The 60948-nt window shown below is 43.7% G+C and overlaps 1 protein-coding gene across 8 annotated transcripts; it reads left to right on the top strand.

Moving 5' to 3' along the window:
* The first annotated feature begins 311 nt into the window (after positions 1-311).
* On the top strand, positions 312-43019 carry RALB (RAS like proto-oncogene B). Of its 8 annotated transcripts, none has more exons than XM_087435042.1 (7): positions 322-449; positions 6574-6671; positions 14939-14991; positions 26103-26268; positions 34454-34662; positions 38294-38471; positions 41179-43019. In XM_087435042.1, the coding sequence occupies exons 4-7, from the start codon at positions 26155-26157 to the stop codon at positions 41296-41298; spliced, it is 621 nt and encodes a 206-aa protein (XP_087291168.1). In that variant the 5' UTR covers positions 322-449; positions 6574-6671; positions 14939-14991; positions 26103-26154; the 3' UTR covers positions 41299-43019. The 8 variants fall into 8 exon arrangements, with proteins under 8 accessions (XP_004423964.1, XP_087291168.1, XP_087291167.1 ...); XM_087435041.1 differs by having other exon boundaries at positions 6574-6697; XM_087435038.1 differs by lacking the exon at positions 14939-14991 and adding an exon at positions 2554-2646 and having other exon boundaries at positions 6574-6697.
* Positions 43020-60948: the final 17929 nt, after the last annotated feature.

The following is a 60948-nucleotide window of genomic DNA, read 5'->3' as shown; positions in this document are numbered from 1 at the left end:
GTCCCCAGACCCGCTCCAACTCCTTCACTGCAGCAGCGGTCACGTGCAGCCTGTCCGGCCGCGGAAAAGAAGAAGGAAGTGGAGGTGGGTGGGGCAGGCGCGCCGAGCCCGCCCCTCCCGCGTGAGACGGCTTCTCCTTGGCGAAGCCTTGTCCACAGCCTCCCGAGGCTTGGAAGCTCCGCTTCGGATTGGCCAATAGGCTCTCGATGGGCGTGGCCTCCAGGGAGAGGGCGGGAACGGAAGAGAGGGCGCGCTCTCGGGAGGCAGGGTTGCCTAGGCGACGCCGGGGGCGCGCTCGTGGGGTGGGAAGGGAGCCGGGGCTGCTCAATGACAAATCGGCAGGGGACGGCTGGGGTCCGGCCCCGCGAGGAGGAGAAGGAGAGGGCGGGGCGGGTTTAAGAGCCGCGGGCCTGGTGCGGACGGCCAAGGCGACGCGGGACAAGTCCCAGGTGAGCGTGTCCGCGCTCTGGCAGGGCCCCCTCCGGGCGGGGTGGGGCGCGGGCTGGGGAAGTAGGTGCGCCGCCCTGTGCTGTGGCCGGCGGCCGGACACGTCGCGCCCCGAGCCTGGGGGAAGGCGACGCCGGGGCAGTGGCCCCGCTCGGCTCCGGGCGGTCCTCTGGAGAAAGCCTCCAGGCCTCCCAGACTGGCTTGGGGCTGAGGAAGTGGGGGCGGCGCCCCAGCCTCCCCCTTTTTGCCGCTCCTTTCCTTTTCCCACAAATGGCCTCTGCTTCCACTTCCTGCCCTTTTGGGCCTCCAGCCCGAGAATGGTCCACTTCCTTAGTGCCTGAGTTGCGGCTGTGGGCAGGGTCAGGGCCATAAGTGTTGCAAAACTTATTAGTACCTTAAGAACTTGCACTTGGACTGAAGTGGGGCCGTGTTCCAAAAGTTGTTTGGTCTAATTGTTTGTTTTTGGTGCTCCCTTGCAAATGAGCGTCAAGTTGTTTTTTTGACTCCCCGGCCCCCCGGTTCCTTACTGATAGGGGCTGGCACCGAAGGTGGCGTCTGATAGAGAGCACCATGGACTTGAACTGTTTGCCTGGACCCGGCTGCAGCACCTCTCTTCTTGCCCTCTTGTAGGTGTACTATAAGGTTATCCGTGCTTGGTTCAGAACTGCTAGTGGCGGACGGAGCTGCGTCCAGACTGCTTGTTTGAGCAGTTTGCTTTCTGTGCTAATTTTCGGGTGAATACTGGAAACGTTGGAACTTGGATGTTGTTATCAGGTGACTCTTCTGGGGAGAAGTTGTGTCTGGTGGACTGATTGAGGACTGCCAATGGTGGAGACTTGGCTGTTTCTTCATTAGAGTTATCTGTGACTCGATTGCAACCCTCGCAGAACAGTGAACCTTCTGCTTTGTCCTAGTTTCCTAATCTTCCTTCTTTTTGTTAGGTTTTAGGGATGGATAGCGGGCACTGATTATCAGAGGGGCTAGTGTATCTTTTAGATGTGTAAATGACCCATGTTCTAGGCAGAGCAACAAGATTCTTGGATGTCAAAGCTCGAAACAGTTAAAGTCAATGTTCCTTAAACCTGAAGCAATACAATTAGAATATTGAAGTTCTCAGAAAAATGGGGTGGCAGTGAAAGGTAGTGTTGACTATTGGGAAGAGGAGGAGGGCAGACTGTGAAGACCTGGGTTTGATGCTGGTTCTGAAATTATTAGTGGTGTGATCTTGAGCACGGCCTTTCACCTCTCTGTGCGGCAGAGTCCACAGCTGTAAAAAGGTGATAGTGGGTATCCTGCTTGTTAGGATTAAGCGAAATAAGGAATGTTTAAGGTGTTCTTTGTGGTGGTGGGGGTGGGATGAAGGTAGGGGTGGGAATAAGGCTGGGGATACACATCCCTCGTGTGTGGTTTTAGTCGTGTCAGCTAGTTTGCTTTCTTCTGACCACATCTGGGTCTTTCCTTCCTTTTCTATTCATGGTATTTCCCATTGGAAACAGTAGATGCTCTTATCTGAGATCTCAGCAAGATTTCCCTGTGCCCGAGGAGTAGAACCTTTCCCAGGATTTTGTGTGGAAAAAAGTGGGGGTATAAGTTACTAGATATCTTTTGGGAATATGGGACCTAGACACATAAAGATAGGAAAACAAGAATTAGAGCCTTAAATGAGATCTAAATGGGTCTTGGTGGAAGAAGTGGAAAGGTTCTCAATTCTTGCGTTAATTCTTCAAGGTTCTTTCTTTGGCTGAAGATGGCTTGAGACTGGAAATTTTTAAACCAGAGAGTTGACATCATCCTTTGTGCCACATCACCCACTCCCACAATACCTCTTTGCATTCAGTTACTAAATTCTTATCCACTCATGGAATTTATGTAAGTTAGAAACATCATTGGAGACCTTTTCTTGAAAGCTAAATTTGGAGACAATACAACAACCCAAAACTACAGTGTTGAAAGAGATCTTGGTGAACTCTTCTGAAGTTTCCAGTGTAATTTTTCTCAGGATGATATGCAAGACTCCCATTTTTCTTTGGCTCCGATTACTTCTAAACAAATAGCCCTTGCTGTTAGATATGCAAGATACTTGGATTTTTTTTTTTTTTTTTACAGTGAATACATATTGCTGGGGTGTCTGAATCAAAGAGAGTGGAGTACCAGAGAAAATGGAACTCTTCCCTAATCGTGTGGAGGAGAGTGGAGTGGGTAAGGAGGTAGAGAGAAACTGACATTTATTGAGCATCGGCTGTCTGCTTGGCACAGACTCGCTGATCTAACCAATACCAGATAAATATCTGGCCTTGGAGATTTGACCATGAGCTGTTTCCTTTAGCTCTTCTGTTCTTTTGGTACCTAGGAAGACAAATAGGCATGTATATGTGTACATATCCGTAGATGTTCCAAAAAGTAGGCCAGTAGGCAAGAAGCTGTATGAATTTTTGGATGAGTGAGAGCAGAAAGAGAGCTGAAGAGAATATGGAAGCTCAGTGTCAAAGAGGAAAGGTATATGTGGTTATTACAGCAACTACAAAATGCCAGCCAGCTCTCAATTTCAAGTTTTTGTTGCTCTGAAAAAAGTAACTGCTTATAATTTTCCTGAGTGTTGTCTCTTATGGTTGTAGACTCTTTTGGGAGTTTTTGCTTTTTTTTAATTGAAATCTAAATGAAGAAAAAGGTGCTATTAATTGATAATTGCTAATACAGTCATGTGTCACTTAATGATGGGGATATGTTCTGAGAAATGCTTCATTAGGTGATTTTGTCGTGCGAACATCATAGAGTGTACTTACGCAAACCTAGATGGTGTAGACTGTACACACCTAGGCTGTATGGTACTAATCTTGTGGGACCACCATTGTATGTGGTTTGTTGTTGACTGAAGTGTCATTATGCGATCCATGACCGTATATTGTTGTTGCTTTTGTTAATGCTTTGTGGGAAATTTATATACAGTATATTTTAGGCCCACTAGATTGGAAATTTACATAGAAAATATTAAGTTAGATCTGATTCAAATTAAAATATTCCAAGCTATGTAATTTTACTTAGTGTATGGTATGAGTTGAAGAAAATTTAGTAGTTTGGTCCTGTGTGGCTGGCTACCTCTAAAATTTGTTTGTCTTTTGAATGAATTTTCCACTGCTGTGTAATAAATTATCCCAAACTTAGCATCTTAAAACAACAGACATTTATTATCTCACACGTTTCTGAAGTTCGAGAATCTGGGATCAGCTTGGCTGGGTGCTTCTGGCTCAGAGTCTCTCCTGAGGTTGTGGTCTTCAGAAGGCTTGACTGGGCCTGGAGAATCTGCTTCCAAAATGGCTCACTCACATGGTTGTTGGCTGGAGGCCTCAGTTCCTTACCATGTGGGCCTCTCCATACGACTCTTAACAACATGGCAGCTAACTTGCTCCCCAGAGCAAGTGGTCTGAGAGACAGACAGACAGAGACAGAGAGACAGAAAGAGGATGATCAAGGTGGAAACTGTGGTATCTTAGTATCTAGTCTTGGAAGTGACTAGATGCTGTCACTTCCACCATCACATAGACCAAACCTGGTACAGTATGGGAGGGGACTACGGAGGGGAGCTCCTTTTTAAGGTTTAGACAGGACATTATTGAGAAAATCTTTGTTTCATATGCTTACTAAAGTACATACTGTAGGAGATTAAAATGCAGCTGGAGTTTTTGCTATTCTAGAAACTTTTAATATTATACTTGAAACGTTATGTTCTTTCTTCTGGTTCTTCATTGTCAGATGCTAGAATTAATTAGCCAAATATGCAGTAGCTTTGGAAATTAGAAATTTAAATCTCACTGGTCTCTAAACCAAATGGAACAGCTCAGTTTTTTTTTTTAACCCTAAAACAAATTGGTAGAAAATTATTGCCAAAATGGTCTCCTTGATGAACAGCTTAAAATTATGCGTTAATCATCTGTGTATTTTTGAAAATAAAACTCACTGGCAAAGTAGCTGAAAAAATCTTGGAGAACCTAAACCCTAGCCCTCTCTCGCAATTATTTTAAGTCTTTGGACAATATTTATTTGCCTAGCAATTCTTAATTTCTCTTTTGAAACCCTAATACATTTTAATTATGCACCTGGATAGGAGGGCTTTATTCTTTTAGCTTCTAGATGAAATCTTTCCGAAGTGTCTATAGGTGGAGGGAAAAGTTTAGGAATTCTGAGCCTGAAGCCTGATTAAATGACCTCTGAGTTTCCTTCCATCTCTAAAAGTTCTGTGATTCTAATATTTTCATATAACAAATATCCTTTGAATCAAGCATATTTATAACAAGAGATTTCGTAAGTCGTGTTAAATTGTAACTTCAGAAAATGAAGTCTTCTGAGAATCGCTTGTGTTCGTCCGAATCCAGTCGAAGGTTGTTAGAGTCACCATTAGGCAGACAGGAAAAGTCAGCACAATTTGCATTTCCTTTCTTCCTGTTTTTGGCCCTTTTCCCATTCGCTGCCCTAATTTATGAGCTAGCATCTTTCTTTTCTTTCATCCTACCTCTCCCATCATCCCCCTCCTTCCTTCCACACCCCTCCACCAATAAAAACAGGAAGGGGTTGGTGGTCAGTCATTTGTTGTGGATTAGCTGATCTTATTATTAGGAATGAATTTTAGCCAGCGTAGTACCTCTACTCTACTGAATGCTTGCACATTAAGCCTTTTTTAAAATCTCAAATTATATCTGTTCATTCAGTAAGTTCTGCCATTTTTTAACTTCTAAAAAGATTCTACATCCAATTCCAATATGGGGTGTGTTGGGGGGGATTTCCCCCACACCACCAAGCAATTCTTTGACGCCAGCTGGGTGTCCTACAATGCAACTCAATTCTGACACTATCTACCTGGAGACAGCATCAGATTCCCCTAGTTAAGGGCTCAGTCCCACAAGACTACCCTCCACTTCACGTGCCAGTTGCAAGCCCAGGTTGTTACTTGTGCTTCTGACTGACCAGCTACAGATTGGAGGTTCCAGCTACCCCCTCCTCGGATTTCAGATACCAGTCACAAGTCCAGATTGTTACCTGTGCTTCTGACTGACTGGCTATAAATCAGAGGTTCTCACAACCCCCTGCTTAGGTTCCAATAATTTGCTGGAGCGGCTCACAGAGCTCAGGAAACCCGCCTACTCACTAGACTACCGATTTATTACAAAGGGTATTAAAGGATGTGAATCAGCAGCCAGATGAAGAGATGCACAGGTGAGGTCCTGAGCACAGGAGCTTCTGTCCCTGTCGAGTTTGTGGCCCAGCACGGTGGCACATGGAAGTGTCTGGTTCTCCAACCTGGAAGCTCTCTGAACCTCCTTCTTTTGGGTTTTTATGGAGGCCTCATTACATGAGCACGATTGATTAAATCAGTGGCCCTTGGTGATTGATTCACCCTCCAGCCCCTCTCCCTTCCCCAGAAATCAGGTGCAATCCTCTGTTCAAGGTTGGTTCCCCTGGTAACCAGCCCCCATCCTTAGGTGCTTTCCAAAAGTCATCTCATTAGCATAAACTCAGTTTTAGCAGAAAGGGGCTTCAACAAGACACCATTTTCACCTCTATGGCTCCTGAAAAAGGAACTGAGGAGGAGAGACCAAATATTATAACAAAAGATGCTCCCATGCTTTGTATCATTCAGGAAATTCCAAGGGTTTTGGGAGCTGTGAGCCAGAAACTGTAGACAAAGACCAAATATATATGAGACATGTATTTTGGTCATCTGAATGACCAAATATATATTTCTTATAAATTACAGTATCACAGCCTCCCAAATAGTTCTAAAACCTAGTCACTTCCCCATGTCTACTGCTGTCCCCTTAGGCCATCATTGTCTCTGGCCTGCTGCATCTTCCGTATCTGCTCTTGGTCTCTCTGTTTTTCCACTCGATAGCTAGAATGATCTTTTCAACATGCAAGTCTAATTATGTCCCCCATTTGCTTGAAACACTTCAGTGGCTTTCCAGTGCTCTCAGTACAAAGTCTAAAATCCCTAAGCTGCTGGGTCTTAAACCATCTGGCCCTTCTTTCCTCTGGTTTCATCTCATACCAGACTCCACCTCTTTCTTTCTGCTCCAGGCAGCCACAGGGTGTTTCTTCAGTTTCTTGACTATACCTTGCTTCCTCTTGCTTCAGGTCTTCCTAAAAGCAATACGAGAAGAGAAGCGAGCATGTGAAAGAGATCCTCACTTGGCATATTCACGGAACTGAGAGAAGACAGCTGGCTGGGAAAGGTCGGTGTAGGGTCTCGTAGGCCGTGGTGAGTAGAGGGTTTGGATTTTGTTCACGGTGAGCCGGTAAAGGGCTTTAAGCACACTTTACTTGCGTTTTTAGAAAATTCACAGTAGGGGCTGTGTGGAGAATAGATTGAAGAGCGGCAAAAGTGGCAATGAGAAGTCAGCAGGTCGTGGCTGTTCGGTGGTTGGTGGCTGGGACTAGGGTGAGGCAGAGGAGATGGAAGAGGCGGATGGATTTGAAATGTATTTTGGAGATGGAATCGGTAGAATTGGTCATGAATTGAGTCCAGAGAGAGGCAAGGGGAATCAAAGATGACTTCCAGGATTTGGCTTTAGTAATGACTGGGATACGACTAGTTACTTTATTTTTGTGAGGAAGATCGGCCCTGAGCTAACATCTGCCAATCCTCCTCTTTTTGCTGAGGAAGACTGGCCCAGGGCTAACATCCGTGCCCATCTTCCTCTACTTTTTATGGGACGCGCATGGTCTGACAAGCGGTGCATCAGTGCGCGCCCGGGATCTGAACCGGCGAACCCTGGGCCGCCGCAGTGGAGCACGTGCACTTAATCGCTTGGGCCACCGGGCCGGCCCCCACGACTAGTTACTTTAGTAACTACTAGATGGGCGATAGTGGAGAAGGAGCAGATTTTAAGTGGGGGCGAATCAGGAGTTCTGTTTTGGGAATGTTAAGTTTGAGAGTCTTGCAAGACACCCAGGTGGGGAGAAGTGGCAATTAGGTAGAGGGATCTGAGTCTGGAGGGCAGGAGAGTGACCTGGCTGCATCTAAAGCTGCTGGAATGGATGAGGGAGTGAGTGTAGAGGTGAGAAGGGTGTAAGACTGAGCTCTGAGGAGGACCAACATTGAGAAGCCAGGTGAAGGAGGAAGAGCTGGCAAATGCCACGGAGAAAGAGCTGCCAGAGAAACAACAAGCACCGTGGGAGCATGTGGTGCTGGGAGGCCAGGGGGGACCGTATCTGGAGGGAGATGCCAGGAGGGCCCTTTGCGTTGGCTGCTAGGGGCCTTCTTTCCAGGCAAAGTTTTATCGCAGTTGCTACATGCTCGTTTTTAAAAGGAGGAGGGCATGGGAGAGGAGAAAGAGAGAACTTTTTACTGGAATTTGCAACATGGAGTTTATTGGTGACCTTGACAAGACCAGTTTCCATGGAGTTATGCTGCGGGAGGAAGCCAGATGAGAATGATTTCATAAATGAAGTAGTGAGGGAAGGAACGCCAGGGCCTTGCTACTCAGAGTGGGGTCCCTGAGCCAGGAGCATTATGTGAGAGTAGGTTGGCTGTACAGAATCTTGGGCTCCACCCAGACCTACTGAATCAGAATGTGCATTTTAACAAGATTCCTAGGTAATTTGTATCTACATTAAAGTTTGAGAAGCACTGGTGTAGATAACCGGGGCTCTAGAGAAATTGTGTCACTAGCTAGAGAGACATAGGGATCAAAGGGGTGTGTGTGTTTAGGATGAAGATTAAATAGAACATGTCTGTATGCTGTTGGGGATGATTCTGTAGAGAGGTAAAGACTCATTAATGATGCAGGAAAAAGCAAATAACATTCTTGGAATGACGTTCTTGGGCAGGGGGTTGTGGGTGGCGTGGAGTCCAAAGCCTGTGTGGAGGGCTTGGCCTCTGCTAAGAACAGGAGCATGCTCTGCATGTAGCTGGATTCAAGGAGGAGATGGCCATGGATGCTGGTGGGTTGGTGGGTTTGGTGGAGGAGCAATGAGCGAGTCTGTGCTTGATGGCTTCTGTTTGGGAAATGAGGTAAGGTCATCTGTTGAGAGTGAGCATAAGGGAGGGCGTGGCGAGGATCACAGTGAGATTTCTAGGAAGTGTAGAGTGAACGCCCATTCCTGGTTTGTGGTCATTGAATGTGATGTTTCATAAAGCTGCTTGCATGATTTTCTTTCCCTCTCCAGCAACATTTGCTTGCCAGGTGCAGGTGCTGAAAAGAATGGTGAAAGGAGCAAGGGAGGTGACTGCACTTGCAAGAGGGCTTTTATAATGTGGGCCTGTGGGAACTAAGCAGGTGAAGGAGGGAGTGGAGCCCAGAGGGGGTTGGTGCACAGATAGAAAATGCTTAAGGCCTGTGCTTGCAAGTGTCAGAAGGCAGAGCATTGCAGTAGGAAGGTGTTTGAGCAAGTGAACTAGAAGGATGGAGGAAGAGGCTGGAAGGCTAGAGGAGATAACTGTTTCTGATGACGAGGAAGTTCAGGGTATGACTATAGCAGGGTTAGGTAGAATGAGGGAAAAAGTTTTTGGAGAAGAGAAGGTCAAGGACTTGAGAGAGGCCAAGCTCTTGGATAGATCATCCATATGAACATAGAAGTCACTGAGGAGCATGACAGAAGTTGGGATAGAAAGGAAGTCTGTGAACCAGAAGGAAATACCATCAATAAATGAAGGAAGTGATGAGGAGGTCCGTAGATGATAGCAGCAAGGTAGGGGAAAGGGTATTACCCAAGCCTTAAAGATACAGGGCTTTTGTAAGAGGAAGGAGGAGATTATTGGACTGAGGGAAGTACTAAATTGGAAGTGACAGTGGGAGGGGAGGAAGGACGCTTATCTCCTCCTGGCCTTGAGGTATGGCATGAGTAAAAATGTGGTGCCCCCAGGGTACCCCTGGGTCTTAGGGGAAGCCAGAAGGTAGAGGAACCTTCTTAGAAGAAGTGGAGTGTCTTGAAGAGTTTGCTGGTGTTCTCCAGGGCTTGGGGGTGGGGTGGGGATGGGATTAGTCATTTCAGGGGATGGAGGCGGTTCTGCTGGGGTGAGAGGCCTAGTACTGAGGGAAGAGTGGGGATGCCTGCACTTCTGGGGGTGACTCGGTGAGCAATGTCCGGCAGCATGCTGCCCTCTCCGGGAGGGGTGGATCCTGTTCAAGTGCTGTAGTGCCCAAATCTTGGCTGGGGAGGTGGCAGCTTCCTGATGCTGGTTCCCTAAGGCTTCATACCCTGACACAGCAGAGGAGAGAATGCAAGACCCTTTCTGTTAGAGGAAGCTCAGGAGCTGCGGGGGAGAGTTAGGGCGGGTCCTGAAGTGCCCGTTGGTAATAGCTCTGAAGGCGAGTGGCATGTCTTTTTGGGTGATGGAGAAGAAAGAAGGGTCTACAGGGCCTCTGTTGATGGTGATAACACTGCTACCCCTGTTTCTGTATTGCAAATGCTCTCTGACGCTCTCAGAGCCTTTGGTACATATGTTCCCATTTGTTCCTCCCCAGTTACCCTGTGAGAGAGGCTGGGCAAATACTGGCCCTGTTCTTCGGGTGGAGAATTGAGGCCCAGTGGGATGAAGTGACTTCTGAACCAGGTCCAGAGGCCAGTCCTCTTCCTTCCTGATGTGGTGCTCGGGACAGGTGTCACCTCAGCTGTGGGGGACTGAGTCTGAGCGAAGAAAGAGATCCCTTACCTTCTTTCTTCCATCTTGAAGGACTGGCAGCTCATCCTGCCTTAGCTTGGGTTTGCCTCCCAGCCCAATTTCTATCTCAAGACTTTCTAGAGTAGCAGAGTGATATTCAAAAAGCAGTTAAGTACTTACTCAGAGCCAGGTATTACAATGTTTTCTCATTTAATCTTCATAGTAGCCTTGAGGATATGGATGTCCTGTGTATTTTGTGGATCAGACCGAGGCCAAGATAAGTAACTTAACCAAGGTCATTCGCTTCCTGACGGCTGACCCCAAACTTCAAGTGGAATGTATTTTCTCCTCTCCCACACTGTAGTTGGTATATAACTACTTTTAAAAAAAGTTTTGGTAAAATATACATAACATAAAATTTACCACTTTAACCATTTTTAAGTGTAAAGTTCAGTGGTATTAAGTACATTCACATTGTTGTGCAATCATCACCACTATCCATCTCCAAAACTTTTTTTATTATCCCATTCTGAAACTCTGTGCCCGTTGAACACTAACTCCCTGTCCTCTACCTCCCCCAGCTCCTGGCAACAACCATTCTACTTTTCATTTCTATGAATTTGACTTATTTCAGGTACCTCATATGAGTGGGATCATATAGTATTTGTCCTTTTGTGTCTGGCTTATTTCACTTAGCCTAATGTCTTCAAAGTTCATTCCTGTTGTAGATTAAATCAGAATTTCATTCCTTTTTAAGGCTGAATAATATTCCCTTGTGTGGATGTACCACATTTCGTGTATCCATTCATCCATCAGTGGACACTTGGGTTGCTTCCACCTTTTGACTGTTGTGAATAATGCTGCTATGAACATGGGTGTGCAAATATCTATTCAAGTCCCTGCTTTCAATTCTTTTGGGTAGATAATAACTGCTTTTGTTGTACATTTCCTCCCAGGTCTTTGTTTTAGGACTCGTGCTGTAGTTGCCTATGCATTTCTCTCTCTTTAATGAGCTGTCTGACCCATAATTCTGTCACTGATATAGATTTCAGTATTTCACACCATATTTGAAGGTCTTCACCACTCAAATCCACAGATGGAGCAGCCAAGTGTAGCAGCTCAGAGTGTGGACTCTGAAGGCAGACTGCTGGACTCCCAGTCTCAGCCCTGCCGTGGGCTAGTTAAGTGACCTTGCAAGTTATACAAGATCTGTTTGAGTGTGTGCGATATACTAGTAGATGCTGTGGAAATAGAAATAGTAAGAGTACATCTCTAAACACAGTTTTATTTGGACAAGTAATTCAGAACAGGGACATGTATGTTAGTTCCAAAATTTGGCCTTCAGCCATTAAGAGATGAAGTAGCTCTGATGTCTCCAAGGCTACCTTTGCAGGTAGAAGGAACTGGAGTCTGTGTAAATTGGTAGATCTCTCTAAGGCCGGTGAAATCCCCAGATACCATTGGGGGTGGAGTTATGGTGGGAGAGGACTTTCTTTCAGAAATAACTATATACATAAAAAAAAAAATGAGAGCTTGCAAATTACTTCGTAGCATTTCTTGTTGCTTTGTAGTTCAGGAACGTCATCAGATATGTGAATTAACTTTTCAAAGTTCACCAGTTACCACTCGTTCTCTTGAGTCCTCCCAACCCAAATGGAGAACCTGGGTTGTATTCTTTTTTTTTTGGTGAGGAAGACTAGCCCTGAGCTAGCATCTGTTGCCAGTCCTCTTCTTTTTGTTGAGGAAGATTGGCCCTGGGCTAATATCCATGCCCATCTTCCTCCACTTTATATGTGGGACGCCTGCCACAGCGTGACTTGATAAGTGGTGCATATGTCCGCACCCGGGATCTGAACCTGTGAACCCCAGGCCACCGAAGCAGAGTGCGCAGACTTAACCACTACATCACTGGGCTGGCCCCGAGAACTCGGTTTTTGATCCACCAGATATTGAGCATCTCCTAAGTACCAGGCACGCTGGGCACACAAAGATGATTGGGCAAGTCTCAGTGTAGTGGGAGAGAGACCTCACCTAGGAGGAATTTACCGGTTTACCTCAGTGCAGCAGGGGGCAGTATTGACAGGCATGGGGGCCCACTTAGACTGGGAGGGTCAGGTGTGTGTTGGGGGCAATCTAGGAAGGTGGTAGAGGAAACATTGAAGGTGAGGGTTAAATTACAGGTGAGCCTTCATCAGGAGGAAGGGCAGTCCTGGCAGAAGGAATAATGTGCTAGAGGTGTAAACCAGAGGCAGGGTGCTTATGGTGAGCGACTTCAGAGCTTTCTGTGTTTTTTTTTAGATCATTTCGTTTGTTTTTGTTAATTTAATTTTTTTGTGTGGGGGGGAACAGATAAAGATGTTCATCAGGGAACAGAAATACCTAAAACAAATTTCCTTAGGCGCACAAGAGGGCTAATTTAAGTTGTTTTGCAGCTCTGACTTCAGAAAAAACCAGCAAAAAATTGGAAAGGAACTTAGATCATTTAATTCAACTTCCTTATTTTTGTAGACATGGAAACTGAGTCATACACGTATGAGAATGTAAAAATATCCTCTTCCCTGGTGCTAATGACAATAGCAGCTGCACAAGGGAAGGGAAAATTGAGTTTCCCCCTTTGAGTGAGGGTGTGTAGGAAAGGCCAACTGTATAGAAAGAGAAACTCGGAGAACTGTGACGACTTGAGCTTTTTCTTGCCAGGACTGTCGCTACTGGAATGCCCCATCTAATGAAAAGCAATAAGAAAATACAGATTTACCAAATAGAGAAGTCAAGCCTGAGTATCTTCCTTTAATAGGAGGATTTAACAGAGGTTCAGCAGCAGCCCTAGGGAGCGTGTGTCTGTTGAGAGATTGTTAGCTAATTGATAGAGTCTTCGCCGGTGACCTGCAGGACCTGGTGCTGAGGTGCTCAGAGCTTCTTGCATGTTATTCCTGTCACCTGGCCATTCCAGTTTGCTGTCCTCCTCGAGGGCCTACGCTCCTTTCTGAGAGTGCGAAGTCACATCAGAGATGGTCAGTCAGAAATGTCCCTGCCCCTTGAATAATAACCAAATGATCATAAATCCTCTCAGAGATCTTTATTTAAATCAGTGGGTGAAATGAGGAGATTCTTATAAAAACTAGGTTGCTCTAATTTTTAAAGAACATCTCTGGTATAACCGTAGGGACTTTGCATATTTTATTGAAATACCAAACCACGAATGCTACAGTTTTTTGTTTACTCTGAGACTTCTTAATAAATAAACTTACTTTGCTTGATGGTCTGGTAATCTGTGTTTTAAGGGCCTGTGTCATGACTAATAACAATAACCTCATATAAGTTCAAATAAATACTTAACAATTTTAAGAGATTCAGATTGTTTAGTGACAAATTCACAAAGCTTAGAAAATATAAATTAATCTTATCCATTTGTCGAACTATGCTTTTGAAATAGGGAAATAGTGGCTTAAAGTTTTTAGGCTTTTGACTGTAAGTAATGGAAATAAGATATGGATGAACCCAAGTGTTAAATTTACAGTCTACTAGATTTTATGATGACTATAGTTTGGGTAAAATTCATGTTATTGAGGTTGCTGCATGATTTATATATGATAATATAGGGAAATATTCCTACAATACAAGGATACAAGGGGGAAAAAGGCAGACCTGGTGCCTGCCTCATGGAGCTTTTTTTTTTTTTTTTGTGAGGAAGATCAGCCCTGAGCTAACATCCGTGCTAATCCTCCTCTTTTTGCTGAGGAAGACCGGCTCTGAGCTAACATCTATTGCCAATCCTCCTCCTTTTTTTTCCCCCCAAAGCCCCAGTAGATAGTTGTATGTCATAGTTGCACATCCTTCTAGTTGCTGTATGTGGGACGCGGCCTCAGCATGGCCGGAGAAGCGGTGCGTCGGTGCGCGCCCGGGATCCAAACCCGGGCCGCCAGCAGCGGAGCGCACGCACTTAACCGCTAAGCCACCGGACCGGCCCCTCATGGAGCTTTTTTTTGTGTTTTTTTTGTGAGGGAGATCAGCTCTGAGCTAACATCCACGCTAATCCTCCTCTTTTTGCTGAGGAAGACCGGCTCTGAGCTAACATCTATTGCCAATCCTCCTCCTTTTTTTCCCCCCAAAGCCCCAGTAGATAGTTGTATGTCATAGTTGCACATCCTTCTAGTTGCTGTATGTGGGACGCAGCCTCAGCATGGCCGGAGAAGCGGTGCGTTGGTGCGTGCCCGGGATCCGAACCCGGGCCGCCAGTAGCGGAGCACGCGCACTTAACCGCTAAGCCACCAGACCGGCCCCTTATGGAGCTTTAATTGTAGTGGAAGAAATAAGCGAAAAGTCAGGAAGTAGAAAAAGAAGGGATTGCAAGGTGTGGTCAGCGCAGAGAAAGAAGCAAGGGCCAAGATGGAGGCCGTTGGAGAGGGGCCTGCTGGAGGTGCCGAGGTCCAGGCAGGCCTTTCTGAAGAAGTGACCCTGAAGTTGAGACCCTCAGGAGAAGGAATTAGGTTTGTGAATGTTGACTGTGAAGTGGCTTGGGGTTGGGAGGGGCAGTGGTGGGGAAGATGAGGTTGGAGAGGTGGAGACTAGGGATGAGGAGGGAAAAACTGGGTTCTGGAGACTTCATTTGAGCCCCTTCAGCAAGCTTTATTCCTGGACATGGGGATATATGAGCCAATAAATAACTTTTTTGCTTAAGCTACTGTCTATTAGAGTTTCTTTCATTGTGGACAAGTCCTAACCATACCAGGGGGCAGAATATTTGAATTCCTTGGAAGCACCTTCAGCTGGAGTTGCTATATGTAGAGTTCATGCTTTATTCCCTCAGAATGACGTTTTTTTGTGTCCTTGTGTTTTTCCTCCTGGCCCTGCCTTGGTCTGATTCCTGGGACGTGAATTGTATGTGTCCTTTCAAAGCCATCTGTGCGGTCAGTTGGGACTCCCTTGGTTGGAAGTGACAGGAACCTAAGGTAACCAAGCACACACCACAGAGGGGGGTTTACTGGGAGGTTACCAGCGGGTGTCACTGCTCAGGCGAGAAATGAAAAACCGAGCCGAGGAAGGGGCCGAGGATGCAGCCGGGCCTCAGGAGCAGCTGGAACCAGCACCCCGCAGGCTGCCAAGACTCGCATGGTGTTTCTCTCCATGTGCTGGCTCTGTGTCTTCCTTGCTGTGGATCAGCTTTTACTACTTGGCAAAAAACAGAGCTGTCAATTTGTAAAGATGGGTGGCCTGCAGACATGCTTTGTTTGCTCACAGTGCTTTTAAAAATTGATTTAGTTATTAACATTTAAAAGGGGAGATTTCACATAGAAATCCAAATTTCTAGCATCTCCTAAAAAATCAGAAGTCTGACATTCCTGAATCCCAGCAATCAGCTGGTGCCGAGGAGCTGCCCTTCCTTTTGGAAGGGACAGTACGCTGTCTAAAGAGCCACAGATGTCCTGCTACTCTCTCACTTCTGCTTGGGGCTCCCACCCAGCTGTCGCCATCGGGGACCCAGCCCTCTCCGTCTCCGACCCATACCGTAGCTCAGGTCCAGTGCCCTCCTTGGGATCAGTAAGGTTCTCCTGGGAGGTGGGGCCGCATACTACCCTTGCATGTCTTATCTCCCTCATCCTAACCCATCTCCTGTAATAACCATGAGGATGGTGGAGGGGAGCAGTTTCTAGAAAAGGGATGCTAGGCAGACGGTACCTTAAATGACATATTTGGAAAAATATGTAATTTGTTATTTAGTGAAATCTTTTTAAAACTCGTTTTTACTAGGTGTACTTTTGCCAAAAGGGCCTGTTATTGTTCTTAATGTGCTGTTATTGCTTTCAGTAGTCCTTTGCTTTTTTATTTTGGAGGAGAGTTGGGAGGACTTCAGAGAAGTTTTAGTGATTTATGGCAAGAAATGAAATAGTATATGAAAGTATATGCCTGTTCTTTTACGGGGGTGATGTAAGTGTGATTCAATGACATTAAATCTGGAGATATGGAATCGTGCCATAGATACTTTCTCCCGCCACATAATGTGAAAGATTTGGAGTGTTTAAGCTAATCTTTAAAAAATTGTCCTGAATTGAATTTCTGGATTTTTTTGAAAGAAGATGGAGCAATTAGCACTTTTTTACTCAATGTAAAGATTGGTAACTGGACCGTCCTCAAGAAACTAAACTAACGTTATTCCTGTGAGTGTGTCCATCGAAAATAAGCATTTCAGTTGGAACTCAGATGTAACATGGCTTATCTATTTGTTTTTATGGATTATTTAAGCTAGGATTGCAAAAAGTTGCTACAAATGTACTAACAATCTTCCAAACCTGATTTAGTAAAAATTAAAATTTAGGTATTCATGGAATTTGATAAAGTATTTAAAAATCTGTTTCCTGGTTTCTAGAGTTTCTGTTCTGTTCTAAATTGTGAAAATCCAAGAATGCATTCTCAAATCAAAATCACTTTTTTTGTTTCTTTTAATTTATTTCATTACTTGAAGGGAGCATATTGTTTTAAATCTTCATTATTTTGTCCTATCTTTGGTAAAGTTCTATGCTTTTCCAAGACAGTCTTTTAAAAAATTTCTTTCTGATTTCCTTAGAGTTCTCCTCTATTTCTGAAGAGTTTAAAACTGTAGAATGAAGATATGGAAATGATTGTACTTGAACTTGAAGAACAGAGGATAAATAGAAGACTATATGATGAATAAGGGTCTCTAGTTAGGAGGTAAATATGAAGAGGAAGACCATTCACTTGATGGGCTTAATGAAAAATAAAGAGATTGTCTCTAGGGACAACAGCAGAGAGTTGAGCCATGATATTTCGTCATCTCCATCTAGATACTAGAAAACCCACAAAAATAATTTTGAATCAGATTGTGAAAAGTGAATCAGTTTTCTTAGGATAGCAATGTACCATGGCCCTTACCAAAACAAAAGTGGTAATGTTGACTCTGAGACTGTCAACTGGTAGTTATTAGAGAATAAGAATTCCATTTGAAGTTAGATTCATGGTTCCGTCCAAATGAGTATTCCACTTCTTATAGAATTAAGGTGAGAAGATGGCTCCAACCTTAGTTAATTCATTTAATTAATATTTTAGGTATGTTTTTTGTGATAGGTAATGGGTGAGATAGTGGTCAACAAAATACAGAATGTGTACTCAAAGAGCTTAAAGTCTAATGGAATGGTTTTCAATCTAGGTGTGAATTGGAATCATCTGGACAGCCTAAGAACATAGGTGCCAGGACTCCGTGCTCCTAAATTGAAATCTCTAGGGGAGTAGGACCCAGGCACCTATATTTTTGTCTTCATTGTTTTTAATAACTTTTTAGTGTGGAAAATTTCAAACATATACAAAAGTACAGAGAATAGTATAAGAAACTACCTTGTACCCATCAGTTGGCTTCAGCAACCATCAATTATGGCTAATCTTATTTCATCTATATCCCTACTCATTTTCTTCCCCCTTGGTAACTTTGAAGCAAATCACCTCATTTGTAATGAGGTTAAATGAAGTCACTTGAAATTTTTTTTTTTTTTGTGAGGAAGATTGGCTCTGGGCTAACATCCGTTGCCAATCCTTCTCTTTTTGCTGAGGAAAATTAGCCCTGAGCTAACATCTGTGCCCATCTTCCTCTATTTTGTATATGGGATGCCGCCACAGCCTGGGCTGAGGAGCAGTGCCTAGGTCTGTGCTTGGGATCTGAACCTGCGAACCCCCAGCCACTGAAGCAGAGTGCGCAAACTTAACCACTATGCCACCGGGCCGGCCCCTGAAATTTTTTTTTCTTAGAATAATTCCTTAGTATTATCATATCTAGTCAAGGTTCAGATTTCCTCAATTTTCTCATGTGTGTGTTTGTTCAAATTATGATTCAAATAAGGTCTGTATGTTTCAATCAGTTGATATTTCTCTTATGTCTCATAATTTATACGTTTCCTCTCATTCTCTCTTTTTTCTTGTAATCTATTTGTTGAAGAAACTGGGTGGCTTATTCCATTGAGCTTCCTACAGTTTATACATTGCTGATGGTGTGTCTTTGGGGTGATGTTCAACATATTCCTCTGTCTAGTGTATCTCTGGTAAATTGCTAGTTAGATTTAGAAGCTTTTTTTTGGCAAGACTACATCATTGATGGTTATGTGTTTTTTTCAAGATGCTTATAATGTCAGCTTGTCTTGTCTTTTGTAATGTTAGCAGCCGTTGATGCTCAGTGCCTAGATTTCCTTTTTTTTTTTCTTTGTGAGGAGGACTAGCCCTGAGCTAACATCCAATGCCAATCCTCCCCCCTTTTATTTTCTTGAGGAAGAGTCGCCCTGAGCTAACATCGGTGCCCATCTTCCTCTACTTTATATGGGATGCCGCCATAGCATAGCTTACCAAGCAGTGCATCAGTGCGCGCCTGGGATCCGAACCTGGGAACCCCGGGCTGCTGAAGTGGAGAGCGTGCACTAACTGCTTGTGCCACCGGGCCGGCCCCTAGATTTCTTAATTCATGAGAAGTTGAAAAATGATAATAGCCCAAATTCTATCATTCCTTGATTTGTTAGAATATTTTGTAAAGGGAAACTTTGCTTCACTATTATTTGGTCACCCATTGGTACAGTTTATATGGGAGAAGCAAAATACACTTTTGTTTTTTGTGAGGAAGGTTAGCCATGAGCTAACATCTGTTGCTAATCCTCCTTTTTTTGCTGAGAAAGATTGGCCCTGGGTTAACATCCGTGCCCATCTTCCACTACTGTATATGGGATGCTGCCACAGCATGGCTTGACAAGCGGCGCGTAGGTCCGCGCCCAGGATCCGAACCTGCAAACCCCAGGCTGCCGAAGCAAAGCGTGCGAACTTAACCACTACGCCACAGGCCAGCCCAGCAAGATAAACTTAATTCTTTCCCTTTATTTACCAATTTTTAAAATAATGAGTTGTTTCACTAGTCCTCCAAAGGTGACCAGTAAGGTGCTTTTTTAGTATCGTTGTGAACAAATTTGATGTATTTCAATCCATTGTATTTATCTTTATTGATCTTTAATTGTCCATCTTTGACCAGTCTCTTCAAATTGGCTCCTGAGCATGTGTGTGTGTGCGCGCATGTGTATTTTAAAATTATGATTGATTTTGTAGCTAACAGCATTTATTATTAAACCACAAAAAGAACCTCTGGGGATGGCTGTTACTTTAATGGTTTACCTTCTAGAGTCAATATTCACACTAGAACACTCAGGAGACAACATTTCCTTAATGGAACATTGATGAGAAATGTGGCATGGGATGTGTTATGGAAGATTGTTTAAAATGTGTCCTCATTTTTATTTCTTTTTTTATTTCTCATTTTTATTTCTTAAAACCCTTCATTCATTCATTTGTTCCTTTATTCATTCTCTGGGCATTTCTAGGTCTCTAATACACTGTGGGTCAGAGTTGTAGGTCCAGGAGACACGCATGTGAATAACACACTGCCTCTCCAGCCAAGGAGTGCATATGAGAGACTGTTTACAGATGACCACAGGATTGTGTTGTGTCATTAAAATGACAGTGATGTAGGGATTCAGCGCAGGAAGGGAGGTGCTGTCAACATGTCATGTCATTCTTACATGCACTGGCATACTCACATATACAGTCTGGCATACTCACATATACAGTCCCGTAGTTTATTTTGTCATGTAATAATTTGGTGTTGGATGCTAAGAAATAAGGAGATTCCATGTTGTTTTCAATACTAGTGGAAATGACGCCTACTAATAGATGGTGTCACTGCAGTTTACTTTTTCATTATTCAGCATTTACAATCCCTGCAATCCATCTGTTTCCTGTGTTACTTCGTATTTGAGAGCACAGTTTTTTGGGGGAGGGTCCTTCATGACCCTAATTTAGATCGGGTTGTTCCTAATATGGACTATTAACAGTAAGTGGTATGAAAATTGGGATTTGCCTTGACACTTGGCATGGTGCCCTTGTAAAAATGCAGATTCTGAATCACAAGTAATCTATGAAGACACTGGAAGACCGTGCACATACCCTGTTTCTCATCCATTTCTCTCCTTTACATTTAGCATCTATTGATGATTCTTGCCCGAACCAATCTTACAGTAAAGATCATTGCAAAATTTTGATTTTCCAAGTCAGGCACATCCTGTAAATTTATCAGTCTGCCTTGGCATTCTATGGTAAGCAAGAGCCTTCCCTTCTCCCTTGTTTATTTAATATTTATTGTAGGTATGGATTCATGGATTCCTAATATTTCACTGGTCTGGTTTCATTACTGTCCATAATTATTTTGGTGCTTAAATTATCCCAGATTTAGGATTGCTTTCCTTTTTGTTTGTTAATCAAAGGATTAAAAATATGAATGATATTTTGGGAGACTCAAATATTATGATTATGGCTTATTAGTAATATCCTATTGGTTACCTTCAAATCATACTATCTGGAGAAAAGGTGCTAAATGCAGTTCTTTGCATGTGTATAGACTTTGATGGTTTTCCATGTGCTTTTGTGTACCATATTACCAGGACACTTGAATTTATTTATTTATTTTTGCTTGAGGAAGATTAGCTCTGAGCTAACATCCATACCAGTCTTCCTCTACTTTGTATGTGAGTTGCTGCCACAGCATGGCCAACAAGTGGTGTAGGTCTGTTCCCTGGGATCTGAACCCAAGAACCCAGCCTGCCGAAGCAGAGTGCACGGAACTTTAATCACTAGGTCATGGGGCTGGCCCCCGGGACACTTGAATTTTATGAGGGGGACTGGAGGAGTAAGTTTTCCTCTGCATTTTCAGATTCTCATTTGATTTTCATGACAACCCTATGATACAGACAAGGTGGCATTTGGATTCTACCTACCAACTCATTTTCTCCTGGCTTAACGAAGGACTAATGACGTTATTAGCCTATGGGACTGAGGTTCAATAGAAGCCACCCCCTTCCTTCTAACACACGTTTGCATGGTTTCTATACTGTGATGTGATTTGCTGTCAAAATTTTACTTCTCAAATGAATATGTGTTCTGATATTTGAATTAATTCTAAGTGGTAGAGAGCCATTATCTAATATTAATGTATCATAGCACATTACATAGAAAAACCATTTCCCAGCTTCCCTGCCTCCCTGCCATGCCATCTAAATGAAGCTTTCTCAGTTTGGAGTGTCTTGTTTTTCTGTACTAGAGGGTATGTTTATTCTTGTTGGTCCAATGCTTTATATGCTAAGTTGGGCTGGAGGACTCACCCTGCAGTGGCTCCCCATTTTCTCTAGGGTAAGTTTCTTGAGATGGCATTTTAGGCCCATTTGTAGATGAACATGTCTGTCTTTTGGGACACATCACCCAGTCATTTCCCCACCCATACGTTTTGCTTCAATATCATGTGGTACCTGGACCCACTGTGATGTTTCACGCCTTTGTTGCTTTGCTCGTGCTCTCTGTTATGCAGGAAAGCTCCCCTCTCTCACCCCCATCTGCTGAGTGAACTCTTATTCAACTTGGAAGCCTTTCCTGATTCTCTTTTCCCAAGGTTCATTATGCTTTCCATTATACCTTGTGCCATCTGGATCATAGCATGTGACAAATTGTCTTAAAATGCTTGATTTATATATCTTTCGTTAGGAGACTGAGTTTCCTAAGGGCAGAGACCTTAGTTTGGCACAAAGTAGTGCTTAAATGTTTTAGTTTCAAAAATGAAACTACAGAGCGTGCCTGTCAGTAGGTAGAGACGTCTGTTGGTGTGTTTCTCAAGTCCCATGTAAAAGGCTTCTGACTCTGAGGAGAGAGCCATGCCAGGACTTGGTGTTATGGGCCCAAATTCCCCTTGTTGGAAGGTCTGTGTTGTGGCTTTCATGTGTTGGCTGTGAACCCAATAGGTCATTGAAGAGATTAGGAGGTTTGCAAGACCTTTAGAGCGAGTTCTGAAATTGTTAGCAAAGGCAGTGGGGGAGGTATAATTGCTTTGTAAAAAATGGATGTCTATGCTGAAGTTAAGAATGAATATATGGATGTCTACAGCTTACATGGAAATGCATCAAAAAATAAGATGGCTTGATGGGTAGGTAGAGGAATGCCAGATGACTGGGTTTGTGATAAAGCAAATGCAGCAACATGCTAACTGTAGAATCCAGGTGGTGGGTGTGTGGGTTCACTGTGCAGTTCTTTCTACTTTTCTGAAAGTTTAAAACTCTTCATAATAAAATGTTGAGGAAAACTTTTTTTTAAGAACAAATTTATTGTTATATATGTTATTTTTGAAGAACACATTTATTGGCTAGGCATATCTATTATAAACGTTAAATCATCAACACCAACTTCCTAAGCCTTGCTGTTTTTTTTTCCTTCCTGATATTTCTCCTCCTCTCTTTAACTAGTCAACTCCTTCAAATCTCAGTTCTTATGTTGCTTTCAGTACAAGTAAAAACAACAACAATAAATAGAGTAACAGTGGCTTAAACAAGTAGGGGTTTATTTTCTCCAATAACAGGATTCTGGAGGTCGGCATTTCCAGTTTCCGGGAGTGGTTCGGGGGTGAGCACTTGGCTGGCCCTTCTGCCTTTCCCCTGTCTTTCCCTTCATCCAGTCGAGTTGATGGAAGCAGTTATGTGGATTGGAAATATCCACCATGGTTATTTCAGTTTTTGAGCTTTGAGCATAGATATTTAAGCAAAATATCTGTGGGTTTGTTGAATAGTCTTCCAATTTATTTATTATGGTTTCTTCTAGAGAAATTGACTTTGTTTTTTGAAAATAATAGCTCGGAATTAGATATTTCTACATGTGTTTGAAAGCTCCCCCGCCCTGGAAAATTATTTCTCCATTTTCATACAACTATAATAATTCATAGAAGCAAGGCTGCCTCAGGGGAATTGCGTGACAGATTGATGGTCTGGAGGTTTCAACCTCATGCGCAAACCTCAGCTCTATGGGAAACAGTGTGGACCAGAAATTAGGCCGAAAGCATTTTCACCTTCCTAAACTGAAGCCTTCTGGGGAGGCCCGCTCCTTATCCCATTTATTCTATTTTAGTCACAATTCAAATGTGCTTAATTACCTAGTTAATTGCTTAGAACACTTATTAAAAAGCACATAATTAGAGAAGGGGGAGTGGAAAGAAAGCTTGGCATAGGCACGTAAACTGATGGTCCAGTGTAGAGGGGGAGAGCAGGCAGAGACGGCAGTCCGTCCACTCAGCAGCCCAAGGCTGTTCGTATCACTGATCTCCGTGGTGGTGATGATCCTTAAATCATCAAGAAAAGGTTTAATTATGTTCAGTCTACTCTGTTTAAGAAGACAGATAGGTATAATATGTGAAAAATAACATGCAAAACTACATAAATATCTCAAATAGGTTTTAAATATAGGAATATATAGATTAAAATACTGGCTGGAAATACACTGTTAATAGTGAACATCTCTGTGTGGTAGGATCATAGGTGATTTTTTTTTTTCTATTTTAAAGACAGTTTTTGTGTATTTGCTAAATTTTCTATTGAGCATTGAAAGGGTTCAGAGTATGCCGCCCCAAAATATGCCACTCTGACATAAGGACTATTTTGAGCTGAAGGCAATTGAGAAAAAGCAGACACAAGAAAAACTCTCTGCCCTCCCTTCTATACCAGGAAGGGCAGGACGGTTCTTGATCACTGGAGACAACGCCAGACACTTGTCAGCCCAGGGAACCAAAGGAATCCAAACAGCAGATCTTGCTAAAACAACCCTTATCTTCCATTAGTTCCATAAATTTACCTTCTGACAATGTGCTGCCCGAGAAGCTCAAAGTCCCTTTCCTTTGTCTTGTCACTTCTCTACAAAATTTATTGTTCTTTTGTTAAGAAGCTATATAAGCCCAAGTTCTAACCACCCGCTTTGAGTTATTCATCACTGAGTTCTGTGTGTATGTGAGATGCACTCGTTAATAAGCTTCTGTTGTTTTTCTTTTCTTCATCTTTCTTTTTCAGTCTTATTTTTAGGGCCCCAGCCAATGAACCAAAGATGGGTAGAGAAAAAACAGTAGTTTTCCCTCCCCTACAGTTTTATTACTTTTCATTTTAAATAATTAAAAAAATATTTTAAACATTCACAGGGTCATTCTTGTTCAACTCCCGATCTTTTGATGTCATTTTTCTCACATTTTGATTTTGTTTTTAAAAATGATCAACTAATACTTTTTATAATAGCTGTCTGAAAAGCCCTGCGTGTAATGGATGCTGACTCTCGCATATGATGATTTTCTTAGGTGTTTCGTAGGTTGGAGCTGTGAGCTCTTGTCTGTGGGCTTTAGCTGTGGGAGTCCTGAGCAGTCTAAACTGCATGTTGTCCCCAGAGAGATTGTGTTTAGTGCTCTGCCTCGCTGTGACTGGCTGGGGACTCCTTTCAATGTTAATTTCTTGGCTTTGGAAGAGTGCCGTGGTTACAGATTTTCAAGATACACTTCCCTACAGCCAGGGCGCAGGCAGACAAGCTTCCTTGTCATCGTCCTCTGTTGGTGGACACATATTTTCTAGTCCATTCTTTACCTGAAGGTGTGCTCCTCCAAGGGTCTTGGCTTCTCAATTCTCAATTGGGAAGAGGCCCCAGTTCTAACTCCCACTTGGCTTGGGCGTCTGTTCTCCTAGCCCTGTGTGTTAAATCCTAAGTTACCAAGAACAGCAGCCGTCCAGAACTGCAGGAATGACAGCTCTTACTGCCCTGGTTTTTTCCACCCTAGCGTGGGGATTTCTCGCCTTCTTTTGAGCTCAGCTTTGCGTCCACCTTGGATGTACACTGTAAGCACCTGGGAAGCTTTAGAAGCCTAGCCCGTGCCCAGGCTGCATCCCCAACCCAATTCCATCAGAGTCTCTGGGGTGGGGCCCAGGCATCAGGATGTTTGTAAAGCTCCCCAGGTGATTCCATTGTGCAGCCAACGACAGGAACCACTGGTTTAGGACAGTGTTGTTTTATTTTCCCCAGTGATTTGTGTGTGTGTTGTGTGTATTTATTTATTTTTCTCCTGGGGGTGTTTTCAAGTTACTTTGTCAGCAGTATTGGAAATAGGAGCCTGTCAAGTTGTCGTTGGAAAAAAAAAATCCTCTTAAAATTTGATAGGAAGGAAACTGACCTTTATCAAGTTCCTACTGTGTGCCAGGCCCTGTGCTTAGATCTTTCACACATGCTATCGCATTGAGTCCTCAGAAAAATCCTGCAAGGTAGGTGGTTTACTTGTTCGTGCAGATAGGAAAACTGGCTTGGAGAAATTGACTAGCTGGTTCTAGGTCACATGACTCACAAAGGGCAGAGCCAGACTCAGGCCCACAAGGCAGCCTTGCCCCCTCCTTTTTCCTTACTCTGGCATGTGTGAAATAGATTTTTCCATACAAATTGGTTAAAATAAAAATTGGCAGTTGGGTTAGAATAAGTTCCAGGTATCTGTTAAATTTACTTATTCGGAATACTTTATCAACTCACAATTCCAGGGGCGCTCTACTCATTTTATCTCACTTCTGATGACGTTAAACTGATTTTGTTATTTTAGAAAAGTTTAACTCATTTTACTTCATCACTTTAAATACACTTGGAGTAAATAATTTACTTCTCCTTCTTTTAACGCTGTCATATGTCATGAAGGGGTACTTATTATAAAGAACACATTTACTTCTCTCTTTTCAGATCACCTCCGTAGTCCGCGTGGAGGGCTGTGTGTGTGTTGGGAGGTAGATGTACAGGGGAGGAGAGGAGTGAGAATAGGGAGGTGGAGATGGAGGTCCCTGAGCTCTGGTGTTCTCTGTGGCACCGGGTGGCGTGGGGTGACAGTAGGAGGCTGGGACTCAGAGCTCTTGGGTCACTCTGCCTCAGTGAAGCGCTGTTGAGGAGGTGTCGATTTTTAGTGGGAGTTGTCCTCCAGGACAGTCCGGGGCGTTGGATGCCTGTCTCCATTTCTTCTCGCTCGTCTTGCCTTCGCTCTGGCTCTGCTGTGGTCAGTGACTTCTGGAGTTGTTGGAGGACTTGTATCTCTGCCTGGAGCCTAGAAGCATTACTTCGCTGTTGGAATATCTGGGTTAGGCTTTTCTGGAGCATGTGAATTTCATTTGGGTAGAAACCACACTGCCTCTAAATGTGTCTTTTTCATCGGCAGCTCTTCACCTGGGTCTTCTGTCCGTGGGTCACAACCTCAGAAAACCAGCAGGATGGCTGCAAACAAGAGTAAGAGCCAGAGCTCCTTGGCCCTGCACAAGGTGATCATGGTCGGCAGTGGAGGGGTTGGCAAGTCGGCCCTGACGCTTCAGTTCATGTACGATGAGGTAAGACACCCAGGCACGGCTGCCTTCAGCATCGAGTCTGCAGTAGCAATGTCCCTTCTCCAGCTGTGTTCATGTGCCTATTCCCCCATGTGCACAGAGGATCATGGGACAAATTTTTGTTAAGGTGGTTTCTGAATAGCTTTATAGGGGTGTAACCAGCATAAGATTTGGATTGCTGATTTTCAATAAGTAATTTCAACTCTGGCAGGCACATGAGGTGTCCCTGCTTGCATTATCTCCATTGTTAAACAGTCATGCGCTGTGTAACGACATTTCTGTTAACAAGGGACTGCATATAGGACGGTGGTCCCATAAGATTAGTACCATATAGCCTAGGAGTGTAGTAGGCTCTACCATGTAGGTTTGTGTGTAAGTGCACTCTGTGAAGTTTGCACGATGATAAAATTGCCTAATGATGCATTTCTCAGGACATATCCCCATTGTTAAGCGATACATGACTGTGAGCTTTGAGCTTTCTCATACTTTGAACTTTCTTTCTGACAGGAGCAAGGGAGGGACCTTTGTACAGGTATTTCTAGAGAACAGGTCAGATAGTTAGCTTTGTGACAGTCAATTGTGGGAGATATTGAGAGGGAGCGCTAAGTTGTCATAAGACTTAGTCTTTTCTCAAGTGATAGACATATGGTTCTTTCCCGTGCAGCAAGGTAAAGCTTGCACCATCCTTGCCCAAAATTTACATCACTTCATGTGCATAGTGTAACGGTGCTGAGTCCAGTGTGACAGCGCTGTCTTGATTCCTTGATGGCCGTTTGCTGGTGCGGCCATTGCTGCCAGAGTGTTCAGACCGGAGCTTCAACTGCAGGGCCTCTCACTTGCATCGCATGCACGTGGGCATGTGCTTTACAAAATTTGCGAGAGAAAGATATCGTAACCACAATTGGTTAAGATCATTGTCTCCTTGCACTAGACTTTCCCTCAGTCCAGCTTCTTCTCGTGTGGGGTGGTGTTGGAGTGGTCATGGGCATTTTCGGGATCTAGCTGAGGGAAGTTGAATTAAGGATATGTTTATCTGGGGATTAGTGGTATACATTTATGTGGTTGGGAGTCCCCTTGGCGTATGGTTAAGTTATTACTAGCTGTCCTAGTATAGGAATGGCTTCCAGGAATATTCCCACTGCCCATTGTGTGGACTCACCTGGCACTGTGATGTGAGGTGCAGGGTCAGGGGTGTATTCTGGTATGAACGTGTCCTATGGCACCTGGCACTGAAAGTATGTGGCAGTGGAGGAGAAACAAGGGTTAAAACTTATGGAGCTATAGACTGATCTAGAAAGTTCTTCTAGATCTTACAGCTTCTTACAGGGAAGCTCAATAGAGGTTTCCTAAATTTGAGAATAGTCCTAAAACTTTCATTACTAGTGATGTCAAGAAGTTTTGAAGTGGAAAAACCTTTCTGTCAATAGAAATTTGGATCAACTATGCTTGAAAAGAGACAATTACTTTTTTATTCTTTATAGGAAGTATTTCAGAATCATTTGGCATATCACAAGATAATCAAAGAGTATACAGCAAACAAACAAAAGTAGGAAGGTATTCCAGAGGTAACGCCAGGCGGTTGGTCAGTAAAAATATGTTATTTTGCTGGATTTTGTGATGTAAAATGGTTATTTGTATTAGTTTTCTATTGCTGTATGACAAATTACTATAAATTTAGCAGCTTAAAACAACGCTCATTTGTCCTCTGCGGTTTCCAGGCATCAGGAGTCTGGCACAGCTAGCTGGCTCCTGCTCAGGGTCTCGCAAGGCTGCAGTCGGGTATTGACTGTGGCTGTGAGCTCAACTGGGGCTTGGGGCCTCTTGCAAGCTCTCTGGTTGCTGGCCGAGTTCCTTGCAATGTGGGATGGAGGCCCGCAGCCCCTAGAGGTCGCGCACAGGTCCCTGCTATTGGCCCTTTCCATAGGTGGTTCATACCATGGCAGCTTGCTTCTTCAAAGCCAGCAGGAAGGTCTCCCTGGTTAGCTAAGACAGATTCTTCTATAAGGAAGTGTAATTGTAGGGTAATCATCACCGCTGCCGTGTTCTGTTGGTTAGAACCAGTCACGGTTTCCTCTGCATTCGAGGGGAGGGCATCATACAAATGCATGACTCACTGAGGGTCACCTGAGGGTGTGTTCACCACCGTGTTTGTCCATTTAAAAAAATTTGTAATGGATTATGATTTCTTTTCTCATTCTAGGTATTCACTTTTATATCCAATATTGTGCGGGTAATTTTGTGTTCTTTTTCTTAAAGAGGGACCCCAAGATGAGTAAGCTTTGGACCAAAACCTTGATCTCCTTCTGGGTTATACCCCTCTATATCTTATAATGAGAAACTTTTGTTTTTGGTGGTTGCTTTTCTTTATCTTATACTAGGAGCCAAAGTGGGAGAATCTAGCAGAATCTGCTTAATTTACCCGAAACATTTTTGTATAAAAGAAGAGAGGCAAGTTTCGGAGTCTGCTTGGGAAGTCTTTGCTTGTTTTGTTTAATAACATGATTTGCTTACTAAAAATTCCTTATTTTTCTTCTATAACAGAGGCTAAGGAAGAAGAGAGGGTGAGGAGAGGAATTAAGATGAAGGAGCTAGGATGTGAGGAGCAGTTTGTTAAAGGAGATGAGTGAAGGCGATTTTTCCCCCCAGGGCATAGTTGTCAATGTCTGGAGAAGTTTTTGGTTGTCACAACTGGGGGGCAGGTACTGCGAGCACCTAGTGGGTAGAGGCCAGGATGCTGCTGAGCATCCAACAGCGCACCGGAGAGACCCCACAATAAGGAATCATCCAGAGGAAAGTGTCAGCAGTGCTGCTGTTGAGAAGCCCTGGATTAGAGGCAGAGATTTGAGACCAGGATCCACCCCGCTCAGCACAGCTGCTGACTCCACAAGAGACTAACCTGGCTTTTTCATTTTTGTTATGTATGTTTGTTGTGTGTGTGTATGGCAAGAGGGAGGGGAAAAGATGCATGTGGAAGAATCGAGAGTTTTTTCTCTTCTTCTTAGTTTCTTCAGAGAAACAAGGGAAAGCTCTGCTTGATCTTAGTCTGTTTTTCTCGTGGGCTAACATATCTGAGGACCGGAGAGCAGCAGTTATTGAAGAAATGGTAAAATAAAATCAGAGCAAGGACGGAATAGAGAAGAGTGATGTGTGTTTGGGGAAGTCTTTAACTGACTTTCCAAAACAATGCTGTCTGATAGGACTTTCTGCGATGATGCAGATGTTCGATATACTGTCCAATGCCTGTGGCTTGAAACATGGCCAGTGGCTACTGTATTGGACAGTTACGGTTCCAGAACCGTAATTTTGGAGCTTGAAGAGATCTTAGGAGTGATTCCCAAACCTAGCTGATCATAGAAATCTCCTGGGGGATCTTTTAAAAAAATACTTTCTGAATAACATTTCTGGAGTTGTTCTCTCTTTATGAAGCTCTCCTGGTGATTCTATGTGTGGCCAGGTATGGTAACTCCTGCCTGAGAGAGCTCGTCTAGCCTGATTTCATAGAAAAGGAAACTGAGTCCTGTCCTGGGGGTGCCAGTTGTCTAAGGTCTCACGGGCCATTCAGACTGTTCTTGGTCCAATGCTTTACCCTTAGTGTAAAGTAATTAGCTTATATGGTAGAATTGTCATGAAAATTGGATTATGGAAGGAGCCACGATCCCCAAAGTCTTTATTTTTGTCGAAGTTCTGATTTTGGGAAAAATTGCAGGGAGATTTTAACCTTTTTGTTCTTGGCCTAAAATACTTGAAGACTTTTTAAGACTTTTTTCTTTTTTTTTTAAGACTATTTGCCATTTCTGGTAAAGTGAGGTTGGTGATGGGGAGACTTTGGCAGCAACCACTTCATACTTGCAGTGGTTGGCAAAGGCAGCTTAGACGGGGCTTAGTAAGAAGGGGTCTGCGTGAAGTTTGTCTTAGATTTGTATGTCTTGGGCCTCTGAAGCTGAATCACACGTAGCCCTGCAAGGTCGGTAGAATGGTTCATCTTAAAAGATACCGAGACTTTGGGGATCTCTTATTTTTAATGGAAAAATGTAAACATCAAGGTTGTAATCTAATGTGCTAATAATAAGCACACTTTTCACTAGCACGGGGGTATGCAGTCATATCAGGACATTCTGACTTCTAGTGTCAAAGGAGACAGTGGAACTCTTATTGGTTTTAACCTTGAAAGCTCAGAACTATGCAATTGAGATGCTTTATGGTGGTATTCAGAGACTTTAACTGGATGGTGGCGTTTTTTTTTAAGTCATGTATTTGTCTCTTTGGGAAGGAGTTAAAAGGACACTGTTGTTAAGCATAGGCAAAGTTTCACATTTTCTCTATTTTAAGATAATTAGTATGAATGTAAGAGAACCTAATACTAAAAATCTTTTAGTATTTTTATTTTTAGATTTAAAATCATTTGAACTTGAAGCTGTTAATTGGCAATACAAGGCTCTTTTTAAGATTATTCTTCAAAGGGCCCATATTTTCAATTAAATTCTTAAATTTTTAAAAATTTATATTACGGTTTTATTAAGATATATGTCACACACCATGAAATTCACCCTTTTAAAGTGTAGAATTCAATGATTTTTAGTATATTCACACAGATGTGCAACCATCACCATTATATAATTTTAGAACATTTTCATCACTCCAAAAAAAGGAAAAAACCCTACATATTAGCAGTCATTCCTCGTACCTGCTTACCCCGCTCCACCCCTGGTCACTGATAACCACTTTCTGTTTCTATGGATTTGCCTATTCTGGACATTTCCTTTAAATGGAATCATACAACGTGTGACCTTTATATTTTGGCTTCTTTCACTCAGCATAATGTTTTGAAAGTTCATCCATCTTGTAGCTTGTATCAGTACTTTTTTTTAAAAAAAATTGAGATATAATTTGTATACCATAAAATTTACCCTTTTAAAGTGTACAAATCAGTGGTTTTCAGTATATTCACAAAGTTGTACAACCATCACCACCAGCTAATTCCAGAACATTTTCGTCAGCCAAAAAGAAACCCAGTACCCATTAGTAGTCACTCTCCATTCTCCCCCCCCCCCAAGTCTTGGTAACTACTAAACTACTTTGTATTTCCATAGATTTTTCTATTCTGGACATTTCATATAAATAGACTCATGTAATATGTGACCTTTTGTGTGTGGCTTCTTTTACTTACTGTAATTTGTCAAGGTTCATCCATATTGTAGCATGAATCAGTACTTCATTCCATTTTATGACCCATTATCTGGATATGCCATGTTTTGTTTATCCATTGATCAATTGACAGACATTTGGATTGTTTCTACTTTTTGGCTAGTATGAATAATGTTGCTGTCAACATTCGTGAACAGGTTTTTATATAGACATATGTCTTAAAGTCTCTTGGGTATATATCCAGGCATGAAATTTGCTGGGTCATGTGGTAACTCTGTGTATAACTTTTTGGGACCTGCAAAACTGTTTTCTACAGCAGCTGCTCCATTTTACAAACCCACTAGCAATGTATGAGGGTTCCAGTTTCTCCACATCCTTGCCAATACTTGTTCTTGTCCATCATTTTTCGGCGAGGAAGATTGGCCCTGGGCTAACATTTATTGCCAATCCTCCTCCTTTTTTTTTTTTTTTTTTGTTTTTTTGGTGAGGAAGATTAGCCCTGAGCTAACATCCATTGCCAATCTTCCTCTTTTTTGGTGAGGAAGACTGGCCCTGGGCTAACATCCATGCCCATCTTCCTCTACTGTATATGTAGGACGCCTGTCACAGTGTGGCTTGATAAGTGGTGCATAGGTTGGCGCCCAGGATCCGAACCTGTGAACCCCAGGCCACCAAAGCGGAGCATGTGAACTTGACCACTACACTACTGGGCCAGCCCCTGTCCATCTTTTTGATTATAGCAAAGTGGGTGTGAAGTGGTGTCTCATTGTGGTTTTGATTTGCGTTTCCCTAATGATGAATGATGTTGAGCATCTTTTTGTGTGCTGATTGGCCTTTTGTATGTCTGCTTTGGGAAAATGTCTATTCAGATCTTTGGCCTACTTTTTAATTGGGTTATTTGTCTTTTTATTATTGAGTTTTAAGAGTTCTTTATATATTCTGGATACAACTCCCTTATTAGTTATATGATTTACAAATGTTTTCTCCCATTCTGTGGCTTGTCTTTTCACTTTCTTGATGGTGTCCTTTGAAGCATGAAAATTTTAAATTTTGATGAAGCCCAGTTTATCTATTTTTTCTTTTGTTGCTTGTGCTTTTGGTTTCATATTTAAGAATGCATTGCAAAATCCAAGGTCGTAAAGATTTACACCTATGTTTTCTTCTGAGAGTTTATAGTTTTAGTTCTTACATTTAGATCTTTGATCCATTTTGAGTTAATTTTTGTATGTGATGTGAATTAGGGGTTCAACTTCATTCTTTTGCATGTGGATATCAACTTATATCAGCACCAATTCAATTTTAACAGTACATTGCTGTCATTAATTTACTTTTTTTCCTGAGTATCTTGACTTCTAACAAGATAATTACTTATTTGATGTTTAATACAATATAAAGAAAATAGCTTTGAAATATTAATATCATTATTACTAAATAGTACAAGCACTGAGGGAAGTTTAGCATTTCTTTGAAAAGTTTTTGTCCTTAGTCTCTTTTAATGAGATGTAGTCTATCAAAATATTCTGTTCTAATGTCTCTTGAATTAATTCTTTCTCTGTGTGGCTATGTTACCAATTTAATATTTGTTTAGGTTCATTTGCTTCAGTTTTTCTGTTTAACAGCTTTTAAATTTGTTTTATTTGTCCTTCCAGGGTGTGTTTTGGCAAATGCATACATGTGTATATTCATATACATATACGTGTACATATGTATTAAGATACATATATATATATATGCAATAACAATATATATATCTCATTCTTTATTCTCCCTACTTTCCTTGTGTAAAAGGTAGACTATTATATTCTGGAGGTCTTTACACATCCATACCTAGTTCTTGTCCTCATTTTTTACGGCTGCATAGTATTCCATTATGTGGATTCCCTATTGCTGGGCATTTGGATGGTTTTTAGTCTTTTACTATTAGCCACAGTGCCACAGTGAATAACCTCGTATGTTCTTGTGCAGGTGTTTCTCTAGCTTAGATTCCTAGGAGCAAGATGGCTGGGACAGAGGATAAGAGCTTCTCTAGTTCTGTTAGATGTTGCTGTATTCATCTCCATAAGGACTGTGCTGTTCTCTACTCCCACTAGCAATGTACAAGAGTGCCTTTCCCCCAGAGTTTGTTGTCAGACTTTGGGATTTTTGCCAGTCTGGTAGGTGAAAAATGGTATCTCAATGTAGTTACAATTTCCATTTTCTTTATGAGTGAGGATGAACATCTTTTCATATGTTTAACATCATATGTATTTATTTTTCTGTGAATTGTTTATGTCTGTTGCCACTTTTTCCCATTGGATTGTCGATCTTTTTTTTTTCCTCCCTGTTTCTAGGAACTGTTTATATATGGCTCTTTGTGACATGAATTCAAATACTTTTTTCTTGTTCGTCATTTGTCTTTGTTTATAGTGTATTGTGCCAAACAGAAGTTTTTTATTTTTTATGTAGTCTAATTTATCAATTTTTTCTTACATGGCTTCTGGATTTTGAGTCATAGTTAAAAAGGCCTTCCCTACTTCAAGGTAATAAAGGGATTTCACCCATGTTTTCTTCTAGTACTTGAGGGGTTTATTTTTCACATTTAATCTTTAACCCATTTGGAGTTTATCATGTTGTAGTTATTTAAGCCTCTTGGTACCTCTTGCCAAATTACTTTTCAGATGAGTTTTATACTCTGTTGATTATGAATAAGAACTCCTGTTTCTCACCCTTGCCAGTGTTTGTATTGTAATTTTATACTGACAATAATCTTGCCAAGTGTTCTGCTCTATGCTTGGACGCCTCCTCTGTAAAATGGGGATATCTGCTCTTGTTGATTAAAAACAAAATAAAAAATGGTAGAACTGAGAGCAGTAGAGAACAGAAGTGTTATATCAGGAGTTATTTATATTGTATAGTGCCTTACACATAGTGTGATAATTATAGGCACTCAATAAATACTCAGTTGATTATAGGCAAAGTACTCCTATGTTGAGATTTATTTTTTCTCAGATTTTATTCCCCTTAAAACTTTGATAATTACAGATAATGTTGTTTATTTCCTCAGTTTGTAGAAGACTATGAACCAACCAAAGCCGACAGTTACAGAAAGAAAGTAGTTCTTGATGGAGAAGAAGTCCAGATAGATATTCTGGACACGGCTGGACAGGAGGACTATGCAGCCATTCGAGACAACTACTTTCGGAGTGGGGAAGGTTTTCTCCTCGTGTTCTCAATCACAGAACATGAATCGTTCACAGCAACTGCTGAATTCAGGTACATTTGAAGTGAAATGGCCTCCAGCCTCCAGGAGGCTTTTTGCCTTCCTTTCGTGTGTCTTAGGCTTGAAAGGAGTTTGGGCTGAGCATAGCAGTAGAGGATTAAGCTTGTTGTTAGGAAGAATTCTGTTTAAAGAATTTTCTGGGGCTTTTTGAATCTTGGCACATTATAACCCACCATTTGTTATAATCTCTTAGGGCTTCCCTGTTTTATAATTTCTGAATATAAATTATCTTAAGAATCTGTTGTTCCCTAAAGAGGACGAAGCCATTCCATATACTCAAGAATCTATAATTTTGTTTTTATATGGATTCTAAGAGACAGTGATTGATGAGTTGTCTTTGTCTTTTTTATAATTTTACTGGAAAAGTAACAATTTTAATCTATTTTGAGGTTTATGAACGTTTTCAGAGAATGAAAGATGTGAGTCAGAGTGACCATTTGCCGCTCCTGTAAGGACTTGAGCAAAGTTGAGTGGAAAGAACCCAGCTTTAGAATCGGACAGACTTGGATTTGAATTCCTGCCCTGCCGCTTGCCAGTTTTGTGACCCTGGGCAAGTTTACTTAGCATTGGAGATTCTGTTTCTTTATCTGAAAATGTGCTTGTCAGTTGATGAAATGAAATAAAATGATGCTTTAGACTATAAATTCCGTAAGGGCAGGAACCGTGAGTACCCGTGACTGTGTCGCGTCCCCAGGCGTTCTCACAGTGTGGGCACATGGTGATTTTCATAGTGACTAGATATTAACTGCTATAATTCATTTGAAAATGCAATAGTTCAAGATACCTTACGTTCACTTTGTTATAAAGAAGTAGCTGTTGGGCGTAGTTTTATGGGAATTCTGATGGGAACGATATCTTTCTTTTTACCCTGTACCCTTCTCATTTCTCTTACATAGTTTTTTTTTTTTTTTTTGGCTGAGGAAGATTGGCCCTGAGCTAACATCTATTGCCAATCTTCCTCTCCTTGCTTGAGGAAGATTGTCCCTGAGCTAATATCTGTGCCAGTCTTCCTCTGTTTTGTATGTGGGACGCCACCACAGCATGGCTTGTGTGTAGGTCCGTGCCTGGAATCCGAACCTGTGAACCCTGGGCTGCCAAAGCGGAGCACGTGAACCTAACCACTGTGCCACCGAGCCGGCCCTGCACAGTTGTGTTTTTTCATCCACTCTCCTTATACACATATCTATCCAGATGACTTTTTATTTTAAGAACCATATCTAGAGTCTAACAGGGAACTAAAAAGGGAAAAAAACAGTAATTTTTTTTTCATTCTGTAGCAAGTTCTGGTCAGAATTAAGGTGATCAACCAAAGGTAAAAATGAGGAAGCTAAATATCCCCCCAAGATTTGGAAGGAAGTATCAGTGAGCCAGGGAGGCCTCAAGGGTGAGCTCAGGTGAACCAGCAGGATGAGTGGAAGGTGAATAAGGCGGTGTTCAGTTGTTATGCTCCACAGGTTCCAGTCTTCAGAGGCTGACTATCGAAATCCTCTGGTGCTACCGTGTGTGCATCGATCAACTAAATGACTAGGGCTCCTTATGAGAGGCCCATGGGTTCTCAGACTTGTCTGACATACTTAGAGTTTCCTATGTGTGGATGTAGCCCATGTATTCATAGTTGTGTTTCCATCTACATCATCTTGTTTTATGCCCCCTTGAGGATAAAACAGGACAGATGCACACACGACCTTATTTCCTTCCCTGTCCTGAGCCTGTTCATTTCCCATTGCCCCCTGACTCACCAAGAAAGGAAACGTTGACAGGGGAAGAGTCATCTCCAGAGACTAGACAATGCCACCCTTGTCCTGTCGGCCCGGATCATCACACGCACACAGATAACATTCATGCTTTCTTGTGGAGTTGGAGCAGAGTCTCATCTCATCTTGGGAGAAGGGTTCTGGTTGTTATGTGAGAAAGGGCATCGTTAGAAGAAACATGGCAGATGACTACCTAAAAGGGAAAGAAAGGGGAGTTAGTTCTTGAACTCAGGACATTTGGATGAAAGCCCCAGAGCTGTCCAGGTCTCTTGTGTCATTGGAAGCAGAAGCGTGGAGGTAGGTTGTCTGAGCCTTGGGTTAAACTCAGTCACTTTACTTTGTGCCCGTTAGCAATTACAGAACAGCATTTCTGTATTTATGGAAAGGCCCCAACATAAAACGAAACATTAATACGCTCTATCTTCCTTGAAACTTTTCCTGGACAATATTCCATAGGTTTGTTACAATAGGTTTTGTAATAGGTTGAAATAGTTTTTGAAATAGGTTTGTTGCAAGAGATTGGAACTTGGTACCCCCATTTTGTGTCGATATGTTTATTAGTGAAGTAATTTTACATTCCTCTGCAAGACTCATGAGCCAGAAAGCTCTCGGTTTTTCCCGTTCATAGTTTATACTGAGCATCTAACTTCTAAATGCAGTGTGTTCTGTGACCCTGTGAAATGTGGGCGTAGCAAAGGTCCTTAGAGGCCATTTTCAAGCAGCTACTTGCTTTCCTTCTTTTTCACTTTTCTTAAAATATTTGATATCTGATACTTAAATTGACTGTATGGAAAAATTTAAAAATATTTTTATTTTTATGAAATGTTACCTTATATCACATAAAAAATCAATGCAGATCTCTACAAAATATATTTTTGAAGGGGTCTCCTTTTTGGAATATATTGGAATGCTGAAGTAGAAATGTCCCCACTGGACCAAAATAATGGAAGTGGAATATTTAATTTTTTTAATATTTCATTTTGCGTAATAATTTTAGATAGCTGATTATTTTTAGTAGAGGTAAAATTTAATGTGCTACTGGTAATGGTTTTTCTTAGAGAAGATATTTTTAAAGTACTTTTCCATAGGCCTTGGATTTTTTTTCACTTTGTAGTAGAAAAATAAGGCACATTAAAGTACAATTACTGCTTAACGTAAGTGATCCCATTCTGCTGCCTGTCACATCTACTGTATCTAAATGGAGACTGTGTTCGGGGGGGCAGGTGCATACACACATAATTGAAACAGAAGCTTTACAAAGCCATACTTAGTGTTACTACTCGAGATTCCCTCTGATGTTTCTATTCTATTCTATTCTATTCTATTCTATTCTATTCATCTCAATGAGGAAAAAAATTACTGGTTGTGACTCACTAAATTGATTTCACGGTCTAGCAATAGACCGCCACCTTCTGTATGAAAAACACTGGATTTCATAGCTTTTATTCTCACAAAGAAATCATACCATTATTAAGCATTTTATGTATGAAGATACTTTGGGCTTGTTTTTGTCTCAGGGGTCCCCAGGTTGTTCCTTTTCTTTTGTGCCTAAGCATAAGTTGGGGACCCTGTTGAAATGCATAATCCTGGGCTCCTATCCAGACATTCACTTCTGTAGGACTGCTGTTGCCCAGAAATCTGCATTGTATTGCACAGCCCAGGTTGTTCTGATACAGGCAAACTGAGGACCAGACTTTGAAAACACTTGTCTCGTTTATGACAGGATCCAGGGAATGCTTCCTTGGAACATGCCCTAAGTGTAGCAGTTTCTTCTTCTGCCGTGGGACAGCCTTGCATTTTAGATGGGTCGACGAAATTGAGTTCTTCTTCCTGCTCTCTCAGCTGCTTTATTTTTGATGTTATGCCTTAGGGAACAGATCCTCCGCGTTAAGGCCGAAGAAGATAAAATTCCATTGCTCGTCGTGGGAAACAAGTCTGACTTAGAGGAGCGGAGGCAGGTGCCCATCGAGGAGGCTAGGAGTAAAGCGGAGGAGTGGGGCGTGCAGTACGTGGAGACGTCGGCTAAAACGCGGGCCAACGTGGACAAGGTGGGCATGTGCTCTCCGTGTGTTTCTTGGAAATAGCAGAATGTAGACGGGTATCATCTGTTTGGTTTTGAGGGAACCATTTCTGGAAACTAGGGGAGGACTGATTTTTCCAAATTTCTAAGCCATTTTGCTGAGAAGCACTGGGAAGGTTTGACCCTGGATTTAAGACAACCCAGAATCCTTTCAGCTTGTGTCATGAGCCTTTGTCCGAGTGGGCTTAATGTTGGTGTAGCCCTTGGAAGTACGGCAAGATGAGGCCATTGTCTTGTGACGACTGTGCTGGAAGGATGGATATAAGTACTTCCCTATGCTCTCTCATCTTCCTCAGCCTGTTGTTCTTCAGGAGTAGGGCTGGCTGTGTCGGGCTGGTTCCTAGGAGGTTCCCCAAAGAAACACGGTGTTTCTTGATTTTGCTGTCACTGAGTTATTGGTTAGATTATTTCTTTTCACCTTACCATCCACTGGCAGAGCCAAGGTGTTCTGTGTTTATAACTCAGTCTCTGGATAGTATTGCTCTCTGGAGTCAACTCTCTCGGGATCTTTTTTCTCTCTCTTACCATCCCCAGCATACTTTCTCATTCAGATCCCTGAAGCTAATGAAAAGGTGACCTTGATAATGATGAACATAGACAATTTGAAAATCCCCCTACCAGTGATTGCTGTTGTTAGGCCTTTTTTAAAAATATTAAGGTTCAGAGTCGTTGCCAGACAGCTAAAACAGACAATCTTAGAGATGAGGTTTCACTTCTGCCCTCACCTTGTTCATCAGCTGTTACTTCGTGGTCAATGCTCTTGTAAAATCTAAACACACATCACTCTGGCCACGACGCACTGGGTGTGTCTGCTTAGTGTTACACAGCATCAGCATCTGAATCCCCCACATCATTTCTTACGTTTCCCTTTCTTATGGAGAAATACTTCTCCTTTACCTCTCACCTGAAGAGGGAGCGATTTGTCCCCAAGCTTTCCTTCAGCTTGAAGTGATGCTGGAGGAACACAGGCATTTGGAATGTTGGGATTAGAGGGTTCCCTTTAGAAGCACTTTGGCAGCATCCACAAAATCAGTCTGTTTAGTTGTAGTCTGCCCTGTGCAGTGGGTTGAGTTGTTAGCTGTTTCTTCATATTGTTTCTCAACCCTTATATTGATTCTTGTGCTATTCCAGATCTCTTTCTTTCTATCAAATTGTTCCTAGCTGTAGAAAACACACAGGAAATCCAGACATACTTATTTTAAAGAACATCAGGAAGGCTTTCTGGGCACTGAGCTGTTGAGGTGTGTGTTTGGTGGGAGTGGGGGTGCTGCTGCGCACAGCTTGTCGTCTCCCCTTCCTCCACTACACCAGCTTGACCGGCCAGACAGGAACCAGCAGAAACTTATGACTGGCAGCATTGTACTCACTTGTAAACAATTTACACGAAAGGAGGTTGTTGATAAGATCAGCTGATGAACAACTTTGTCATCATTTTAAGCTGTGCACACTCCATTCCTCTCCTGCCTTTTGCTGTTAGAGCAAAAGGAAAAACCTGAAACATCTGAAGCTGTTCACTGTTGCTGTTCTGAGTGGGGTGCTTAGGTCAGTTTGGGGGGGTTCCTTTTCTCTGCCTGGTGGTAAATGCATCTGGAGTCCTACACTCAGTAAGCTTGATCTTGCTTTTCATCAAGAAGAAGGTAAATCTAGGAAAAGAAATGGAGCTTGTGGTTTTGTGGGAATATCCAAAGATAAAGCCTACACTGTCTCGCACTTTCTATCTCCGTCATCCCTAGGAGAAATCTGAAACGTTGCCTTGTAGGAGGCGTATTTTGTCTGCTTGGGCGTAATCAGTACTTTGGCATGATTGCTGTAGCAGAGGGCAAAACCCAAACTATTGTGACAAATGATAATCTCTATCGAAATAACGCACTGGCATTCAGAGGACACGTCTTATCAGTTCTTGATAAAGTTCCTTTCAGCTAACATCGCAAGGAACGGAGGAGTGGTTGTTCCTGAGGATCAGAGTGGGGGTGTGCAGGGGAGGGGTGGCGTGACTGGACGTCTCTCTTCTCCATTTCCCCAGTTTCACAGTGCAGGAGGCTTGGTTTATGCTCTGTCCCCCTTCTCCCCACCCCTGTGTTCCTGAGTCCGCTGTTGGGGAGTTACGCTGGGAAAGCTGTCATGCGTAATGATGTTCCTCCTTTACAGGGTCTTTATGAGGATTAAATAAGATACAGTGGTACATAATAAAGTGCCCGTAGCAGATACTCACATCATTCTTAACCTTTTCTGGTGGTTGGAAACGCTAGAAACTGATTACTATTGTCATTCTCGACATTTGTAAATTTTACAGACTTTTAGATCTGTTCTGTGATGCTTTAGCCTTCATCATACTTGTCATAAGGACAGATTTTATCATTTTGAAATAAGCTGTTGAATGACAGTAACAGTATGATGCTTCTGTCCTTAGCTTGACCTGACAACTGTGCGATGTGAGCAGAGATGTTTACTTTGTATAATTAGAGTATGTTTTTAATGTTAATTATTTTTATTTGCTCTAGACCTTTTGTTTTTGATGGCGCTTGGTTTATAAAAATTTTGGCGCATGGTTTATACAAGTGTTTGGCTTTATGCTTTAAAATGTAACTATATATCCTGCTTATTTCAGTTGCTTCATCAAACCATTAAATGGCTTTTTCCTCCCTATTCTTTTCACTCCTTCCTCCCCACCCCAGGTGTTCTTTGACCTAATGAGAGAGATCAGAGCAAAGAAGATGTCGGAAAACAAGGACAAGAATGGCAAGAAAAGCAGCAAGAACAAGAAAAGTTTTAAAGAAAGATGTTGCTTACTGTGAATGCCAAGATGGTGGATGGAGTCAGCCTCCACTAAGGACATAGGGCGGGTTCCTTCAGAGAAGACTATAGTCAACTTCTTGGCGTGTTCCCTGCTCTCCCCAGCCTCGTTCACGCATACTTCTTTAAACGGGGAAAAATATTTGTGAATCAGCGGCTGGCAGAAGAAATAAGCCCTCGTCCTTGCAGTGGACCAGCTGCTCTGTCAGGAGGTTTTGGAGTTCCCTTTTCCCTCCTTGCCTCCCTCCCTCGCTTCCAAAAATTTAATCACGCTTGTAGGGCTATAAGTAGGAAATAGTCAGGTGTTCATTAGAAAGAAAAAGTACTGTCATAACATCTTATTTTTTTCTTTGGTTTTATAACATTACCATCTTTTGTTTTGAAATAAAAACGACTTATTTTATTAGGTTTTGGGAGAAGGGGGTGGGGTTAGACCCTCCCCAACCTTTATCCAGCTTAATGGTAGTACTCAGAAAAATCTGTTAAGCTCTAATGACACTGAAAAAGTCAGAGATTTTTTTTTGATAAGTTTCTTGGTGATACCCTGTGGATCTGAAGCACAGCTAATAAATTTGAATTAGGCCAAATAGGTCAATAACAAGCTCATAAATCCTTCTCACATATGAAAAATGAAAGTTGTATTCTTCCTATTTAAATATTGGCCAATTATAGTCTTTGTTGGCTATTTTTCTCCTGTAGCATCCTGATTTTGTGTAGGAGCTTCTTTTTAGTAGATTAAGTGAAGACTCAAGAGTAGTATACGGTATAGTGACACACTTTTCTCATAGAATTTTTTAGAAAAAATTCTTTGGCTAAATCTTCTCCTAATTGCCAGTCAAGTGGTTAAGGCCCCTCTTTCTCCACTAGAGATCAACATTCTGTCACCTTCTGTGTGCATGCAGAGGTTGAGAGAGCCTCTTCTTTTGTTTCTTTCAGTGTAACATGAGTTCTTCTGAAGAATGTGGTGAGTTAAAATTGTATTCTAAAATCCTGAAGCCAGAGCCTGTGCCAGACGTTCTGCTACCTCTCATAGACTTGCTCCATAATTCTAAATTTAAAATTAGAAGTGGGGAAGGATAAGATAAGCCATTGCCCCTTTACTTCTGAGAATTGGCTGCTGTTTCAAATATAATTTTTTTGAGACAGCTGTATAGTTAATTAGAAAAAGATTTTCTTTTTTTGGTGAGGAAGATCAGCCCTGAGCTAACATCCATGCCAATCCTCCTCTTTTTTTTGCTGAGGAAGACTGGCCCTGAGCCAACATCTGTGCCCATCTTCCTCCACTTTATGTGGGACGCCACCACAGCATGGCCTGACAAGTGGTGCGTCGGTGCGTGCCCAGGATCCGAACCCAGGCTGCCAGCAGCGGAGCGCACGCACTTAACCGCTACACCACGGAGCCGGCCCCAGAAAAAGATTTTTATTGATGAGATGTTGTTAATCTTTCTTGTATCAATATTCTGAATTCAGCAATCAGAAAATTTTTCATCAGAAAAGGAGTCCTGTGATAAAAACCCAGTATTCAGCACATTTTTCCCCATTTTTCAGAAGGGACATTTCACATATAGGTGCCAAATTAAATTGGGGTGGCGAGAGCAGGAACCTTTCGAATTTATGGTTATTACATAAATTGTAGAAATTATAATCTGACTGGAAAACAATCTTGTATTTCCTCCCAAAGAATCATGGGCTTTTTTGAATTAAAAAAAAGCTGACAAATATACTTTTTCAGGACTTCAGCCTTTTTATTTTATCCTTTCGTCGTACATGTGAAAAGCAGGAATTAAAGAAATTGACGGTAAATTATTCATTATAGTTCTTGTTGGATGTTCTGCAATAGCAGACAAACTTTATTTCAATTAATCCTTTGAGTTGGGCTGTGGGAAATAAAATTATAAGTATAAATAGTAATTTTAACTTCATCTTTCTTTTGGGAGAGATGACTACTCTTTCTTCTTAAAGTTTAAAAAGTTGAAGGTAACCACACTCTTGAAATTTTTGAAACAACCTTTTCCTTCCCATCCTACTTTGCCACCTGTTTGATATCAGTTCCAGTCGAGAGTAGGTAGATTTGGAATATGTACAAATAAATTAAAGAGGGTATGAATTGTTTCATGCTATGGAAATTATCTTGGTATATGCTGTTAGTATAGTTCTAGAATTATATTTAGATGGATAGCACTCAGAAATGGATCTTCCTAACAAAGTAATTTATACATATAAGATTCTTTTCCATAGCAAAATAAAGAAGCAATGTTATTTATAAATTTGCAACATGTTTACTTGCTAAATGATTAGATATTGCGTCCATAGCGCAGCTTTCTTTTTCTAAAGTGCTCGTTCTAGAAACATCTGAGCACCTCCTTGGTGTCAGGCTCTAGTCCAGGTGCTGGGATATGTGTTGAACAAGATGGGCAAGAGCCCCGCTCTCCGGGAGCTTATGCTTGAGTGAGGAAATAGATAAATACATGAAGATATCAGCGGTAAGTGCTGTGATGAAAATGAAACTGGGTAGTATGATAGGAAATGTTTCTGGGAGGTAGAGCTGATTTCAATTCTGTGGTCAACAAGCTTCTCCAAGGGAGTGACATTGAAGCTGAGACTGCATGACCTGAAAGAGCCAGCCACGTGGGGAGCCGGGTGGGTGGGTGCTGGGAGCTTTCTCGGCTAGGGAACAGCTGGTCCAGGGGTGTTCAGGAAAAGACCCCAAAGACCAGCATCTGGCTGGAGTATATGGAGAGATGGGTAGCGTACTAGAAGAAGATGTAACAGTCTATGATTTCATAAAGTGATGTAGGGGAAAAATACCTAGACGTATAATTTCCTGCAAGTATCCTATTTCATCAAATCTAAGATACCATTGATTGCAAGACGTCATTGTAATTTATGTACCACTAGGGAAAAAACCCTGCCAATTAAGTGAATCATCCTGATTTCAGTGGGGGAAAAATGCATAAAACTGTGTTTTTGACATAAAAATATGGGAAAAAAATGCATGTTTTAGATTAGGTGAAATATGATATATAAATTTAAATTAAATGATTACTGAAATATAAACTTCACCTCTGTTGGTCTAGAAGCTACATTATGATAAAATACCATAGAAGTTTAATAGTAGATAAGTATTAATAGTGGAAAAGTACTAAGGTATACAGTTAATGTTATAGTAGTAAACTTGACTTTGATATTTTTATTTTTAAAATTCTTAAAATTAATCAAAAGTGTAATTGCACATGCTTTAAAATTCTCATGGTCTAGAAGTGCTTGTAATGGAAGCTCTGTAGTCTTGCTCCTCCTACGCCAGCCCTGTTCCTCAAAAGTCCTGTTTAACCGTTTCTACTCTCAGAGCATTCGTATTTCTAAATACCACTCTTATGCCATTATTTCTTGATTTTCAACTTCCAACAGTCCCAGTGAGGACTTGCTGTAGTAGATGAGGATGTGGCTCACTTGTTCACCTCGCCCCATCCCCATTTTCAACAGTAACATCACTATTTTATTTCCTCTCTTGGTGACTGTTACACCTTTTTAAACTATATATTTAAACTTCTGTTTATTATTCGATCAACTCTTGACAGCATCTCTTGACTCCCCACTCTGAAAGGCGAGGATATTAACATGCCTGCCCTTCATCTTGACCCCCTTTGTCAACCCTTCCTTCTCTGTTACACCTTTTACTTTTACATTATCAAGGTGGAGGGCATGACTGTTCCATCTGCACCGGCCCTCCCCCCATCTTTGTCTAATTTAAGTGCTAGAGCATGTTCTGACATAGTGTAGCTAACTAGTAATTTCTACTCATTCAGTCGTGTACCACCAAGCTAGATATTTTCGGTTAGTTATACACAGGTGTCCATCTGTGACCATAATTCAAGTTTTCCTGTTCTGCCTATAGATTAATTCTGACAGTTGAATACCAGTCAGCAAAGATTTGATGATTATGACTTACATAAATATGACTCATTGCTGAGCTGAGCACCGTGTGGTTATCACATCTCCCTCAGCGCACAGTTCTGGCGTCACCACGTGAAGGAGAGCCAGCGTTCCTGGTGTCCGGGCAGGTGGACTCTTCGTCAGTTGCCTGCAGCACACCTTCTTTTAGCTCAGTTCATCTTTGGACTGTTTCCTGTGCAGTATCCCCCCGCTTCTTCCCGATTTTCCTGAGGTTTGATTGCTTTTTTCTTGTTGAGAGAATAGTTATGTGCTCTCTTGTCCCTGATGCCACTTTCTCTCTCTTTCTGTTGCTGGGGCTTCTCTTCCATTCTTCTTCTGAAGACGTTCCCCTTAGTGCTCCTTGATTGCTGATTACCTTCTGGGTCTTCTGCACAGCTGCCGTGCTGAGATTTGTTCTTCTTGTACGCTTGGGTTGATTCCGGTGTCCCGAGTCTCATCTCCCTTTCTTGGTTTTCACTCTCATTTTTCTGGAGTACATTTTCAGAAAGGGTGCAGTAGAGGGAGACTTTGAGAGTCTCTTAGTACGTAGGAAAGTATTGTTAATTTTGCCCTTTATTTAATTGCTAGTTTGACTTGGAATAGAATTATGGGTTCAAAATAATTTTCCTCAGAACTTAGAAGGCTTTGCTTCATTGTCTTCAGGCGTCTATTTTTCTGACAAAGGTGGTGTTCTTCTGCTTGTCATCCTCAGTACTAGGTGCTCTGCTTGCCCCTCTCTCTGGGATTGGAGAGGACCTTCTCTTTGTCTATCGTGTCTGAGATGACATGGTGAGGGGTCGGAATGTGGGTCTTTCGTAGTCATCCTACCTGGCACTCTGTAGAGTCTTTCAGTGAAGACTCACATCTCTTCAGCTCTAGAAATGTATTTCCAGAATTTCTTTGATTAACTCTTCTGTTTTCTGTTCTTTCTTTCCAGAACTCCTTTTATCAGCTTTTGGACCTCCTAGATTCATACCTGCCTCATCTTTTCCATCTTTATTTTCTCTCACATTCATCCTCCCTCCCCCTCTTCCCCTCTCTCTCCCTCTTGTTTTCATCACCTATGATTTGCCAAGCTCTGTTGTAGGTTCTCAAGGTACATCAATGACCAAAACAGACGAAATTCTTTGCCCTCCTGAAGCTTACGCTAGTGGAATCAGTTTTATTTTCTAACTCATTATTTATGTATTTGTGTGTGAACAAAAGCTTCCTTTGTCTCTAATTATTCCTTTTTCATGGCAACTTTTATTGGCCTTATGGATTTAATATCTTGACTTTCTAAAGATATTAGATCTTTTTAGGGTTCTATTCCCAGAGTATACCTTTGTTTAATTTTTATTCAGTTTTTCTCTTTATTCTGTGCTTTATTCTTTTTTAAGCTGCAATTTCCCTCAAAGATCTATTGATTCCTGGCTTTCCAACCATATTCTTTTGAGGGAATGGAAAGATCGTCTAGGAGCCCCACATACATGAGTGGGGCTTGTAGAACATCAGGCTCGACTTTAGAATGAATGTGGAAAACCAGTCATGGTGCTGGGCCCCCTAATGCCTACACCAGGGAAGGTGTGCTCTGGGGGCCAACTGCCAGCCCGGCCTCCTGGGGTCTCCCCAAACACTCTGTGACACTCTGTGCCAGGCTGGCCTCCTGGGTTCTCTCCGGACACTCTGTGCCAGGCTGGTCTCCTGGGGTCTCCCCAGACACTCTGTGACACTCTGTGCCAGGCCGGCCTCCTGGGTTCTCCCCGGACACTCTGTGCCAGGCTGGTCTCCTGGGGTCTCCCTGGATACTCTGTGACACTCTGTGCCAGGCCGGCCTCCTGGGTTCTCCCCAGACACTCTGTGCCAGGCTGGTCTCCTGGGGTCTCCCTGGATACTCTGTGACACTCTGTGCCAGGCCGGCCTCCTGGGTTCTCCCCGGACACTCTGTGCCAGGCTGGTCTCCTGGGGTCTCCCTGGATACTCTGTGACACTCTGTGCCAGGCTGGCCTCCTGGGGTCTCCCCAGACACTCTGTGACACTCTGTGCCAGGCTGGCCTCCTGGGTTCTCCCCGGACACTCTGTGCCAGGCTGGTCTCCTGCGGTCTCCCCAGACACTCTGTGACACTCTGTGCCAGGCCGGCCTCCTGGGTTCTCCCCGGACACTCTGCCAGGCTGGTCTCCTGGGTTCTCCCCGGACACTGTAACACTAAGTGCCAGTCCAGCCTCCTGGGTTCTCCCTAGACACTCTGTTTCTTTGAAGAGAAGAGCCCTGGTGACAGACGCAGTGTTGCCTACAGGAGTGGAGGCAGGGAATCTGAGTTAATTTACCTGTGCTGTTGGTGATTATAGATTTTTTGTTATCAGGCTGAGGAGTATTCGATTTGCCAGTTGTAGGCAGTCTGTTCCCTTGCTCCCTGGCAATGCTGCTTTTTAAAATGCATATTGCTGATATAGACTGCTTCTCTTCATGAGTTACTATGTAAGTTTCACTTTGGAGGACTTTTGGAAAGGAGTAGTAAAAAATTTAAAACTAATTTGGGCCCTTGGCTTTATAACTAGTCTTCTCTGTGAAGAAAGGTACTTCCTCCAGCACCACCCCTCCCCCATCTTTGTCTATTTTAAGTGCTAGAGCATGTTCTGACGTGGTGTAGCTAACTAGTAATTTCTACTCATTCAGTTGTGTGCCAACTAAGCCAGATATTCTCAGTGACACCGACAGTGTCGTCGGAAGCATTGCTGGGATGATCGACTGCCACACATGTAGTTCTTTAAGGGGGAACATGGCGTTTGAGTATGTCCGAGAAGCTCGGTAACGTGGCGGAGCTGAGGACTGATCTCCCACCCAGCAGTGAAGGTGCTCCAGCCCTGTGCTCAGCCCCCAGCAGGGGTGAAGCCCCCGCTGCTGCGAGGGCAAAGTTGCTTTCCCATAGTGCATCCCTTCTCTCCTTCTCTGACTGTAGGACCAGCCTCCTCATATGGCACTGAAGAAGGGCCAGGTATCGGGACAATTTTTGAGTCCCAAAATCCTTAGGGAGGTTGGCTTCTATCAACTTTATATTTCAAAACAAGCTTAATTATCTTTAGTAGTTAAACCAAATGCCTCTCAAGGTGAGTGTCGCACAGGAATCAAAAGGATAAACTGATTAACTTCTCGAGGGCTAAGTAGCCCAGTAATGTTGAATAAGGGTTAGAGTGCAACATTGATGGGACCTTATGCAGGGGACGTCTTGAACCTGGGGGACTGTGGCGATCTCTGTTCTGCAGGAGTGTAGGCCTCACCACTTGCGGTCAGATGCGGGTCTGCCCAGTTGTCTTCTGCCATCGACTTTAATGTGAGGGAACTGTGGATTTTCCCTCAGCCTGTGTTGAGTACATTCATATTTTTTGTCTTTTATCTCTTGGAGGATGAGTTTACTACCTGCCGTGTGAAGTAGTAATTTCTTGTGTATCCTATCTTTTTTGGAACGTGGTTGACTTTGGAGTGGGGTGGACTGTTTTCTGGACAGACCTCTATTAATCTCACTGTTTTCAGCCCCACTCCATACTCCTGCTGCGCAATCTGCCAATTCAGGGGTCTTTCGTGGCACGTCAGTCATTGTAGGACCTTAAGGGTTTGCTAAACTGAATTAAATAGTTCAAATGTAAAGTCACGTAGCCTTGCTGGAACACTTCACGTTTTGGTTTTTTTTAAGTGGTGGCTCTTTTAAGGACCCGTAGCAAGAGGCAAAGTGAAACAAGAGGTTTTCTTAGTAAGTCCGGCAAGGACACATTTCTCCAAACCCACATCTGAAGACTGATGTGTTTTGTCCGTCCACACCCAGGTGAGCTTCCCGCCGTGGTGGAAGTAGATACTGGCCGTCTGCCTTGACACTCCCACCTTAGCTTCCGTCTTGTTGAGCTAGCCTTCCCTTCTCTTCTGCCCTGTTCTTATGTTTCCTCCTCCCCTGTAGCCTCTAAAGTGTACAAGTTTTCAGTTTTTACTTTTAACTCTCCTCTCCTCCTGCCCTTCTATTTTTTTTCCTGACCTCACACACTTTGGGGATAGCCGGTCATCCATCGGTGGTCTGGTGGTCATAGTGGTCTTCCCACTCAGGTCTCGCCCAGTTTCAGTCCACTGTATGCACCCCTGCCTTAGCAGCTGGCTTAAAGCACCCAGACCGTGTCCCTGCCCATTGTCTACAGAAGTAAGTACAAACGATCTAGCCAGCATTCAAAACAGTTGATGGAATGGCCTCAAATAAGCATGCAACCTAAGTTACAATCATGGTGCATCAGTGCTATGAAAGTGCAGCTTTAAGATGACCCTCCCTACACCCCTCCCCCGCAACTATTACTCCAAACCTCCTCTCTGTAGGAATTCTGTTAAAGTCCCAGTGACCTCACCCCATCTGGATTCTGGACGTCCTCTCGTCCTGCGCCCTGGCCCACCAGCACTCTCACTCTTCCCAAGCAGTCCCCGTGTTTGGTCTCGGGGAGATTGCCCCGGCCTTGGGATCAGACATACCTACGTTTGAATTTTGGCTCTGCCCCATGTTAGCTTTGTGACTTGGGCACATCTGTGAAATGGAGATGGTTACAGCAGCCTCACAAGGTGATTGTAAAGATCAATACTTTGCAAAGCACTTCCCCCCATCACTATGCCTTTTCTCTTGCAGTTCATCCTGCCTGGAACCTTTTTCTCCTCCAATTTCTAATGAAGTTCTACCCATCCTTTCAGGGCCACCACCCTACAAAGATGCTCCCACATGGATGCCCACACGGAGCACAGCAGCCCTGACCCGTCAGGGCCATCCTGATGTGCCAACCTCAGAAGGCTTTTCACGCTCCCCTGCTCTGGATATTGTCTCTCTTTCCTTAGAGTCTCCCTCCTGCCTTTCTTCGCACCCTCCTTGTTAGCTGGCTTCGCTGTTTGTGCTCCTCTTTCCCACCGACCACCCTCTCGGGCAGGGTTAGGGTCTCCCCTGTGCTTCCTTGTGGCATGTGGCTCAGTGTCTTCAACAGAGAAGCCCAATTAGGGCTTCGTCTTTGGAAGGGGACACCAATGCCACAGGTCCTTTTATAAGACATTGACTAAAGTTGTGACAGAGAGCCATAGTTTCCATATCCTGCCTGTCTTTTATAAAAATTTTCTAGCAATCTTTCCATTTTATGGGATGAAGGAACTTTATATATCAAAGAGATAAGTGATCACTCAACTATGACTGGAAAGAAGTTTTAAAAGTTGAAATTTCTTTCTAAGTCCTTTCTTGAAATGTGTGTAATATACGTGTAACTGTAAGAGTAAACTAGCAGAGTGCCTGCACGTATAAGGTGTGCAAGAAAGATTGTTGGGTACGTGAAACTCACATCTTGTGTAAACCTGAAACTCACAGTAGTTACTCGTTGGGCCTTGCATGCTACGTTGCTTTTATATTGATTATGTAGACTTATCTAATCCAGAGGGAGGCAGGGCTTGCCCTGCTGTTCCTTGACTGCAGTTGAAGGCTCAGAGCACCTTCCCTAAGGTTTTATATCTGGTGAGTCCAGGATTTAATCATGGGCTGAGTGTGTGGGAGAGCCGCTCTGCCCAGGTGGCACTGAGCATGTAAGTTACCTGAAGGTGAGTCTCTAGGTCGTGATGAAGAGAATATTTCAGAGGCCCTGGGTTTATAAGCACACAGTTCAGCAAACACCTGGATGAGACTGGCTTTCACTTTGATGTTACCATGCAAGTTCATCATGAGCCTCGTTTCTGAGCCAGACCAGGGAGAAGGTAATTCTGGTAGAACTTCCGTTGAACAAAAGGAACTGAACTTGTTTTTTTGCTCTCCCTGTTCATCAGAAGAACAAATGCCATCCTCCTTCCACCAAAAAAGCCCAGAAAGACAATCAATCAGAAAATAAGCATAAGACTGATTGGATCAATTCTGAATTTCCAGTATAACAAATTGCTGTGGGGAAAATGGCATGATGGGATAAGTTAAAAATGTATATTTAGAGAAGGTTTGTGCTGATATATACAATTCGTCTGGATGGCTTTTGTAGAATTGGACCCCTGGTTTTAATAGACATTTCTTTCAAATTCTCCTATTGCAAAATAATAGTTCTTCAGGGGGAGGATTTTTTTTAAAGCTGAGTCATTTTAAAATATATCTTTTAAGAAATGTACACTGTGATGTAACTGTTGTCTGTATTGATGTTATTTGGAATGTTCATCAGAGCTTCTTAAGGCATTATTTATTTATTTATCTATCTATCTATTTATTTATTGTGAGGAGGATCAGCCCTGAGCTAACATCCCATGCCAATCCTCCCCGTTTTTTTCTTGAGGAAGAGTGGCCCTGGGCTAACATCCGTGCCCATCTTCCTCTACTTTATATGGGATGCTGCCACAGCGTGGCCTGACAAGTGGTGCATCAGTGCGCGCCTGGGATCCGAACCCATGAACCCGGCGCCACCGCAGCGGAGCGTGCGCACTTAACTGCTTGTGCCACTGGGCCGGCCCCTTAAGGCATTTTTTAAATTGAAAATTTCATAGACTTAAAAAAATCTTTATAAAATACATTTTATTCAGTGCTACACGAGGTGGGTATTACCAATAATAAAGAGGAATATTTAATATTTACTATGCAGTTCTGTGGCCGTTTATTCTGTTGCAATTGCCAGAATCCTCATATATCATTAGTGCTCTTTCTAGTCAGTAGAGTCTGTGAATTACTGCGTCTTTTCCCGCTGAAAATGCTCTTCTGTGTTCCCGTGCTTCACAGACCAACAAAGCCGGCGAGGACCACTAGAGGTCATTCTTCTGCCTCTGTCAGGCGTACTCCAAATGCTCCCCGACATGCCTGTTTGTATCCAGAGGCTTCTAGATGTCTTCTAGGCGTGTTGACAGTGAACGTGTGTGGGGGTGAACGGGGCTGTCAGAGACGATTGTGGACTCTCCTCTCTGGTGGGAGGATGTGAGCCCTGCAAGCTCCTGGGGGGCAAAGGAGAGTCAGCATGTGACAGATATTTATCCATCAGTCGTTTGTGGAAACTCCTGTGCCAGGTGGGTGCTGAAGTGGGTGATGGTAGGGCTTTAACGATAAGTAAAATGAGCCTTGCCTTTCATCAGCTTACAAACTCCCGGGGCTGCGGCGATGAGTGCTGTCGCTGCTGCTGCTCGTCATTTCATGGGCAGAAGGCAGCTCTTCAACCAACATCCTACTCTGTCCCAAGCTCTGAGCGAAGCACTGGGGATACAAAGTGGAATAGAACACAGCCCTGACCTTCAGGAGCTTCCAGTTGTTGGGAGGACCAACACGCACACTGATAAGAGTCGTGTCACGTCATGATGTGCTGCACTAGCATCGCTGTGCAGTATCACGCAATACGATGCTGTGCTAGCTGCATGCATTTCGTGTTATGCAGAATGGAGGAGGAATAAATAATCCCCTCTGGAAAGGGAAGGAGGGCTTCTTGGAGGAGGTGATAATGAGATGTCTTGAAGGATGAAAAAGGAAAGAACTAGGCAAAGAAAAGAGGAAGTTTGCTCAAGACAAAGAGAGAATATGAGCAAAATCAAGAGGAGCGGTGAAGCAGCCGGCTGTGTCCAGGTAGTTCCCTGGACACAGGGAGGGAAATGGGGAGGCCAGGCGGTGGTGAGCCCATGGAGGTCACATTGTGGAGCGGGGACTCGATTCAGTTTCTGAAGTGCCTTCGGGGAGCAACCGAAGATCGGGTTTGGAGTGGACCACACTGGGGGCTGTGGCGACGCCTGGTACGGTGCAAGGATGTCTAAGAAACCTCTGGTCAGATCCCTCCTTCAACTCCTGCTGCCTGCGGGGCCTCCTGCTTAGGGCAGGACCACAGAGCCCCCAGGTGGAGTTGTCAGGATTCTTTGTATTTAAGGGGCAGCCTGTGGAAAGAATGTCTTGGCTTAGCAACAGAGCTCTGTGCCCTTTGATGAGTTTCTAAATCTCTCTGAGCGTCATTTTCTCATCTCTAAAATGGGGATAATGACACTTTTCTTTTTAGGGTCTTCGGAAAGATTTAATGAGTGTGAGTGTGTAAAAAAACCCGATCTGACAGGTCACTCCCCGAAGGCACTTCAGAAACTGAATTGAGTCCCCACTCCACAATGTGACCTCCACGGGCTCACCACCGCCTGGCCTCCCCATTTCCTGTCAGGAAGGTGGAACTTTTTGTAGTTCCCCAGACACAGTGCTTAGCTTATAGTAGATGCTGAGTAAAATGGCACATGGTGATAAGTCATCTCCATTAGCAATATTTTAAAAGGAGTATAATATTTTAAAATATTATAAGACTGGAGAAAGTGAGATCAGTTAGCCTCTTGCAGTTGACGAGTTGAGACATTAGAAGGTGAGAGTTTGAAGTAGGGCTGTGGCCTAGGAGAAACAGAGAAGAGTTCGGAGTTGAGATATTTTTAAGAGGTAAAATCAGAAAGACTTTTTGATGGATAGGGGTGAAGGAGCAGGAATCCACGATGACTTCCAGGTTTCAGCTGTGGGTGATCGGAAGGCTGATGGTACAACATCTGAGACAGAGACCACAGGGAGATGAGCAGGTTTCAGGAGAGGAAGGAAGGAGTCGAGGGGGCAGGGGTGCATATGGAGAGCCAGCCCTGTGTGGAATCTTGTCCAGGATGCCTCATGACTTGGGGAACAAGCTGTCACGAGTCCCCTCAGGTCCAGACACCTGGTGCTCCCTTCCCTGCTGGCAGCTCCTCTCTGTGACTCAGTCCCTCTGTGCCTACGTTTGCTGCCATCTGCTCTGCTGCTGCCAGCACCTTCTGGTTCTTTGTGCATCTCAGGTTCAGTCTCTAACACTGGACACCCTTGATTGGTGGGTATATTACTTATCTATTGCTGCACAAACTCGGTGGCTTAAAAAACATACATTTATTATCTCACAAATTCTGCGATTCAGGGTCTGGGCACAGTTAACTGAGTCAAGGCATCAGCTGGGTTGTGTTCTCACCTGGAGGCTCAACAGTGGAAGAACTCGCTTCTGAGCTTCCTTAGGTTGTTCGCAAAATTTATTTCCTTGTGGCTGTAGAGGTGGAAGTTTCAGCTTTTTTTCAGCCTTTTTCTGAAGGCTGCCTCAGTTCCTAGGGCCTCTCATGGTTCCCTGCCATGTGGACCTCTCCAGAGGCAGTTCACAACATGACAGCTCGCTTCTTCAAGGCCAGGACGTCATAATGTAACAAAAGTTGCCATGTAACGTATCATAGGAGTGACATCCTCTCACATTGATGGTGTTCTATTGGTTAGAAGCAAGTCACAGGTCCTGTCCACACTCAAGGGGAGGGGGCTACACAAAAGCAGCTATGAACACCAGGAGGTGGGGATCATGGAGGCCACCTTAGGCTCTGGCACCACAGTGGGCTAGTCACCCTCCAGTGCAGGGCAGACCTCGTGGGCCAGGACGGTTTCCTTTGGGTCGGTTCTCGACCACGTTGCTCTGCCTAGAAGTGGGCAAGTTCAGCCAGCTTAAAACATGGTGGCCACTTCCCGCTAACTGCCTCTGGGCACTGGCTCCAAAGGGTCACTGGCATTGCAGGCTCAAGGCATCATGGCCTGTAGCCTGAGACTTAGAAAAGGACAGGAATTTGCTCGAGCTCACACAGCAGCAAAAATCATAGCAGTAAAATCTGTAAGCTGCTCCTAAGATTTACTTCCTCTAGTAAGTAGATACTTTGGATAATTTGTTTAATGATTTAAATTGACAATCTTTGGATACTCTTTAAGCTTTTCTCATGTTTCAGCTCTTCAAAGTTGGAAACAGCACACATTGATTTTCTATATGGATTTTAACACATACTAAATCTACTTTTCAGTAGCCCACTGCTGTCTCTTTTCATCTCCTCTTAAAATACCCAGCATTCTCAGTTTTCTGAAGCTACAAAAAGTTTTGACATATATAATTAACAGTAGTTTGGCAAAAATAGTGAACACATTACATAAGTACTTTGTGTCTCAAGGCTGGCCCTTTGGCTTAGCAGTTAAGTGCGTGCACTCTGCTGCTGGCAACCCGGGTTCGGATCCCGGGCACGCACCGAAGCACGGCTTGTCAGGCCATGCTGTGGCGGCCTCCAATATAAAGTGGAGGAAGATGGGCACAGATGTTAGCCCAGGGCCAGTCTTCCTCAGCAAAAAGAGGAGGATTGGCATGGATGTTAGCTCAGGGCTGATCTTCCTCACACACACACAAAAGAGAACTTTGTCTCTCTGATTTAAAGGGAAAAGTCCCTTTATTTTTTGCGCTCCAATTTCCTCCTCTGGAAAACAAGGGCAGCAGTGAGCCTGTGTCGGGGGCTCTGAACTTCTGGGCTGTACATCTCCCAGGCTTGTGGTGAGGATCAAAGGACTGAAGCATGCAGAGGCGCTGGCTGCCCAAACACACACCAGGGCTCAGTAACACCACAAAGAGTCTCATTGTGGTGCTGCCGCTATTTTCAGTAGAGTTTCCTCTCCAGTGTTCCAGACTTGCTTATAGTGCTTCACTCTGTACGTGACTTTTCAGAAACCTATTCCGTAAAGTGAGAGTCAAACATGACTTGCTAAACCCCAGATCAGAAGTCTAGCTAGATCACTAAAAATGTTTTATAACATTCATTATATATATATGTAATAGTACAACATTTACAGATGTTTGTGAATTTCGGGTCTTTGCACTCCTGACTGTGCACCTTGGATTGAACATTTGTACACCTTCCCTCGTCTCCATCACGTCTTTGACTCGTGCTACTGTTTTAACCAAACTCAAGTGGATGTTTTTACCCAAGTGCTGGGAAGTCATTGGTACCAACCTGACTTCCAGTTGACATGGGCCTGAATGTTCCATTCAACTGGGATAGTATTCCTCAAAAAATACTGCACAAAATACTTATTCTGAGAAATGCTAATTGGCTTTTCAGCAAAGAAGGGTTCTGTGACCAAACGTGTTCACGAAACACTGCATGTTAGCTTCCACCTTTTGGGGGTCATTAGTACACTTTATTTTTAATCCAGTATTTTCTGGACTTATTTGAACAGGAAGCACTATTTTTTTAAATTAAAAAAATTTAAAAACAAAACGCTTATTAACATTCTATAGATCAGAGCTATCGTTTTGCAAATGCTGTAAATATGCACAGAAATGCTTTCTTTTGAGTGTTCACCTTAGTTCTGGAAGACACTGGAGCTAGAGGCTGCTGCCCAAATCCACTGATCAGATTCCTTTAAAATTACATTGCTTTAAAAAATACCTACTCTGCTTAAATAAACCTCCTTTCTCACGGGTCATGGCTTGTTTGGAACTCAACTAGCTTTCCCCTTTCAGTCCATGACTGCTATAGACCGAGCCAGAGATCCTAAGCTGGAGGCTGTTCTGAGGTCATCTCACCCATCCTCTTGACCAGCCCCAGACAGAAACCGCGCAGCCGGTCCTGCCACCCCACCGGCCCCTCACCGCCCTGCCCCGACCCTGGGGCACAGGGTTTCACCAGCACTGGTCACCTTGTGGACTTGATTACCACATACTTACGCCCCTTGCCGTGGCTTATTTCTTGAACTTATCGAAGAATGAATTTGAGCATGAGATAGCCCAAGTTTGAAAAACGACTTATCTGGCACAGCCGGTGCCTATGTCCCCCTCTTCAGCTTATCGGTCTGCTTTCTGATAATGAGTAAAATCATACTATGTGTTTGAAGGATGTTTTATCTTTTCAGATACTGCATGTTCATGTGCCAAGAAAAGCTAGTTGAGTATCTTTTCAGAATACTTTCACAGTCATTGGCTTGTCGGATCCTCCGAGCAACCCTACACGGGCGACGGGGCTGTTGTCAGCAGCGTTTCTTGGTACGTGGGTACGCGGGCACGGTGACCCTGCAAAGCCAGACAGCGGAGCTGGTGGTGGAGCCGGAGCCGGGACGGCCTCCAGATGCTCAGAACCGCTCAGGTCCGGAGAAGGCTAGAGGGCAAACCGGACCAACACGCAGGGGAGGGTCTGGGAGGGCTCCTCTACCGCCCCCTCCCTCCTGTCTCCTCAAATACAGTGAGAGATGATTCCCTTCTGACCACCGCTGGGGGGCTTCCTCCGGTGTAACACTTTCCCGGGCTTCTCATCATATAGTGCCCCCCTCCCGTCTATCTTTATGTGCACGGAAGACTACATTTGAGTAAGTCCCGAGCTGCGCCACGGCCCAGACTGCCCTTTTGAGTAAACAGTTGGCTCCACCTAGTGGCCACAGGAAAGCCCGTTTCACCAAGAAACCCCGCGGGCGGGTCTCCGGGCCGCCGAGCGGAGGGGAGGGCAGCGTCTGATAACACGCTGTCCGCCGACCGTGCGGAGAGCGCGCACCTGACTCGCTCCCTTGAAAAAGGTCCAAACGCCGTTGTCAGCTTAATGACCTGCGTTATTAGTGGCTTTGGATTTTGTGCGTGTGCCAAGAAAAGGGTGAACAATACACAAACTCTTAAGGGAAACGATCCTTTAGAGAGCGGAGCAGACAACATAAGCCCCACTGTTTGTAAAGGCTGGTGGTTTGAGTCGCATTTTTATGGCATTAATCAATTTGTATTGTCATTTATAGGAATACTGTTCCCACACTGGGTTTTGTTTACTGAGAAAAGATTTGGAAAGAAAAGGGGAGCCCTAACGCCTCACCAGGGTCTCAGCAAACTCTTCCTCCACGTGAAATGGACCGGTACTGTCACAGCCGGAGGAGCAGGAGGGCCTGCCCGGTATCCTGCTCTATGGCCCTTCCCCAAAGAGCAGCCAGACCTTGAGTTTGAGAAACATTCTGGGGTGTCCATAGCAGCCCTGCTCAGCAGCAGCTGCGTTGTGCCGTTTTGGCTGTGCTCAGATGCCGTGCCCTTTACTTCAAGGACTGCTTCTCTTAGCCCAAACACAGTGGCCTCAGAGGTCTGAGGCAGCCGGGCGGTGGACACATTGCTGCCGTATGCGGGCAGTTGGAGGCAGTTCTGACCCCGACCTATAAGCTTGACCCCACGGTACTTTCTTGAACACTCTGCTTGGGTGGGTGGGAGGTCTCGGGAAACCATCTTGCACTATGTGCCTTTTGTTCTTGTGCAGTGTTAGAGCCCCATGCGTGACTTAGAGCTGTGAGGTGGGAGGCCACCCCTGAAAGTGGCAGGCCTTTGCCCTGGGAGATGGGCTGACCTTCCAGACCCTGCCGTCCAGCCTTGCCTATGGTTGTTCAGGACTTCGCAGGCAGTGGAAATCCACTTGCACATAACGAAGTCCTGCCCATATGCTGCTTTACATTTCAGAGCAGACTTTTAATAGCAGTCTCTTGTTACCTAGCTAAAAGTAGCCGTGTGCTTCTTGCCGCATACTTTCACACCTCTTCTCTCGTGCTCCTGGACCACTCCTTCTGCGCGCCCTAGATTACAGACCCTCGCTGGGTTTGAGCGTTGAAAGACATCTTTTGGCTTATGCCGCTCATTAACGTAGGTGCTATGTCAGCCGGATTGCCTGCCTCCGAGCTCTGAGCCTCCCCACCGCCCCCCTTCCCTCCTCAGTCATCTTCCCAGTCCTCCTCCTTCCCCACCTGTGTGCAATGGTTCCCTGGACTAGCTCCAAAGCACTTTCTTTCATCTCTTGATTGGGGTTTTATTTTTAAGAAGAAAGCCAAGCACATTTTTAACAGCCACAACCAGATGGAGCGAGCTCTTCTGAGGCAACGTAAAGGTAATAAAACAGAGCGAGCTGATGTGTCTAACCTAATGAAAGATCCCGGGGCTCCAGGCCAACTCGCACTAACCTCGGAGAATACCTTTGTTGTGTAGGAGGCAAATAACCCAGGGCAGTGTTTTCCTAACTTTTTCTGTCCTTAAACAACTGACCAAAGTCTGCGCCTTTCCTTATCCTCAAGCCTTTTCCATCTGTCTTGAGCATCCTTCACTCCTCATGCTCCATGCGAATTCTTTCTTCTTGGTATCCCTTGTGGTTGGTACCTGCTTCCTGCCCCCATAACACACGCGCGCGCGCACACACACACACACTTGGAATAACATAGCTTGTTTCTCCATCATTATGTCATTTCCTTTGAACCGTAATCCTTTCCTTCCTGTCCTCCAGCCCCGCTTCTGGAATGGACTGTCTCTCTCTCTCTTGCTATCTTAGAGCAGCCTCCAGCCCTGATAGCCACAGGATCAACCCTACACATGCTCTGTGGCTTCCCCTACCCTGGGTCCATCGGCGGCTGTGAGAAGTGGACCCAGGGCATTGGCCAGGTCACAGGAGCACGTGGGGAGGGGCAGGCAGCAAGGAGCCTGAGCAGAGGGCGAGAACGGGGCTGGCGGCTCATGGTGGGCTCACCCCCTGCTCTCCCCACTCATCCTTTCCAATGGAAACTGTTCTTTTCCTTTTGAAAAAGCCTAAGCACATGGCCTCCCTCTTTAGCAGCCTCTGCTGACCTGTAGGGGCTCCCTCTTTGGGGGGCAGCCACAAAGGCCCCTCTGTACCAGTGTTTGCTCCCTGATACGGCCCTTGCCCTTTCCAGAGCAGGGGCTCCGCCTCTTCTCTCTGTATCCCCACAGTGCCCAGTGCAGCGCAGATGCTGTAATCACCCCTCACTGGCCCTCTGACAGGGCTCCCTGGACCCCACTGTCAGAAACACGAGCTTTGCCGATAGCTCTTCTCTACTCACTACCGGATGGGAGGGTAGGAAGCGCCACCTTCCCTTTTTCCAAACCAGGGGCTGGGAAACTTTTCCTGTAAAGGGCCAGATAGTAAATAATTTGGTGTTTTTGGACCATACAGTGTCTGTCACAACTTCTCAAAGTATAAAAGCAGCCCTAGACGGTATGTAAAGGAATAAGTGTCACTGTTTCAATAAAACTTTATTTAGAAAAACAGTGGTGGGCCAGGTTTGGCCTATGGGTTGTAGTTTGCTGACCTTGCTCTGGACCATTCCTCACCTTCATGCTGGATAATAAGTGAACTTTCCAGGACCAGGGAGGCTGGGAGTGGGAAGTGGGGGAGGGTGTGGGGGGGAGGGGTGGAGGGGTGGCCTCGCTCATTCTCTTTTCTTAGAGAGCAGGCACAGTGCCCTCCTCTGTCACTGTGTGGTTCCTAGTCCAGAGCTCTGTTAGTTCCACAGCAGGCATTCGCTTCCTCTCGAACTGAAAATTGTTCTCTCTAGCTCTGTTATTCCTACCCCGCTTCCTTCATGTGAATTCAACATTAATTCAACATTGTTTTCCAGAGCCCGCCTTGGACAAAGCATGAGACAGTGCCCTCTCTCATCCTCCTCTACCAAGAAAGCAGTCTTAAGTTACAGTAGGAGGCTGGGAAAGACTTGACTTGGTTCCATCATTCAGTAAACATGTGGTGAGCACCCCTGTGAGCTGGGTGCCGGTGGGACCAGGGTGACTGTCACCCAGCCCTGCCCCAGGTGATGAGTGGAGGCCACTTTCCTAGACTTTGGGTTCTGAGCTCCAAGCTTGGTAACTCCCATCAGCAGCTCTCATTTCTTTCACCTTCCCCGTGTTTTAAATTAAATGTATGCGGCCCCTGTTCTTTCCTCTTCTTTAATGCTAACCCCCTCCCCACCACCCAGAGCCTTTGAGCCTTTAATAGGCCCCACCCACCTGGCAGGTGACCGCTTCCACTGGGGGTGAAGGGCTCCTCCCAGGCCATCACCAGAATATCTTCCCTATTGACCCTAACAAGGGCGTTGAAATTTCCTCTCCTTCGTCAGTGCGGTTAAAGCTTATCTCCATATGGCTCCTGGTAAATGCAGCAAAAATAG

The sequence above is a fragment of the Ceratotherium simum genome, chromosome 9, assembly GCF_057802395.1.
Source record: "Ceratotherium simum simum isolate JZ-2026a chromosome 9, ASM5780239v1, whole genome shotgun sequence".
NCBI lineage: Eukaryota > Metazoa > Chordata > Mammalia > Perissodactyla > Rhinocerotidae > Ceratotherium > Ceratotherium simum.
Note: the sequence above shows the minus strand (reverse complement) of the source record. Positions and strands in the feature narration are given on the sequence as shown.

What these genes read in the sequence shown, in the direction of transcription:
- RALB (XM_004423907.3), top strand. Translation starts at nt 26,155, where the DNA reads ATGGCTGCAAACAAGAGTAAGAGCCAGAGCTCCTTGGCCCTGCACAAG. An exon ending in TTCAGTTCATGTACGATGAG is followed by an intron (nt 26,269 to 34,453) that starts GTAAGACACCCA and finishes TTATTTCCTCAG; the next exon opens with TTTGTAGAAGACTATGAACC. An exon ending in ACAGCAACTGCTGAATTCAG is followed by an intron (nt 34,663 to 38,293) that starts GTACATTTGAAG and finishes GTTATGCCTTAG; the next exon opens with GGAACAGATCCTCCGCGTTA.